General features: G+C 43.9%; 2 long non-coding RNA genes across 2 annotated transcripts; both read right to left on the minus strand.

Moving 5' to 3' along the window:
- Positions 1-14,236: 14,236 nt before the first annotated feature.
- On the minus strand, positions 14,237-26,869 carry LOC120324247. Its single transcript, XR_005565411.1, has 2 exons — positions 26,608-26,869; positions 14,237-15,892 (listed from the first exon to the last, which is right to left on the minus strand). It is a non-coding gene; the product is annotated as an uncharacterized LOC120324247 (long non-coding RNA).
- A 22,273-nt stretch (positions 26,870-49,142) lies between these two features.
- Positions 49,143-57,113, minus strand: LOC120324248. The gene is made up of 3 exons (XR_005565412.1): positions 56,917-57,113; positions 55,293-55,400; positions 49,143-50,096 (listed from the first exon to the last, which is right to left on the minus strand). It is a non-coding gene; the product is annotated as an uncharacterized LOC120324248 (long non-coding RNA).
- Positions 57,114-62,568: the final 5,455 nt, after the last annotated feature.

Below are 62,568 nucleotides of genomic sequence, written 5' to 3' on the forward strand. Positions count from 1 at the left end.
AGTGGGATACTGCATCAGTCTCAACAATTCTGGTGTGTTCAAGTAGAGAAAATCCCTTTTCATCTCATTCCAGATTTGATTTTCAAGTTGAAAGCGTGAAGGCGTACAAAGACACGTTCATACAGAGTTACTTTTAACTTTTCCCTCTTTGCCTTTCTCTGTGTGATCGAAGATTAAATATGCAGTATTTCTGTACTTGATTATAAAGTGATACCTCCCTCTCCCCTCCTCTCCCCAAACAAAATCTGAAGCATCAACACAATTTCCAGTCGAGGGAGTTAAAGGGGAGAAGTTTGCAAATCAATGAGACAAGGCTCTGGTAAACAGTGTCTGTGTGGCCAGGGTGTCCAGGAGGGCAGTTGGGACACACAGAGGAGCTGGAGGCAAGGGAACTGTGGAAATGGGCTGCAAGTTTAAGATAAGAACAAAGAAGAACGCTAAAAAAAAAAAAAAGAATTGGACTAATTGAAATGCAAATTTGTCGTTCTGCCATTAAAGCAGACAGTTATTGCAACATAACAGACTCATATCTGGTCTGTCCAATCCTCATCACGCACTTCCCTTATGTGTGGATATACATGTACTTTTATATATATATATGTATATATTACTTTTTTTTTAACTTAAGGTGGTACTACTTTTTTAATTGGGAATTGTTCTCCTTGAGCCAAAATGTACCTCCTTAAACCCGCTTTCTCCCCCCACCCCTCTCTTTTTGGAATCAGCTGCTTATTGTTATGTAGTAGCAATTTCCAGAGTGTCATAGGAAATTGCTGATGCGGCTTTAGTTCTCCTCCAACCTGCAACTGCCAATAGAGAGCCTCTGCTGAAATCTAATATGTACCACAGGGCTTTTTGCACATGTACAGCCAGACCTTCTGCTTAATAGACAGAGACAGTGGGAAACTGAGGATGAATTTTCTTTTTTTAACCCGTGGAGAAGTTAAATATATGTAGTTTAAACTACAGACCAGCCCTTGGAGTGAAGGAAAGTAAACCAGAGAACTGACTCTAAGTGTGGCTGCAGTAAAATCAGAACAATAAGTGCTTGAGAGCTCGGTAGATGTGATGGGTGGTGTTAATTTAGGCTTTTGAGAGGCAATCTCATTTTCAGAGTTGTAATTCAGTTTTAAGAGCCTGGGTGGGTGTTAAGGCTGTGGCCAGAACTGTGTGTTCACAGGAGGGAAGGCTGGCCTGATTGCTGGTGTTTAATCGAGAGGAGCACACAATTGGTGTTGAAACAGAAGCTAAATCTGTGTAGTGCATAAGTTATTTTCGTTTGCACGTCGATTTAAGTTGATCCTGTTGGTGCTCTGCCATGGAGCTCACCCTGATCCAGGGAGGAGCAGTGGAACTGCCTCTCTGCGCAAACTCGGCTATCGACGGCCGATCTTACAGGGTTACAGGAAGTGAAATTGTATATCACATTTTGATTAAGTGAGTCAAGTGAGAATCATTGGTACTTTTGACGTGCAGCAGAGATTAACCTGCGTTTTCTGTAAGGCTGTGTTTTCCTAAAGCGCTTTGGATCAGCTGAGATTGCCTAAAGATTTATTGGTGAATCAAAGCTGCTCTGAGAACGAGAGAGACAAGAGAAGCTTCCATTCTCAGAAATGTTCAGACTGGAGTGCCTCTGTGTATAAATGTGTTTGTGTGTGTGTGTGTGTGTGGTTGGGTGTGAGCATAAGGTCTTTCTCTTTGATATCATTCAGGCAGAAAGCCAATATGCGCATGTAAATGAGCCTGAAAATGTAATTAAAAATATATACATACTGGGGACTGTGATACAGAATTTGTTATGAGATGCAGGTTACAAAGTGACAAGTAACATTTCCTATATAATCACTGATACTAACTCTCATCTGTGATTTATGCAGCTTGTTTGTTATTAAGCCCCAAAGAGATAAATGCTGGAATTATTTCTTTAGATATCATTTCCTCACGGTGAGTAAAGCAAAGTAAAGCCTTGCCCATTCTTTTCCCTTCAGCCAAAACAAAAGCTGAAATACACCTACCATGCAAGTGTTCCTACGGAGGCTAAAAGTATTTTACATGAGGTCAGAGAAAGACCTATTTGATAACATATCTTCCCTGGCAGTAAAATGTGACAAAACAGACGTACCTGTGAATATAACTAAGATCAAGGAAATTCTGCAAATCGTTAACACACATCCAGGAACTTGTATACAGATGGAAAAAGAGAAAGATTGCCAGGAGAAAGACGTAGACAGTGTTGTCCTTTATTTCAGTGTAGATAACAAAGACTCACATATAAAAGCCTATATGAGAGGCACCTCAGAAACTCCAAACTTTAGGCAAGAAGCCAGTTTTCTGTGCCTGAAAGTATTTTCTAAAAGTTAGGTCAGAGTACTGGATGCAGGAGCCGACGTTTCTGCTCTCCAGCTTGGGGAGAAACTCCGTGGAAAAGCATTTATTTTGCATTTAAAAATACAAGTTGTAATCCAGATGTATTTATGTCAACAGCTCCGTAGCCCATAAATATACACAACCTAAGCCAGTGCCTTATTTACGTTATTTTATTAACATTCTTTGCTGAGTGGGCTTGAATGGAGCACAATCTCTCATATAGAGGATCTAATTATAAACACAAGGGACAGAACCAAATAAGCAGTCTTTAAAGGGAAAAGAGTCTGGCAGCTTTGTTTAAAGTGTCCTTTAATGAACTTCTTTAGCAGCTTGTATCTTAGCAACACATTTTATTACATACCAGTGCGGGAGAAGCAGTTTGCAGATGGAGTTGCACACAGTAATTTATTTCCCCCCCCTTTTTTTTCCTTCCTCTTTTTTTTTTTTTTTTTCCCCTCTCCTATTTCTCTGTGGTGACTCAACTGGAATGTGCAGAGTAGCTTTTCTAACACTGATAGCTCACTCGAAACCCCTGATTGGTTCATTTGTATCTGCTCTGTTTTGTTGGTTGATGAAAAAGGCATTTAGTATGGTAAATGCATAGTGATTTTGCTTGCTCTTAGAAATTCAGATATGACTGTTTTGAATAGGCATGGATTTAAATGGAAAACAACCCGAGTTTTGTTTTTTTTTTTTTCCCAGTGCACTTTTTTCCCTGGATGTCTGGCACTCGTTGCACACACTGAGTTCCCAGATTTGGAAGTTATTTACTCTCCATGTTACATGGGGTTGTTTTAATATGTCATCTTTCACCACTCCAAAACTAATTGGGATGCAGCAGTGACAGAAGCATTTGCCATCTTTTTTTCTGTCTTCTTAGACAAAACCTGGCGCTTAAACTGCAAATATGTAAAAAAATAACTGTTGTTTTAAAGCCAGTTGAAATACTGCACTACACTCCCTCCTTCAGATGACCTACAGGGCTTATCTTTGTTGAAAGAAATACTTTTTGTTCTCTCCACTATTAATTGCAGACCAAGTTCTGCTTGTGTGTTTTGAGTGAAAAAGTCTGTGAGTAGCTTTTCTCAGCAGGGTCTGTGGAGGAATGTGATGCTTTTGAAGATGCATATGAGCAATACAATCTAGACTTTGTTATTTTTTTTCTCATAAATTAAAGGGGGGAAATGCCTTTAATTAAATACTATTCAGTTCAATTTACATTTTCTGCTGGCTAGGCAGGTGTAAATCCAGAAATATATTTCCCTGGAGTTCACTGGAGTTACCCAGCGTTTGCACAGAACCTGACCAGGGGGAGAGAAGCAGGTGAGAAGGGGAGAGGGAGGATGAAGGCAGTCCAGAGTGCCAGGAAAACCCAGAGAGGATGGAGATTGTTGGCTTAGAGACACTGCTCTTGGGGATGGCTTCATTAAACTTCTGTTAAGAGCTGATATATTAGGGGTTGATATTAAAAAGACAAAACCCATTCGTTTAATAAAGTCCACTGATATTTGCAAGTAGACAGGAGGTGGTTTTTGAAAGAGATTGAATTGTTTCTTTGCTTAACATTAGTGAAATGTAATGCATTTCCATTAACTGGCAAACTATTACATTTCTCGAGTCCTTAGTTCAAAAAAAGAAATTTCCTTTCACTCCAAAATACAGCTGACTGGATGAATTTGACTCCAGTTTTCTGGTTTCAGTATGTCAGGTGACAGCCTGCCCGTTGTCCCCTTTGGATGTGCAGTATCTCAGCCTCAGTGGCAGCACAGAGGAGTCCTTTGAACTTTCAAATCAGTCAGTGTAGCACAGAGGGGTAAAGGATGCAGCCCCACCTGCCTTTACAACACGGGGATACTGGACCTGAAACAGCAGCATGTCCTCTGGAGCCAAAAGCCATCCAGGTGCTGTGTGATTAACTTACTGCCTTCTTTTGTCATTCAGTCCACTGTTTATTAACTTCAATTGGATTGAAAAAACTCCGAGCTGGGGGAGTGCAGCAGGATCTTGCCCAGTGCCCAGGATTGATGATGACAGCCCGGCCTGTGGAACAGGCTGCGTCCTGGAATCTGCAATATTGCTGCACAAAGGGCTATATGTTTGTCTGTATTGGCCATAACAAAAGGGACCAGCAGTTACTGGAACAATTCATGTCCTGTCTTGAGAAATAGTATTTACACCAGGCACAATGTTTGAAGACCAAGCCTCAGGGTAATTTTTTTTTTTGATGTGTTAGGGGTGGGAATATTTAAGTGAGGTGTAAAAGCAAGAGTCTTAACATGTTCAGAAATTCCCTTCACAAATGTTGAGGTAACAGAGAACAAAATGAAGAACTTCATTCTTTTCTGAAACAATTAGGAAGGAATTAGGAACTTGTGTATCAGATTGGCCAAAACATATCAGTGAGCTCCAGCTGTTCATTTTTCCTTCAATAAGGAAAGCAAATACTGGGGTTTTTTTTCCCAGAAGCACAAACATTTCCAGAAACTTCTTTAACCCTCTGGGTGCTAGCACTGCACCTCATTACAGAAGTACTTTTACTAGAGGAAACTTAAAGGAACTTCCATCCCCAGATGAAGCAAAGACTCATTTATAAACAATGAGAGCAGGAACAATAGAAAGCTGAGTGCATTCTGCATGAATAATATAACTGAGGATTGTGAAAAGCCTGTGATTTCTGTATGCCAAACCCAGTGTGGGAGTGCAGCATTCAGCTGATTTTTTTTGACAGTGGAGATTCATCCCTTCTCCCCCCCCATGTGTATGTGCAAACAGACACACACAGAGCCTGGCACGGGGGAGTAAAGAGGGGAGTCACCAGCAGCTCCTGGGCACTGATGGTGAGACTTGGGTGTAAATTCATAAAACTGGTGGAACTTGGGTTGAAATCTAGGCCAGCAATGAGCTCTAATTTATGCCTGAGGTAGGTGGAGGACAGGTCGGAGACCTGTTTTAAGAATAGAGTCTGAGCTCAGTCTGGATCCTGGACTGTGAGTCTGATTTTGTTTGCATTTGTGAGTTTTTAAGTCTGAGAGCTTATGAAGCCTTCAGCATGAACTCCTATTTCTGGCACCTTTAGATAGATCATTTTTATTTATGAGGCTAAATCTGGATTTAAGCTCTGCAATTCAGGCCTCTTGGTTAAAAAGTTTTGACCATAGTTAGTTATTTTATTTTTTTTTCTCTTGTATTTTCTTAATTAAAGTCAGTCTCCTAAAGGTGCTGAACTTTAAGGTCCTTCCATCTTTGTCCTGTGTGTATTTAGGGTTTGGCTTAATGAGATTCTGTTCCAGGACTCCCAGACCATGAGGGAATGCAAACAGTGAAGGCAGTAGTAGCTGATGTTTTGCCATTCACAGTGGCAGAAGAAACTTTCCCTGGAACTCGTCTTTGAGTGTCTTTGCCAGCTCTGTTACAAATACAGAGCAAGCAAGCTGGGATTTTCCTGGCTTGGGCTACCTGAGCCAGGTCCATTCATCCACTGGTATGAATTTACTCCCCTATGTTATAGAAAAATAACACATAGTTATGAGTGAGATGATCTTTAAGGTTCCTTCCAACCCAAGCCAGTCTATGATTTTCTTGAGTTTCTGGGGGTTTTTTGCAGCTCAGTCCCTGGTTGCTCTTTGAAATTGCCACCTATTAAACTGAGTGCTGTCAAATGATGGATTTGTGAGATGATCCAATGCCCAGAAAGCTGGACTGAAATCCCACTAATGTATTTCCCGGGGATCTTTCTCCTGTATGGCCCCTATTAGTTCTACCAGTGTTAGCTGGGCACAGGGGCGAGCAAAAGCTCTGGCCATAATTACAATTTCTGATAGTTTCGACTGGAGTTAGCATCAGCCACTGTTTTGCTGATGGTTTTTCTCTTAAGGCTGTGGCTAATCCTTCAGGTTTTGGTGTCTCTCACAGTTATTTCTTTAAAAAGGTAGCTTTAAACTATTAATCCAGAACAAAGTCTGAATAACAACTAGGTGAAAATTGCTACATATTTACATAACAATTCACTGTTTTTTGAAAAAGGTCCTGGGCTGTTCCAACCTACTGTGTAAACACCTGAAGTTTTCCAAGTGCTCAGTTCTCACCAGACTGGGCAGGTATGTGACCTGAGGTTCCTTGAAATGCAGTTTCTTGAGCCAGCTGAACTCAGTGCTCCTGTGGGCTGTTTTTGTCCACTGAAGGAATTTTGCCTTTCCAGGTTGAGGATCCATTAGGTAGGTGCAATTCCTCCCAAGTCATTACACTGGTTTTAGCTTAGGAAGGCTTAAACTTGGCATTAATGGATACTGGACTTCTGTGGGAATTTGGTTTGCTATGCTGGATGTGCAATGACAGCCTTAAATAAAAAGGCTGCTTTACAAGCCTATCCAATCTCGTTCTGAGAGAACTCTCTGCTGCCTAAGAGCATCCTGAATTTTTTTTTAGTGGAAGTGGCTTAGAAGAAGAAGTAGACACAGGGATTTGTGTTTTAAGGGCCAGATTCTGCCAAACTCAAGGGTGTTGGCATAAGCACCCTTCATATTTCAAGGAGGAGAATTCCCCTCCACCTGGTACAAGAGATTTACTGAGTGTACAGAGATCAAAACGCTCAAAGAGCACAAGAAAAGGAATTAGAGATGATATCTAGAACAAAGGGGTTAAGTTGAAACTTATGGGTTGCCTGTGAACACAGCAGGAAGGTCCCAGTACTGTGATGGGAAATCAAGAGGGAGAGGTGGAAGTTTGAAATGGGAAGATGATTTTCTTTCCAACAGAGTGGAGGCTGAGGAGCTTCTGAGGAGGAGCTGCTGGCAGGCAGGTTGTGACTGAGTGCACACCCATAGCTGGCACAGGTCTGAGCTTCTTCCTCCTCCCACATTTCCTTATTTCCCAGAAGAAATAGAAGCGCACACTTTAAGATTAATTAGCTAATGATGATAGGCAGGAAGAGTGATGCTAGAAGGGGAGTTAAGATGAGGGTTGATACTCCTGTGCACACCTTCCAGCTTTTCCTTATTTGCATGAAGTTGATCCAGTCTTTCATGGGACCAGCTTTTGCTGAGTGTGTACCCAGGAAACGTGCAGGGAGCTGTGTTTTAATGGGACTCAAATCAGTAATGTGACTCCACTGTCAAAATACTGTGCATCTTTATTTCTCAAGGATAATGGACTCCATCTTTTTTCTAATTACCAGCTATAACTGCAGGTGTGATTGATTTTGCTCTACTGGAATGTCATTACTAGCCTTTCTCTATCCAGTTGTCCATGTTATAATGTTTGAATAAGCCCCTATTTAGAGTTACACTGTCCTGGCTCAGAGTAGTGGAGGCCATCCCGAGCATTCAGGCAAACTCTACTCTCATCCCAGGGTTTGAATGTCTGCACTGCATGGAACATGTCATGTGTGCTCCAGAAATGTGTTCTGCATGATGGCAACCAAGGACCAGCCTCTATTATCTTTCCCCACACTATTTTGAGGGCTAGAAGTGTTTTACAGCCCCTAAGATCTGGGCCATTTCAGGTCTAATGGAATTCTGGAATCCTACTTCAAGCTTTTGTTTTGTTTTTTTTTGTTCCAGATGTAAGACCTGTGGCTGGGAACTGTGTCCCTCAAGGTGAAAGGCTCTTCCATGGCATAGCAGTAGTTTGGGTTGCAGTCTGTACTCAATTTATCTGTGTTAAGAGAAGTTCATGTCCATTGATTTTGTTACCTTGCTTAGATAGAACATTAGAGGGACACTTTGTAACTCCTTGTCTTTCTTAAGAAAATGCCACCAATTCACTTTTTCAGTAGGAATTATTGCCTCTCTTCTCAGATTCCTAATGTTTGTAGCATTATCCAGCACGGGAGACCCAGAAAAATCAATGTGATTCACAAACACAGCTGAAACTTACTTGACTTACTTTACTCTGAACGTTTTGCTCGCCGTAGACAAGCAAACAAACATAATTGGAAGAAAGCACAGTAGTGCCAGTCTTTAGTGTTAAATAATAATGGCTGTTGCAAAACAAGGGAACGAATGAGTAGTCCCCCAACATTCCTTTTAGAAAGCCAATAACATTCTTTCCTCCAGAGCTTTACCACTGCAGACCTTCAGTGCCACAAGGAGCTGTGTGAGCAGCCAAGTGGGGCATCCAAATGCCAGTGGTGCTTCCTCTGGCCAGGCTGGGTTGGGCTGTGACCTGATGGTACCAGGGCTGTGCTGTGGGCAGCAGGGCAGGGAGGTGATTCTGCCCTTCAGGTGAGACCCCCCTGCAGAGCTGCTCCAGCCCTGGGGAACAGCACAGGGAGGACATGGAGCTGCTGGAGAGAGTCCAGAGCAGGCACCAAGATGGTCAGAGGGATGGAGCAGCTCTGCTGGGAGGAAAGGCTGGGAGAGCTGGGATTGTTCAGCCTGGAGAAGTGAACCTGATTGCCAGGACCTGAAGGGAACAGCAAGAAAAATGGAGAGACAGTATTTCCAAGGGGCTGGAGTGACAGGACAAGGGGGAGTGGCTTCAAACTGATGGATAGAAGTCTTAGGTTTAATATTAGGAAGCAGTTCTTCCCTGTGAGGGTGGGGAGGCCCTGGCACAGGTTGCCCAGAGAAGCTGTGGCTGCCCCAGCCCTGGAAGTGTCCAAGTCTAGGTTGGATGTGGCTTGGAGCAACCTGGGCTAGTGGAAGGTGTCCCTGCCTGTGGCAGGGGGTGGAATGAGATGAGCTTTAAGGTCCCTTCTCACCCAAACCATTTTATGGTTCCTGTGGCTCCATAGCCCTGTGCATGCTGAGGGATCAGTTGTAGGGGGGTGCTTGGGGTGTAACAAACATTTCTTTTAATACTCCTGAGGTACAAGGTGTGTACATTGTACAGGGTCCTCTTACTGCAACTACAATAGGCATGAGGGCTGGGTCTTGTGTTGGCCTCAAAGTGACAAGAAGAATGAGGTTCTGGAACAACTTTCCAATCGAGGAAGTGGAAAGAAACAACCAGTCTTTTAATATCCAGGGGAAGCTGTGACACACAAAGGGGTTGAGGAGCCATGGGTGGCTGCAGGGGAAGAAAACACAGAGCAGCCACTTGTTTGTGAGCTATGGTGTTTGGAACTATTTCTGCAGGATGCAGAAAAAAATGTTAAGGGATGAAATGGTGGCTCAACATGTTAGCCAGTCTCTATTTATATCATGTGGGGAGGCAGTTCCAGCTGTCATAAACTTCCTGATAGATGATTCTTTCGTATTAAGAAACTGATTCCAAAATTATTTTCTGTTCCAGTTCTTACAGCATCAGTCATAGGAATGTTTTTTATAATACTTTGAACGCAGAGGTTTTTTTCAAAGCACAGATTGCTTGGTTTGTGGGACAGAGTTGGTATTTTCACAGTAAATCAGACTGTTTCTGGCACTTCATTTTTCATTGGGATTTTGGTACCTGGAAGAGCCGTGAAACATTTTTGCAGAGTGTAGGGCTGCACTCAGATACAGGCTGGTAAAGAGAGGGATCCCTACACGGAGATGGAGGTGACAGTTTAAGTTCTGCCACTGGTATTTCTTTTTTGCTGCCAGGAAGCACCAGAAGATGGCATGGTTTGTACAGATGCGTGCTGGAAAGTGAGTGAGTGAGCTTGTGGAACTGTATTAATAATCTTGGGTAGGGTGTTAAACACTGCCGGGAAGGAAAGCAGCAACATGCAGTATTTTAATTCTTCTTTCTTCTTTCTGCCAGTAAGGGACAGCAGTGAAGTCCAGCCTATCTATCTATCCTTTTCTGAATTTGGGTGGCACAGAAATTGGGAAGGAAAAGGGAAAAGAAAGCGAGTGTGATGTAACCTTGGTGCAACATACACAGAAAGGTCAGCCTGACATAAAAGGGTATTGATGGTGACGGGAAAAGATGACACCTTCCCTCAATAATTTTGATGAAAAACATTCTTTATCTCCTGTGTGTCTGTCAGTTCAAGACTGAGAGCCCAGACTTATCCCTCTCACTTTCCCCTTCTTCCCCCTCGCTTCCCAGAAAAAGTTCTGTGAGGAACACGGGGTGATAAGACAGTGTTTTACCATCTGGACTGAAGTGGCTTTGGAGATTCAGGGTGTAAAGGTGTTTCATCTTAACATTCCTCACGTTAGAAAAAGTTGGAGTGTATTTTAAAAGGAAATTTTTTTAAAATCAGATTTAGGAAGGAAAAGATTGTCTGTACTTTACTGGACCCAAAGTTATCTTTCACACAGGTAAAGGTGGTGAAGGTTTTTACCAGTTTAATCAAAGGGTGCTTCAGTGGAGTAGTTCCAGATTGTGGACTAATTGGTTCATATTTCTGTAGCCTTCTGAAACTGTAAAGAACAATGAAAATGCAAAGACTTACACAAATTCTTAGTTAAAAATTACTTAGTACAGGTATGAATTTAGACAGGAGAAGAACCAGTTGAAATGGTCTCCCCTACCATAATTGTTTCAGCATGTGACGTGCTGTGCCTGATAATCAGAGAATCACAGGGTCATTAAAGTTGGAAAAGACCTCCAAGATCATCAAGTCCAACTTTTGACCAGACACCACTTTGTCAGCTAGACCAGAGCACAGAGTGCCCCTTCCAGTCGTTCCTTCACCACTGCCTCGTAAAACCCAGAGAAAAACTGTGTGGTTTAGGCTGATAGTGCACAGGTGCTTTGACTTTTATTTTGGTTTTTTATCATTGGCTATCCAGGCACTGGTGTACTGCCTTTTTAAGGGTGTGTTGAGCTTAACTCTGTGACTTGTTCTTTTATGAATTTTTGAGGCAGAGAGCTGAATATAGAGCCTGGTTCCTATGTGTGCCAGGAATAACTCTGCAGAAGCTGGCAGAGGGCTCTAGTGTGGAAAGTGCTTTTAGATTGACCACAGCACTCACAGGGGTGCTTGAGATTTGCTCTTTGCCATCCTGTAGTCTTGCTTTTGCAAAGGGGACATCTGAATGCGCAGGGACATCTTGAGGATGGGTCATATTCTCTGCTGGTTTAAAATGTTCTGAAATCAATACATTTGTCTTTTGGAGAAGTTGGCTCAGTAGGGGTAAAGGTGAGACTTGAACAGAACTCAGTTCACTTCTTTCACAGCCTAAAAGAACTGAAGGAAGGTTTGCATCAGACTCTTTTTTTTTTCATTCTTTTTTTTTCCCCCTGGCTTTATTTGACTGGTTAGTAGCTAGAAGTAAACATTGTGTTGGATCATTCTGGAATTTTATATCTGTGCAGTATCATGTGAATCACTTTGCAGACAGGATGCTTCCAAGTATAAAGAGCCTATAGATGATGCAACAAAATGTAATTTTCGAGCTGAAACTACACTAACCACAGTGGGGGGTGGGAAATGCTGTGCATGTACAGAGCTAACATTACAGGATTACAGTCAGGAGTTGTAAGGAGAACAGGGAGTCGGGGTTTAAATGCAGTTCTACACCTGTAGTTGCCTTGGCTCTGTAGTTGCTGTATTCCTTATGGCATAAGGGGCAGCTCAGAGCAGCTCTGCTCTGGGGAGTGCCAGGGTGTGACTCTTCTGCCTCAGCACATCTGCATTTTGCTTTGGATTTGCAAAAACTCTCCACAGTGGCCCCTGGTCTCTCTTGCTGAAGTCAGTGGGAGTTGTCCTGTTGACTTCAGCCCAAGCAGACAAAATGCTTCTGCAGTTGGAACCTGTCTGTAACTGCAGTCCCCTGTGTGTGTAGTCCCAGAAGGGACTGATCCCAGCAGCACCTCTGCTCCCTGTGCCCAGTCCTTGCTCCGTGGAGTCCCTGTCTCCAGGGTCAGCCTCAGTCCTTTCTGACTGGGAAGGAACAACAGACAGTGGGATGGGTGCTCATTAAACTTCGCTGCATTCGTAGAAACTGCCCAAGGAACTTGTTCAGAAGTGACTTTTTTCCCAATTACCTTCAACATGTTCTTTCCTCTTCAGATTTAGTCTGTGTTGTCACTGGTGGAGGCAGGACCAGATCCAAAGCCATTTCAAAGTCACTGGAAAGGTCCCTGCTGTACAGCCTGGGTTTGGTTCCACTTTGACACCAGTTAGACCAGTTCTCACTGCCTTCAGTGGGCTGCAGATCAGTCTTGCTGTCCCTGACAGCTGAGACAATATGGGTTTAAATGTATTTACATCCATTCTGGGAGAGCCCCAAACATATGAAAGGGTTTGACTCAGATTAAGAAAACCCCCAATGCGAAAGCCAAAGGTCAAGCAGTGACCTGGAAACGTTCAGATGAGGGTGGAACACTGGTGCTGCAAAGCAAAGGGAAGCAAAGAGAGATTTCGTCTGGTTGGGAACCTGGAGTCAGAATTAATTCTGCAAACAGATGTTTCCAAGGCCAAGTTATGCATGTGTGGAAATTGAATTATAATAGGTGTTGTTTTGCTTTTTAACAGCCAATGCAGGAAGCTTTTCTGCATTGTTGACCTTCAAAACACTTTAGGAACAAGGCTCAGTTAAGTCAGGCTACCAAAATGGTGTGAGTCTGAACTTGCTGCAAATGCAGAGCTGGTGTTATTTAGGCCTAGGGGTCCTATGGCATTTTTACTTTCTTAATTACATTGTTCTGTGAGCACAAACACTGTAGACACTGGGGGTTTGATGGGTTTGTGCTTTATCTTGTTGCTTAAGGAACAGGCACACTCTGATTCAAGGTTTTGCAGAGACAGGGGCATACAAAGGTGCTCTCAAATATTAACTGTGTAGAGCCTGTGGAGGGGTGGTCTGTGGTGCCAGACCCTCAGTTGGGCCAAACAGTGAACCTCCCACTTTTGTGAAGCTTGCTGATAACTTAATATCCTCAGGGTATCAACCCTTCTGTCCAGTTCTGCTGGAACTGCACGGAGGGTTCAAAGTAACACACAAAGGCATTGTAACTTTGCAAATATCACTTCCTTAGAAAACAGGATTTTAAATGGTTTTATTAAAACCTTTTTTTTTTTTTTTTAAATAGAATTTGGTTTTTTTTAAGCCCAGTCTTATCTAGGAGCTTCATCTGCCATCCAAAGGGAGTGGTGGACTCCAGAGCTGAAAAGGTGTCCTTGCTCTAAGTATCCTGGTGTTCTTTCCTACTTAACACAAAGCCTTTTCAGCACTGGTGAACAACATTTCTCCTTTCCCCTTTATTTCAGCAGGCAGAGGTGGCATTTAGCTGTCCCCAGGCCTTGTCCAGGACACCTGCTCCAGGAGTCGCTGGCCACGTCCTCTGCTCCCTCTAACAGGAGGAGAGCTTGGCTGTTGTTCTGTCTCTGCTGTTGCCACCAGATTGTGCAGCTAAAACTGTATTTTGCATTTGGAACTGGAATTAGCACAGGGTGGTAAAGTTTTGAAATGGAACAGGTTTTTGCTTCCCCCCCGGGGTCTGGGTAAGAGGTGTTGGAAGCCCCTTGTATTGCCTGGGCCAAGCACCCCCCTTTCCTCCCCTGCAGAGCTCCAGGCCACTCTTAGGACCTCATGAACAAAGCAAATGTTTTCTGGAACCTGCAGGACTTTGGTTTGGTGTTATTATTTAGGTGCAAAGTGATTCACCAGCCAAAGCTGAGGCGGAGATGTAACAAGCTGCAGATACAGGTCTAACCACTCTGTTCTTGAGTTTACTATCTGTGTCCTCCATCTAGCAATGGACTAACTCTGAGGAAGGGCAGCAGAGCAATTGACCACTTGGTAGCTACGTAAAAGCTTAATTTAATTGTGACACTGACAAAGAAAGGGAGGAACAAGGAGGTGCAGAAAGGGCCCGGTATTGACGTGACTTGGAAGGAATATTGTAGTGGCTGCTTGTTGGCTCAGGCCTGTGGAGATGTAAGATCTGCTCCTCGTTTTGGTGGTTTCTTCCTCTGTGTAATTCAGCTGGTCCCCTGAGGCACCCGAGCCTCCTTTCCCATCTTTAGAATGGAAGCAGCAGATTGCCATACTTTCAAATAATACCATGGTGTAATTTCAGAATAAATACCCAGAATTCCGAGTAGTCCAATTTCAGTGTATATACATTTATACATATAAAGGATATAACTGTAATTTTGCCATGGTCACATAAATATCTGAATTCAAAGATAACTAAACACTTAAATTCAAAGATGTACAACCAGAAATCCCAGATAAACTGAGGACCTTCTCTCTTTAAAGCAAACACAAAACAAAGCTGCTCTTCCCTCCAGAAGGTACAACCACGCTGCTGTTCAGTGGGCTTGGAAGAAGATTTGAGGAGGGATCTGCAAACCTGGTGGACTAATTTAGGTCAGGTGTGGAGGGCTCTTTGTACCCTCCTGCCCTGGGCCAGGGCTGAGTGAAGCCAGGAGAAATGTTCTCACTGTGTCGCAGGCTCATTTGTTCTAGAAGTCCCAAAGGAGCCCTGTTTTCATGAGAACGATGATTTTTACTGTCACTGACATCAGTGGTAAGACTTCACTTTAATTCAGCAGTGGCCCAGCTATAGAAGGGCTGGTGGGCTTGGGTGCTGTTTCAGGTGAGGCTGTGGCCACCCTTCACCTTGCCCTGGTGTGATGCTCCTGCAGGGATGGGTCACCCAAAGCTCACCTCACTAAAAAAAAGTGGTTTGTTTCCCCTAGGCTATGGATTGGCTGTCCCTGTGCAGGATAAGGGTTGTCATTCACCCCAAACTATTCCTTGGGAAAGCAGACCTGGGCTGTATTATTTTGCAGCACGTGGCCCACAGCTCAGCAATGTCCCACGTAGGGCAGTGGCAGCTTTGTCACAACCAGCACGCACCTGACGTGCTGCTGTTTCTCTGATAGGTTTGCAGTGTGCCACAGAATGGATTAAACCCACAGACCTGTCACAGAAAATCTTTCCATTTGGTTGCTTTCTTTCACACAATGTTCTGTGGCAGTTAACTATTTATAACTGTTAGTAACTAATATTAAATGATGCTTCAATTTTTACATGAATAATCACAAAGAAAATTCAAATGAGGAGTATTATCCGTATTCTGTCTCCCAGAAATAGAGATTTTTATGTATACATTGGTGCAATCAGCATGGTAATTTACAGTTGCATAGACCTTCAGCAAGTCATGCAAAATCCATGGGGTGTCTATTGATGCTGGAGTTTGAGCTGGGAATCTGATAGAGCTGACAGATGTGTGCTGTGCAAGCTCTTGTTCCTTCCCACGCAGTTTCTTTGTACTCACTCATCTGTGAACTCTCATCCACAGTGCTGGTTCCTCCTCAGAGCCAGAATAGCTCCAGTTCCTTCTCACATCTTGGGCTAATCTCATTCCTGATGGAGTGTGTGCTTCTCCACCAGAGAAAGTTTGATTGGTTTTTTTTTTTTTAGGTTTTTTTTTGCCATGATTTACGTTATTGAAAGGGTTCCTTGCTAAACTTCTTGAATCCTGCACAGCTGTGCATAGTTAGGTGGTGTTAAGATACAATCTGCATAAAAACCATGCATTGTCTGGAAGTTGTGTGATTTGCTGAAGTGTGGTACTGATGTTGTGACTTGTTTCATAGGCTTTATTTGATTTTGGTGGGCTGGAAGCAAGGGCTTTGTGTCCACATGGAGGTCCAGGTGAAGTTTTATCTTTCCTTGTGTAGTTCTGGGGTGAAGCTCTGAAACAGGCAAAAAAAAATAAAATTAGGTGTGCCAGCACCTCTCTGAGCTTCAGGTCCTTTCTGAGCATGTCCTGACAGCACAAGAAATTGATTTTTCTGCTTCCTAGCTGGAACCAGCAGGTAAATACAGCTGGTGGGTTGGGCTGTACACTCAGCTATATGTGAGCATTCAGAAAGCCTTTGAGGTGCAGACACCCTGCACCCCTTCCAATGGATGCAGAGTCTGGCACTCCAAAGTGCAGGGGAGACATGGGCACATCTGTCTGCTGCCCTCAGAGCTTTCACATCCCAAAACAACTTTTTAAAGGAGTTTGGGGGAGACTGAGACACAGCTCCAGGCTGTGATTTTTAGGCATACTGAAATATTCTTAAGCAGGTCAGATTTTTTTTTAATTATTATATTTAGCTAATTTCTATCATCTTGTCAGAATTTTAAATCTCCCTGATTACTGTTTGCTTCAGTAGCCTCCAGGTGCTTCTCTTCCTGTATGTGGAAAACCTGGCAGTTAGGAATGTTTACTGCTAATGAGTTGCCTTTTGTGAAAGCGCATTGATTTCTAGATCAACATCACAATTTTAAATGGCCTTTTGTAAACTCTGTTACAAGTAGCTGTTTGCAAAGTTCAAAGACTAAAAATTAATTAAAATCTGAGGCACTCTTCACTATGAAATATTTAGCTGTTTTCTTTCTTCTTTGTTAGGAATGTCAAATGTTTGTGCTAAGCTGGCAGCTAACGGTAGCTGCAAATTAATTTGGTTATTGCTTTTTAAAGCACTGCTAAATATTCAAATCCAGTCCCACTGTTACAATGACTGTGGTCTTTTCTGCTTTAGCATTGGTAGAAACGTGGCTGAGGGTTTGGAGCAGGAGTGAGGTGGCTGCACATTTACTGATGGCAGGGTTTGAGGACGTCTTTCTGTTGTGACACAAAACGCCACTGTTGCTTTTCCCGGGAAAGCTTTTGGCTGCATTCATGGAAGGGGTTGGATTTAGGGTGGGAGAAAGTCCTCAAAGACATGGAAGGGTCTGAGAGCCTGATCTTTCAGGGACCTTAAAGTTTTCCAAGAGCTACATTGGTTTTTTGGGGAATAAGCTGCAACCCTAAATCAGTGTTAAATGTGTGTCTGTGGCAAATTTTCCTCGGAACTGTGGGGGAATTCTGGGTGGAATAGTCGAGTTAAGTTCAGTTCAACAGCATCAAGTACTCTGGAACTGCCTTTTTACCTGCCAGAAGCTCCTTTCCAGTATGTGCAAATCTCTGGCACACCTTAAAATCCCCAGTAGGATGGTCGCTTATTAAAAATGTATGGAACTGTGCAATTTTGAAAGGAAGAAGTTCCAGTATTTTTTGCTTCTGTGTGAAGGAAAATCATATATTTGCAAATGTAATTTCGTTTCTGGAAACCACATTTTAATTATTTTTTATTAAAAGAGCCTCCAGAAGCCTGTTAGGGGTCTCACTGTGGTAACCCGGGCACAGAAATGCAGTGGAGAGCATTTTGTGTCTGAAGAGCTTTCAGTTTAAACAAAGACATGTTATAATCCCACTTCTGCAGAGTGGCAGCTGAGGCTCAGAGGTGTTTAGCAAGGTTGTGCTGGGAAGTTTGCAGAGGAGCTGGGAACTGAATCCATGGCTTCCGTGTCTAGTTTCCCAGTGCACCCACAACACTGCCTTGTCTTTCAATTAATGCTTGAAATCAGGTGTTTCTGGATGTGTGGACATCCTGTGAAGGTGCTGCTCACCTGCTCCGGCTCCTGAACAAAAACATTCAGTGCCAAATACTCTTCCTGATGGCATTTTCTACTCCTTTTGTCGCAGTGTGAAACAAATGCAAAAAAGCCACTGGCCTCTCCAGACAGCCATAACAACAAAAAAATGAGAACAAAGCTTCATTTTTTATCCTTGCTGAAATGTTTATTTGAAAGCAGCACAGCAAGGTGGAATAGTTTGATTTGATTAGCAAGTCTAAATGTATTAGCAGCAAGACAGAAACTATATTACAATTAGTGATAATTAGTTGCACTGATTACTTCAGACTGCAAATACAGTTTGACAGATGTTTTTCTGTGGTGTGGTGTTGAAATAGGAGGGTGCCTTACCCTTCTAGTGGTTCCTGGCTTTCCTTCTCGTGGTGTCTTCACCTTGTCATTGTTTCCTGATGAAATCTCCACTGTGGCTGCTGCAGTTTTTGGCCTCTCTTTCCCCACGGGAATGGTCCCAGCCCAGCCCATATCTCTGCTCCTGCCTGTCAGCCCTGTCCTTAAAGTCCGATCCAAACCCCACTGAACAGCACAAGAGCTGCTCCTTGGGCTGCAGAAGACTTTGGATGAGGTGCCCTCCCTGAGGGAGGAATGTGCCTTCCTGCCTGGTGAGCCCCTGGTGGTGTCAGGATTCGTAGCAAAAGAGGCTCCTTGGGGTCAGATTAGGGAGAGTAGAACCCTCTGTGGGACAATATCCCAAGGGAGGAAATCCCTCTTCACCCGATTCCCTCCTGCCTACCTGTGGCAGGGAAACCTGGAAAGCCACTTGCTGTTGTTGGACTGAGGAGGGAGCAAGGAGGAGATTGGGTGTTCTGGAGCTGTTCCTGTGCCTACAAACCACCTCAGCTGCACTGCCCTGTTAGCCACGAGGTCCCGAAACATTCCTTGGAGTTACAGGCACCACTCCAAGGAGAATCCTTTCTCAGACTGGGTGCCCTTTTTATAGCCAGTTGCTCTGTCAGACACTGACTGTGAGTCCTGTGACAAACATATTCTCTAATTTCCAGGAACTACGTGGAGCTAACCTGGCTGGCTCAGCCTCGTGGTCATAAACACATTAGGCTCTGACAATCATCCCGTTCCTCAGGAGTAAACTGATACAATTTTGGATGTCTTGCTTTTGGTGCATGAGCAATAATCCCATTATCAGTCATCCAGAATAAAGTGCATTATGGTGTGTATCAATACAGACCTATGCACTGTCTGTGAGCTGTTTGGGGACAGATAAGCCAGAAATATGAATTTGTACAAGCCAAATGTTTCCAGGTCTCTCCTCAGCATACACCTCATGTTACTGAGCACGTGTTTTGCTTGTTGTTTCAAAAGAGTGGTTTACAGACTCTACAAAGTGCTTCTATCAGCTGGCAGACATGATAGGTCACAGAAAAAGGGATCATTTAAATGTGTGACACAGTTACTTGTTAGCACAGCAGCAAAAGCCAGAGGTTAAACATCTGGGATTGCCCACGGAAAACATCTGAAGATTGCTGGACAGCCAGCTCTGTCAGAAGGGTATTGGTTGCTAATACTGCATGACTTCATGGCTATCAGCTCTTTTAGAAATGCACATGTATTTACAGCTGGTTGAAGTTACGAGGCAAATTTCAAATAGAAAAAAATAAAAAGTGTGCTCTGTCTTGCAGTTCTAGAGATGAGATGTTTGTGTCCTTTGCCAGTAAGGCTGTATTTCTGGGTGTTTCCTTTGGCAGATCACCTGTCCCTAGTCACTGCTGTGATAACAGTGAACATTGGGAGGGTTTTCCTGTGTTGTGATGTCCTGGGGATCACTCTGTGTGACCTGTACCTTGGACAGTTCTCCTGTTGTTACCGTGGGCTGTAAAATCAGGGTAACTGTATGGCAAGTAGGGAAGGACCAGCTACCCTATGCCATGAAGAAATGTTAGGAGAGATTTCTTTGGTTTGTTTTGGTTTTTCTCTGTGGGATCCTGCCCTTGTGCAAAGCTCTGAGTGCCCTGGGTTGGTGCTTGGCTGTGGGGGATTTCCCAGGGGAGCTCAGCACCCTGCAGGACGAGGCCAGAGCTCGCAGGGAACTGCAGCAAGAGCAGCTCTGTTCCGGGGGAAAACAATCCCAGAGGTGGGGGCAGGTACACAAAATGTGAGATAAATACATTTGAGGAGTGCATAAGGGACAGGGAGGGGGACTGTGCAGAAGGTGCTTCCCACAAGTCACCCTTCCCAGCCTGGAGCCCTCCCTCGGGGTTACAAAATTGTCCCACTTTTTTCTTTCCCACTTCCTTTATTAAAAAGACTTTGCTTTTACATTTCCCTCTCTTCCTTGGCTCTCCAAGCAATTAATAAGCACAAATGGATGCCAAACTCCCCAAGCCCTTGCTGTAGATAAGTCTTGTCCCCCTCTCCTGTGCTCACAGGTAGGTGAGATAAAGGGTGAGACTGAAGTGATGTGACAAAGGTCACGCTGAGAGTTTGTAGCAGAGGTGAGATCTCCTTACTTGTATGCAGACCTACAGAGGCATTTTGCTGTTAATAGCCCCTTGCAATCAAAAGCTTATGGATATGTTTATGGATCTGGACCTTTTTCCAAACAGCTGCACTGTCTTTGTGGGATCTACCTAGTCAGCAGAAGAGGCTGCACTGAAATAATTATGCCCATGTGGCTGTGCAGCTGTAGCAAGCAGGAACTGCACAGTATCTCTTTAAATAGTATATGAGCTCTCCTGCATGTTCCCAGTGCAAACAGAATACTCTTCTTACAGGCTTGTAGGGAGCTGCTTGGCATAATGAGTGGGAAGCCAACTGGGAATGCATGGTTTCCTTGAACATTTGTATGTAAACTACAGCGTCAGGACAGCAGTCCACAGGAAACTTCCTTTACTGCAGTTGTAGCAGGTGGCATATTTATTGGTCAGCTGAAACTGGAAGCTTAAGTGAAGGAAAAAAAGGGTAGGTGATGTATAAATCATGTTACGAGATGCTTCGAATATGGAAAAATTGGATTGGCAGAATTAAAGGTAACTTAAAATGAGGCATTAGAAGAGACATAAGGTAACCTTCTGGCTGTCGTGCTCTATCTGTCTTGATTTTGGCAGGGCACCTGCATAGGCCATTAAACTGATTGTCTCAGGATATATGCTTGGGATGGAGTAAACTACCTGATATTAATTTAAGAAAAGGTGATAATGGTACCACGCTGACAGTGTACATTTATAGTGATCAACGCTGGCAACTGTTTCTTTGAAAGCTATGAGGCCCAAGAGCATGAATTTTCATTAATGAAAAAGAAAAATTAGAGACGTGCCTAAAAATGGAATTAGGACAGCTTTTTTTACCAAGCTATTAAAAACTGTGTTTTTAAAAACCATTCCTTGGCTGCTTGCACTGATCAGAACGTTGCATGAAGGGCCTGTTGTGACCTGCTGTACTCGTTGCAGACAGCTGGCAGAAAGCCTGGAGGAGCCAAGTCAGCCCAGAGCCCAGCTTCACAACTACATCTTTTCTTAGTTACTTGGCCAAATGACAGTCCCTCTAGCACTCAGGATGGCATCTTAACAGTCAGAGTCTGAAGTTGGATTGGACTTTGTAGCTTGATAATGTGTATTAACGTCTGTGTATACATATATGTATATATATGCATGTAATCCCAGCATGAGCACAGAGCTTTAGCATCCCTACAGATTTTTAAGTCTTTGAGTCTGACTTACAGAACATCCTTAAAATAGAGGCCTCAACTGAGTTATTTTAAAATATGTAATTTTAAATTATAAGTGCTTTATTCTGCATCCCCAGTGATGCTTCTAAGAGTCTTTTGCCAAGAGGAAGTAAATGGATATGAGCATAACAACCCCAGATAGCTGGTGGCTGAGACAGCTAATCAAAAGCAAAACTCTGAACCCATCTAGACACAAGCTGCTGTCGAATGTACAGCGAAGCTCACTTTAAAAAAATTAAAAACATTTCCCTTTGCTGCTGTAGTTCAGTTGTAACTGTCAGTCACCATTTGTAGCCATAATAGGTAAAGTAATTTCACTGTTTTTTGAAGCTGGTAATGTTTCTTTAACTACAGCATTACAGGTCACACTGTCTTTTATATAGCTGGTCACCCTCAATAAATCTGCTTGGAAAAATCATGTGGCAGTTGTGGAATATATGACAAGTGTCTTATTAGATCTAATCTTTATATAAAACACACTTAGTGGTGTTCACTATATAATACTTGCCCTGTTGAATTGCAATTACTGTCACAGTTAGGAAATGCTGATTTAAAGTGCCCTTCTAGGTGGAGTGGAGCAGTGCCTGTATTTAAAAGAGCCATTTTTCTTTCCCTTGTACTTTGTGGTGTTGTTTGACAGCCAGTGGCCTGTGTTAGGTCGCTCTGGGTGATATCCCAGACTGGATGGCCATGGATGTGAGGTGTTACAGTCAGGTGTGTTACATGTGCAGCTGTGTGAGGACATGGAGCTTGAAGTCAATGCAGGTTTGTCTGTCTGCTTGCAAATGGAAAAACCCCTGGAAGTGCCTGACCTGGCCTCTTGGAGCAGATACCTGCTGCTGTTCGTGGATAGGGAATATTGCAGAATTTTTAGATCTAGTTGCTGCTGTGCTCAAGATTATGTGCCAAAATGAATTGGAAATAGTGCAGTTGTGTTTCAACACTGTGAGAATCCAGCTGTATACCTCAAACATTTACCTATGTGAAACCACTAGCAAAATATATCTGTGTTTTTATGTGTTGCACTGCAGCAGTTCCTTTCTGGAAGTCGTGCGCTGGAAACTTCTGCAAATTCCCTGTCCTTTTATAGGACAGCAGATCTGCTGGCTTGCTTTCCTAGCACAATGTAGCCACATAAAGCATCACTGGCTCCAATTTCCTCCTGAACCTCTTTAGCTTTAATCTTGCAGCCTCCTGCCCTCTCTCGCACTGTTTCCCAGTTATCAGGCGAGAGCAGGGGGTCACCAGGCTTTTCAGAACTTGATTAGTGCCATTGTTATAAATAATTCAGTTTGTTTGGTACCAGCACAAGTGATCCAAGTAGCAATTTGCAAAATCTGATTTTGGGTTTAACATCACTGAAAAAAAAAATTAATTAGTGCCGCTGTTGAGGGCTCTTAACTTTGTCCGTTCGTATTGATGAATTTAGTGCCAGTGAAAGGCAAGAGAGAAACAACCCATGACAACAAGTGCTTCTGTGGCAGAGCCCATACCCTGTTACAGACACCCTGGGATCACACGCTCCTTCCTCCTTGTTGGAGTCCAACTCACTCACTGGGTGCCCTTTTCCTTCTGGAGAGCGACTTCCAGAGAACGGGAGCTGCAGTGACGTGCTGCTGTGGGTAACAAGAGGTGTTCCACAGGTGATCATGTGCCCAGGATAGAGATTTTTGTGATCCTACCATGCACTGATTTACAAAACATTCAGCTTCCCTCGTTCTTTAAGAAATTGAAACTGCAGCAATCCACCTCATTTGTGAGCAGAGCTGAGTTAATGACAGTGGTCAAGTTTGGTGCGAGTCAGTGCGTTTAACTTTGACACAAGCTGTTGCAACACTTCAGCATTTGAACAGTGGCACAAGACCTCTGCCTGTTTGGGACAGTTTTGCACAGCTTTTGGGAGAAAGAGGGGTCACTGCAGCCATCCTCCAAGGGTCCTTGCACAGGAATGGGACAAGAATGAGGTCCTTCCCACCTGATAGAGCCCTAGGCATGCTGGAGTTTCAACTCGGATTCTCTTGAGTGAAGCAGCCATGAGATCATTCCTGGCTTTGTGGTGGGGCTCCCTCTTTGCTGTGCCCCTCTTGAATCTGTTGTCTGCCACGCTGGCAGCTGCTGGGGAGCCCTCTGTCCTGGCTGCTGTTGGTCAGACACTCTGCACAGAGCACACCAAGCAGTGCCAGGCTCCATCCCTGTCAGTACTATGCAAATCCTCGGCAGGGATGTTAATGCCACTTTGGTTTTTATAGCCTGGTGACAGCAACAGCCCTCAATATTAAACACAAATATACATACACAGCTCGGCAATGATTACTCTAGATGTTCAGCTAGTCATAATATTTGCACTTGGCATGATAAGGAGCTTTGAATGATAATAGCACTATAGTGGCAGCTTGTTAAAGTGACAGTAACCCCGGTGTCCTTATGGAGTGGTGCAGCGGTGCCTGTGTCCCTCCAGCTTCCCCAGGCTGCCCCTCTCCACTGGCCTCTGTGATGTGTAGAAAGTACTCCAGCTCAGCTTGAAGATCCTACTTGAGGCCCTCTAAACTTCTTTCAGAGTTTCATCTGCTCTGAGGCAGCACTGACACTTGAGGGTGAGTGTAGCCATGGGGGATCCTGTCTTGTTTCGTGACAACAGTCCAGTCCTGATGCAGGGTAATCGAGTCCCAACAGATGCTGCTTTTATTTACTGGCAGCAGAGAGGCTCACAGCCCCCATCCAGCTTCTCTGAAGGGTACCAGTGCCAAGGGGAGCGAGGAAGAGCCATGTCATGAAAGCGTGTTGGGTTTTGTCTTTTGGTTTTGGCTAAAGCGATAACGTGTCAGAGGAGTAACCATCCCAAACCCTGTTCTCTTTCCAACGTGCAACCATGCAGACTGGCTTTTATTTGGAGAATGCCTGGTATTCCACACCACAGCTGTGTCAGTAAGACCCAGGATACTTCTCCTGCTGCTAAGTGGGTAGAGACCAGCTGCCAGAATTTGCTGGCAGGGTCAGTGCTTGGGTGCCAGTGCACCCATGGGTGTCAGTCAGTGAAACCCAAACCAGCAATGCCCCGCTTCCCAAAGTCCCACTCACCCTAGGCATGGGCTGGGCAGAGTTCTCCTGGTGCTCCAGGATAACTGTCAGCTTCCAGAACTTTGAACATAAACCTGCTCGTGTGCCTAATCTCATTAGAGCGGATACTTGACGGTTTATAAAACTCTTTTATACACCCAAAGTAAAGATGCAGTGGGTAAACCCCTATTGTTGTGTATAGATTTTCCCTCATCTCTCTCCTTGCTTGGCAGTCCATGCAAGCCTGGCAGCTTTCTGTTGTGTGTAAGAAGTGCCCACAGAAAGAGCCAGGTGAGGTCTAACCAGAGGTCTGTCTTACCAAAGCTTCAGCTTCCACTCCTGACCAGTAATGATTGTGTAGAGAGGGCTCTAAATTCTAAAAAGAACTTCAATGTATGCCTGGAAACATGTAAATAACAACGAAAATACTAAAAATAGATATTTATGTAAGTGTGTGGAAGACTGGTAGCTGAATAGTCTCAGGTTATTTAAAAGAATAATAATAAAAAACAAGGTATCTTTTTACGTCCAAGAGACTTCTCTGGTAAATAGCAGGCACTTTTGAATTAGTCTTTAGTCCGGCCCATCTTCAGGAAAGCTCTTCCCAGGCATTACTGGAGCCCCCTGGAGCAGCCAGGCCATTTGCCAGGGATTGTCCCAGCCGTGTCCCCTGTGCCACAGCCGCCTCCCTGGTGCTGCTAAGGACAGGAGGGATGCAGGAATCACTGACTGAGGCCAGAACAAACACTAATGAAACAAATCTAGTGATTTCAAATGGGTTTCTCGTTAAAGCTGATGTTCTACAAGTAAGAATCACATTTGGAGCAGGCTGTATTGGCAGATAATGTGCCTTTAATGCCACTTTATGCCTTTGCCTTCTTTTCATTGTGAATAACTGAGATTAGAGCCCATTATTTGCCCAGGAAGCCCACAAAAGTCCCTAACTAAATGTAGTTACCTGAGTGTCCTCATCCAGGAAACAGGAGTTACTTCTTTGAAGCCGTTTTGTTGAACACTTAATGTGTATTTTAATTCCAGTTCTTCTATGTTTAATATGCAGTGCTGCAGTTTCCATATATACATTATATGTGTGCTTCTTTTAAAAGATTGGCTCTTTTTTAAATTGAGTTTCAATTTTGTTTTACTTTTGCAAAATTAATGGGCACTAGACAATTCATTTATGTTAAAAAAGAATGTGTGAGAGGTTTGGACAATGTGACAAAAGACAGAATATTCTGATTTGAGACTATCATTTGCATAGTTTGTTGTGAAATTTGAAAAACGTGGAGCAGTTGAACTCTGAGCCAGGAGATATTTCTTTTTCTAGAGAAAATTGAAATGAGACACTGACAAGATATTTCATGGTCCTTTTCTATCCTGAGTGCATGTGTACAGCTACTTAACTAATGCTAAAGGTTGTGGGTGTCTTTGAAATGCCACACAGTTCAGTGTGTTCATGCAGATTAATTATGTTTGTGTTTTGCAGTTCAGGTTCATATTTGCTGTAACCTTGTGCATATTTCGAAATCACTAAAACATTTCAGGGTGGCTGTAATGATCCCAGAAATAGCTATTACGCATGCACAGAAGTAGAGTTAAAAGATTAAAGTTTGCAAGTGCCATCAAGCATGTTTTAATAGGAATTGCAATATTTAGCCACGTGGATGTTCTTAGCTCTGTGTTCAAGCAATGTCTGGCCTTACCCAAACAATTGTGATTACCACAGTGTCCTGTTTGTAGCAGCAGTTTTGATTGCCCTGGTTTGTTTTAAAACACAGGAGGGCTTTTGTCCTCTCTTGTTTTTATATTTGTGCTGTCAGTTCAGGACAGAGCAAGGGTGACCTGTTTTTCTGTCCTGCTAAAATGTACAAGAGAGGTGCTACAGCATCGGTTGTGGCATTTTAACACAAATATTTGGAGCATAAAATCAGTACTTTCTTGTTGTTACTTCATGAGTGTTGTGGCAATTCCTATGGATGTCAGTCGCAGTTCAAGATTCTTTCCCCTGCTTTTTACAGAAACACAGAACAGAAAGGACACACCCAGTCCCGAGATCTCACAGTCCGAGTTACCTGAGTTTATAATCAAAATTAGCACACGGGGTTATTATGATCTGAAGTAACACAGTGAAGTACTTCTGTAATGAAGTACTTCATGTATTTTTACGTGAATAATAAAATTAATTTTAAATTAAGAAAAACAAACCTTGTTGTTGGCAGTTCTGGAGTCTGTTGTCAAGGAGCAGTAGCTTGTCATGAAAGCCCTGGCTGGTGGTTGTGCTGTGTGACTTTTTGCCAGGCTGTCTCTCCTCTGGGCAGTTGGCAGTCAGTGTGTGCTGCACCAAGCTCTGCCTGGGTAAGCTTAGCTGAAAACACCATGTTTTAAGCAAAGTTGTCCTGACTGCAATGTTCTTTAATACTTTTCCTGAATAATTAGTAGCAGTTTAAAAGAGGTACTGCGCTGGATGGGCAGCATTCAAAGCCTGGGGAATCCTATTGGTTGAGAGGTCAAGAAAAACTGGGATCAGCTAGGAAACTGTGTAGAAGCATCCCTGTTTTCCAGAGACCACAAATCCCAGGATTCCTTGAAGATCTGTATGTCTCTGTTTACCAGCTTTTGGTAACTCCTGCCATCAGTGCGTGGTCAGCCCGGTGAGAGCAGCCTGGAATGATTACAGCCCCTTTCCCAGCCCAGTGAGAGCAGCCTGGAATGATTACAGCCCCTTTCCCAGCCCAGTGAGAGCAGCCTGGAATGACTGCAGCCCCTTTCCCAGCCCAGTGAGAGCAGCCTGGAATGACTGCAGCCCCTTTCCCAGCCCGGTGAGAGCAGCCTGGAATGACTGCAGCCCCTTTCCCAGCCCAGTGAGAGCAGCCTGGAATGACTGCAGCCCCTTTCCCAGCACGCAGGAGCCACGGGAGGTTTTCAGTGCTGTGTTGTTGTGTGTGTGCAAAAGGAGGGACCTCTTGTTCCTGAAGCAGTTGCTGCTTTGGGGGGGAAGCAAGGGAGAGAGATGTGGAAATTGTACCGGCAGGTTGGGCTTAATGAGCCTTTGGATGGGGATGGTTGTGGACAGGTGATGAGGAATCGGTGTAGTGGGCTGAAATTCCTGTGTAAGGAAGAAAAAAAAGGCAGGATATTGTGATTTCTGTCCCTCTGGAGTTATGGTCCCACTTCTGTGGGCTCAGGCACAGCTCCCCAGCCCCTCTGTGTCCCAGCAGCACCAGGGTGGGACAGTGGTGGCACAGGATTGAATGACCTCATTTGGACAGTGCCCTTCATAACATGCTTTAACTCTTGGTCAGCCCTGGAGTGCTCAGGTAGCTCGACCAGAGGATTGTTGTAGGTCACTTCCAACTGGAAATACAATGTTCTATTCTATTCTGTAGGTGTTGTTGAATGACCCCTTATTCTGTTAGAGTGACAGAATATGCTGGTTTCCACATACCATTACTAGAGGGGCCAGGCTCAAATTTTGTGAGCAAAGCTCGTGTTTATCTTTGGCTTAAGCTCTAGAAAATGTGGAGACAAATGTGCGTTGTATGTACATGAAAGGCAGGGCTCTCAAGTGGCCCTTGTGGTTGAAAGAATACCACAAACAAAACACTGTGGAGTCCAACATCGTGTCCAGCTTCCAATATTGTGTTCAACTTCCAGTTCCTCATCACTAACTGTGGGCAGATCATTCCCTGTCTCTGGGCTTGATGCTGAGGAGAGTCAAGCTCTGCTTTAATGTCATAGTTACTGTGCAAATGCTTTGAGACTCTTGCACAGAAAAGGCTTCCACCTTTTCCCTTTAGATATGGGAGGTGCCCAGTGTGCCACTTTTTTGTGGGTGCACTTTTTGTGTAGGTAACAGAAGCAAGGCAGTGAGTGCCATCTCTTAGACCCAAAAAGATAAATTAATGATGAACAACATGTTATGACCAAGAACTCTAACTGCACCCACTGAAATCTATTGATTGAAAGGGGAGCAAGATCAGAGCACTTATGCTTTTATTAATGACACTGACAGTTTAGTATGAGTGGAGAATGGCTTGTAATTAGGTTTGGAACCATTATTGATTATTGTCATTTTCACTATTGATTATCTTACCACTTGGAAAAAAAATAGTGAGGAGCCTCCTTGGGAATGGAGAGCAGGGCCTTTCTGCTCCTGCAGGGAGGAGTGAGCTGCTGCTGGGATCCAGTGGAGCCCTGTCAGCCGTGTGGGCTGGGCTTGGAGCTCAGTGATGCTGGCGGTGCTCCCCTCCTCCTGCACAGCATCTGAGCTCATTGGCTGCCGTTCCACAAAGGGTACACCCATTCCTTGTCTGAACTGCCTCCCAGGATAAATTTCTGAAGGAGATGGGGAGCCGAATCCCTGTGTTTTCAGATGGAGAGCCGAGATTAATGGTAGTTATTTGTCAGCTGGTAACCTCTGAAAAGAAAACATATTTGTCACCCACCCCTGCAATCAATGTTGTATAAAAGCCACGCGTATAATGGCTCAGAGCAAATGAGAATATCCATGATATGAGCTAAGAGAACCGAGATGCAAACCACACAAAACTCCTTGGCAAAGTCTCTGTGATCCTGCTGATGCCTCCAACAATCGCCCCCAGTCTGTCAGGACAGGCACTACACCGACTTTAACCATCTGCAGGGCCGCTCCATTCCCCAGGGCAGTGCTGATCCCCCGGCACGTGCATTCCTAAGGGGGAGGCTGTACAAAGCCAGGCTGCAGGAAGCAAAGGTGTGCTTTGGGAATAGCAGCAGTGCCCGAGTGGCTGTCCCACTGTGGGACACGGCTGGGGGAGGAATGGTGTGGATGGCTCTGGTGGAGGAATGGTGTGGATGGCTCTGGTGGAGGAATGGTGTGGATGGCTCTGGTGAAGGAATGGTGTGGATGGCTCTGGTGGAGGAATGGTGTGGATGGCTCTGCTGAAGGAATGGTGTGGATAGCTCTGGTGAAGGAATGGTGTGGATGGCTCTGGTGGAGGAATGGTCTGGATGGCTCTGGTGAAGGAATGGTGTGGATGGCTCTGGTGAAGGAATGGTGTGGATGGCTCTGGTGAAGGAATGGTGTGGATGGCTCTGGTGAAGGAATGGTGTGGATGGCTCTGGTGGAGGAATGGTGTGGATGGCTCTGGTGGAGGAATGGTGTGGATGGCTCTGGTGGAGGAATGGTGTGGATAGCTCTGGTGGAGGAATGGTGTGGATGGCTCTGGTGAAGGAATGGTGTGGATGGCTCTGGTGAAGGAATGGTGTGGATGGCTCGTTCAGGAGAAGCAGCAAACCCCCATCAGCTGCCGGGAGAGCAGAGCCTTTGGATTGCAGAGAGGTTTAGAGGGCATTCCAGTGCCTGGGCAGGATTGTTCCTTTGGTCTCCTGCATTCAAAACAAAACAATAAGATTTCTGGAGAAGAAAAAGATTCCTTAAATGCCTTGGATTTTTTTGAGCCTTTTACAGCCAGGGCATTTTGCTGCCCGAGTATTGAATTTTTGCCTAATGGAAGTTTCTTTGAACCCCAGAAGATAAAGTGTTTCCAGTGAATAACTAGAGACAAAAGTATGCTATATTTTCCCCTTGGTCAACTTCTGCTAGAGCTTAAGGTTTTGTTTTTTCCACCATTTCTGTTTTGATTAGTATGGAATGTCTCATTCCACAGCGGATTTTTTTTTTTTTTTTTTGAAGAACAAAGACCCCCTTTGACCTGGATTTGGATGCATCTGTGACAGCCTACTTCACTGGCTGCCAGCTGAGCATGGTGCATTTAATTGATGAAATAATAATGATGAACCGTGCCTGAACTTGCTTTGACGACCACTTGAAGCAGAAGCCGTAGTAAATCAGGCCAGTGCAGCAGCACCCCGGTGGTCACAGTCCATCCTCGGGCTCGGTGCACGGGAGACACCAACTTCCCAAGCACACCCCCACAGCCCTGCTTCATTCCCAGCTAAGACTCGCCTCTCCCCCCGCTAATTCATAGCCAAGTGAAAAGAATCTGTAACTCTTTAAAAAAAAAAAAAAGCAGCATTTTTATGCGTCCACTTAACTGCCCACTGCATTAAGCTGATTAAATCTGAGTTTTCCCTTTCTAAGCTGTCTCAGTGTAGAGACAGGCTGGGGTGGAACTGCTAAATAGATACAACAGCAGAACAATATATCTGCCTTAGCAGCAGTTCTTCAGTCTGATCACTGCTGTGTGTTCCCTGGAAGAGCCTGAGCCTGCATATCATTAGCTCCCAAACTGGAATTGCCATTGATAATTCAGGCTCCAGCCCTGAAATTTTTACACAGGGAAGAAATAAAAGTCTCAGCAAACTTTGTATCAAGACTCAGCCTTTTTGTGTACGTTTGTAAAGATTAGTGAAAGGTACCAATGGTTTGTTGTTGTAGTGCTTTAATGAGGGGAATAGATTTGGAGGGGGTTTTGTACGGCTTAATTAACATTAGCCATTGCTTTAATGTTGTGAAAGGGGACTTTGAGAAGATAAATACTTTGCCTATAAAGTCCCCCTAGGTGTCCTTTGCCTTGAAAATTGGGCTTTTGTTTTCAGGACCAGCGTGGAAAGAATAAGTACAGGATGTGGAAGGAGAAGTGGTTTTCTTAGACCTTTGTTAGAACTTCAGGCTGTTTGTCTTTTGTTTTTTGTTCCCCTGCTCCCCCCCGGGGTGCTCAGACATGCCAAAATGCATCAATTAACCACAGCAAAGAGATCAAAGCAGTTCTTTTTGCAAAAAAGAATATTTATGCTCAAATATTGCCTTTTAGAGCATGGGAGCCTGAAAGTTTCTTTTTAAATTACTACAGTGTCTTTTTTTTTTTTCTTTTGAGAGGATACCTAAACTCACATACTGATGGTAATTAAATGAGCAAATGAAGTTCAAGAAAAGGTGGCTTTTTCACTGTGAACATTCCCGTTATCTTCAGCAAGAAGTCACATATGGCCTTGGCTGCATCGTTGACAACAGTAATTCCACCCATGCAAACCAAGTGCTAGGGGAGAGAAGTCAGGTCTTAGAATTCCTCCTTGAGCTGTAGAAATCCTCAGAAATGGGCATGAGTGTCTCACTGTGGGTAGATATTACTCAAATTCTTTCGAAGAGTTTAGAGTCAAGGCTTTTCTCGCCCTTTTTCTTGTCTCTGGATCTTACTAATCTGGAACTGAAATGTCCCTGACAAGGCACTGACATGTCTTCACGTGGCTTTAGTGCCATGCTCCACTGTCCAGCAGCATTATGACAACATGTGTCTAACTGGACACTGATCTGGCAGGGCTTGAACTGAGCAGAACAGCAAATGGTAGGAACAGTGAATATTATTGACTAAAAATCGATTTCTTATTGGCCTTGTTATCCTAGACAGTGTATTAGGATGGATGAGGCATTCCCCATACCCACACAGCCTTCAGCTAACAGCCTTTCTTTGGGAAATGTAATCTTATGGTACAAAGGAATACTCGTGTTACTCCATTACTTTTAGTTTGCTACAGATCCTGTAAAAATGCCAACAGCACCCTGATGGGAACTGAGTCCCAGCTTGCCCTTCACACAAACCCTCCAGCCTGAGCCACCTGCCAGGACACCCCTTAGCAGAACACCTTCCTGGTTTATTATTCCCCACTCAGCACTGGGGTTCTCTTTGGAGATCCTGCCTCCAGTCTGGCTGATTTTCTGTCAAGCTAAGGAACTGGGAGAGGAATGTAGGTCACTTTGACACTCCGCCTCTCCCTGGCTTTCAGGCTCTGGTGCAAGTTCAAGCAGCCTGCAGGCCACTGTCCCAGCTGGAAATGGAAAAGGGCACAGCACAAAGATGATAAAAACAGCCAGCCTCTGCCTTGCTGAGTGTATGTATGAGCTGCACCGGTGAGGAAGTGCGTTTTTCAAAGCACAAAATAAATGAATATTAGATGTAAATATTACAGGATTGGTAACGCTCCCCGTGTCTCCAGCTCTGAGCAGTCTGGTTTTAAATCAGCTGAAAGAGAAGAGTCAGATTTGGAAAAAGAGAGAGAGTTTGGAAGGGAAGGGCTGGGAGAGCATTGCCAATGGCTTTGGCACGGAGTTAACCTTCAGCTCCTGTAAAAAAAGGCGGGATAGATGGGAAGGTGATAGGGGAGCAGAGGTAACAGGACGGTGTTTATACCTGCAAGGTATAAACAGGCTCACTGCAGAGGATCCCTGGTGCTAAAGGAGGTTCATGTCTCACCTTCTGATGGCATGAAATTGTCTGCCTGGAACTGAGAACCCTAAAAAGCTAGTTTTTGAAGTTTCTGTTTAGTGTTCACGCTCTATTGCTGAGTAGTGGAGAATTATGGAAAGCAACAAAATGTCTTTAAACCCCTTCCATGGTACCTGAAGGGATTACTCCCTGCTCCCCTTCACATTAAGCAGGGAGTGCCTCTCCAGTGAGCAAACAGGCTCCTAAAAATGTACCTCCTGTCTTAAAAATGCCAGAGGGATGACAAAAGTACAGCGAAGCAGATAGAAAAAGTTTAGTCAGATTGAGATAACAAAGGAGAGGGAAGGGGGCGGGGGGGGGGGAAGAAAAGAAAAGCTCCTACTAAAATTGTACCTTAAATGTGAAGAAATGGTGCTTATATGAAGTGACAAGGAGCTAGTTAATGGGATCCATATCCACAAGTTACAATAATGCAGTTTTTAAATTGAGTTTTTGTGGCAGACCGGCTGAATAAAATTGCTAAGCTGTGCTTCAGTTGTGTAGTAAGTGGTGCATGTGGTGTGAAAGACAAGCTGCAGTGTGATAACAGACTATCTGCTCCATGCACAAAGAGTTCTGTATTCTGATCAACTCAACAGCAGGCACTGGTAAATATTGGCCCAAGCTACTTGGTCATTAGAATTTATTGTGCTGGTTAATCACGCTGAGTTTAGTCACTCTCCCTGTTTCTGAATTTGCTGGTTTACTTTTGGAGACACTGCTGTGGAATTATGGCCCTGTGTCCTATTGGCATGAGTTGCAGGATTACCAGGGAGCCTGATGAGGTATAAGGGCATGAGGGAGAGACTGGGGTGGGTGAGAGTGGAATCAGCTTTTGCTTCTCTCCGGGCTTTGCGGGTCAGTTCCAGAAGTGAGCGTCTCTAATCTGAGTTTTTGGCAGGACTAGAAACAGAACAAATTCTGCCATGGTCCATTGATCACCCCAAATTCATTTGGAGGCACTTTGGCTTGTCTTTGCCAGCAGTGAGGTGGCTCCCCTGTGCCTTCCCTCATTCTGTGGCAGAGCTGCCCAGCCACAGAGGGAGCTGGAGATCAGCTGCTGTGGTGCCTGGGCAGGGATGCTGCTGGGATTCTCACCGGGCACACCCAAAGCATTGGCCTCATTTTCAGACATTTTTTCCTCCTGTAGGTTACAGACACTGACAAGACCTTCTTGGGGTTTTTTGCTTCACTTTTTAATTTTGCTCCAGTGTAAGGTCTGTCGGTTGTTGAGTGAATTAGTGGAAAAGTCACATTTACTTAGGACATGGCTGTGTGCCTTCTGTTCTGGGCTGCTGTGAGCACAGACATCCTGCTATTGCAATTCCAGGGGTCTCTTGGAGAGATACTCCTACCTGTCCCACTGTGTTTTGGGTGATATGGTTTAGAGGTTTAGGGGTTACAGTGGCAGTGCTGGCTGGATGGTTGGACTGGATGATCTTAAAGGTTCTTTTCCAACCCTGATGATTCTGTGATTCTGTGTTGACAGACAGGGGTTAGAAAGAGATGAAACACAAACTTTATTGCTTGTGATTTAACCCAGGTGTCAAACCCAGACCAAATTCCTGATTTAAAATGCTGGGACTCTGAGTTTTATGTTGCTGGCAGCCCTCATGGTTTTGTCACAGTGATGAATACTTCTCAGGTTAAGGCTCAGCTTTTGCCAGCAAATGTTAAACTTTCATTCTAAACAATGAGAAGTTTTTAGCTCACCCGATGGTGGAGAGAAACTCAAAAACTCAATCCATTTACAAGAGCCCTCCTGCAACTATTTTGCTCACATCTTACAGTTTTCAAGCTCATTTCTGTTCTTGTGTGTGTGGGAAGGGGCCTTGGTCTTGAGTTTCTGAATGTTTGGAGCTGCCAGTGTTGCTTTTTATATACCACTGCAAGATTGTAGTCTGAGGTTTTTAGGCATTTGATAGCTTTTAACTCTCAGTGAAATCAAAGAGAGGACAAGCACCTGTAATTACCTGTTAAAATTTGATCTCCATCTTCATACCAACTTGCACCTTCCCGGACCATGTAATGATTTCTTTCAGAGTAGTGTAGGTGGTAAGATGCTTTTGGGGGGAAAGAAAAGTTTCTAAAATCCCTGAAAGAACTTAGAATTGTTGTCTGTTCTGCAGACTTCCTTGAAGTGGAAGTAAGTTAGTGAGAAGACATAAGCTGAAGCTTTTTATTTTCAAATTGCAGTCACAGCCACAGCAATTTACTGGATCCAGCTTGCTATTTTTGCCTGTGATATTTGGAGAAATAAACTTTTAAGATGTAATTTCCAGAGTAGTCTTTGTAGTATCTGCAATCATTCTGGCTCTGGAAATGCTAGGAAATACTGGAAAGTCAAGCTTAGGCGTTCTTTCTGGTGCCAGTCAGGTAGGAACTGAGTGTCAGAGTTCATCATGCCCCTGCCAAGTTGGTGGTTTTTATTCTGGCAATGGTAACTTGAAACAGTACTGGGGGTGACATTTTTCCATCCTCTCTTTTAACTGATGCTGGCTTCATAAAACCAAACATATTCATATGAAACTTGAGAGAGACTACCCCATCTCCACCCATGTTAGTGGAGTGACCCCTAACAGGTACAAGGGAAGGGCATTGGAACGGGGCAGGCAAAGTGGGGAACTCAACTCAACCTCCCAGAGTTTGTGGCTCAGGGATTTCCTGAGCCAGAGGTGGTCTTTTTGTAACGTCTCTGTAATGGCCCTCAGCAATCCCTTTATTTAAAATTCAAGTAATCATTTGCCTACTTGGACTTGAAATGATTTTGAAGGCATATTTCTGTTGAAGGCCAGGGAGAACTCAGGATGTATTTCTGAGTGCGAATCACCACAGGCAGCGTGTCTGGCTGTGCTCAGAAACACAGCCTGGATCAGCTGCCTTCATTAGACTATTACACTTGAGGGGAGAAAGTGAGAGGAAGAAATTAAACCCCACAGCCAATTAATGGAACAAAAGGACTGGACTGTGGGTTTACAGCCAGATTTTCCTAAGCTCTCGCTGGAAGATGATGGTTGGATTTTTTAAGCATCTCAGTGCCTAGGATGTGAAGGCTTTCTGAAAATCTGCCTTAGACCCTTAGTGAGGGGTTTCTGAAGGGCTGGCTGATGGTCAGGAGTCATTTTTATTGCTCTTGGGCTCTTCAAAGGAGCCCCAGGCTGGGGTGGTGGGTGGTGGAGGGCAGGGTGGGGGCAAAGCAAGTGGAGGGAGCTGAGGGCAAAGTAAATCCTGTGTGTGATTGACCCACACAAGGCACGGGCCTCTCACCGAGTGAGCAGGTTATTGCTGCTGCTTTGCCAGCCCTCATGCTTTTCCCAACCAAAGGCACGCCATTCCTGCCTGGAGACCTGTGCTCTCCTCACAGTGGGGCTTTTCTTGTCATCTGTGGCTAGGAGCTCGGGAGAGCTGGCTGATAGATTACAGTTCACTATCCTCAAAGCACTATTTTTCCACCTCCTACACTTCTGTGCAGCATTTGTGGACTTGCTGAGGCATTTGTGTGGCAGCAGGACCATTTGGAAAGCATCTTGGAGCAGTCTGAGGTGACAAAAGTGGGCCGGAGACGCAGTGAATGTGACCCCCCAAACAACCCGTGGGCCAGCACAAGGTCGGGCTGCAAATGCACACACATTAAATGCAGGGGAAACCCTTGCTAAATCATCACTTGACCTACAAATCCCTGGAGCAGCGCTTCCATCCAGCCACCCAGGTGTGGGGCACCTCCTCCTGCGTCTCCCCGTGGCCACGATCAGCTGGACGGAGGCGTGGGGAGAGGGTTTGCTGGGTCACCCGAGCGGGGGCTGTGCGTCGTAATTTACTGCTGCCGTACATCAGGAGCAAATTACCATCCCTTGGAGCCGAGGGCAGGCAGAGATTTGATGCTGCTGCTGAGGAGGCAGAGTTATCCACGGTGCTTGGGGCAAAGATCCAATCTGGCTCTCCATTGTTAGCGCTGGGTTTCCGCATGGGATCATTAACACGCAAAAAATGTAAACAACGAGCCCGGGGTTTGTAGGGACTCACATTCAAAGTGCAGAGAAATAAAAATTGGTCTCTGAGCAGAAAGAAGGCTCTTCAGCTATGGGCACAATCATATTTTCAAATAGCTACAAATATGAAATTACTCAACTCATTAATTGACTGTGCAGCTTTATGAGGATGAGCATATGGCTACAAAAGTCTTTTTCTCCCTTCTTCTGCTGCACCACCCCCCCAGTGATAATCAGTCTGTGTTTAGACCTGGAAATTCAATGCACCATAAAAACTATTAGAATTCCCTGGCGTTGTGAAGCATAAAAATCTTTGTAGTATCAAGCTCATTATTCCGTTATGTTGATTTAATAAAGATTAGAAATACTCTTGGTCTGGTTCAAAAATTTAAAGTGGGAAATTTCTAAAAGAGAGCTAGAAAAGTTTGTTGTTTGGCACAAATGTCTGTGACAGGACCAACCGATTGGAGTGTTTGTGATAGAAAAGAGGGACAAAATTTCAGAGATATTTTTGTGAAATGTGCCTGTTTTTCAACCAGATCTTTACACATTAACAGAAAGCAAAGTATGATAACTGTATGCTCTATAATGACATACACAACACATGGATTTCCAAACAAGTATGTGCAAACACATGATTAGCAAAGCAGATTGTTACCCAAATTAATCCAAAAGCAGATTTTTCGCTAAACCACTTACAGGAAACAAGAGCACATTTCAGGAAACTTTTCTGTATCGACTGTGCGATTGCACAGGTTGTGCTGTTGTCTTAGCGCTGAGCTGGCTCTGGCTTTGCAGGCGGGGAGAGGGGACACTATTTTGTGTGCTTGCATCTGCGTTTGGAAGCCTTGTCTGCCAGGGGGTGGTGGGAGCACGGGATTGCTCCCTCCGGGTCAGTGGGAGCACAGGGGGAGGGTGTGCAGAGCCCTGTGCCCACACTCTGCCAGAAGGGCACTCTGGGCAGGGCAGCGGGGAACAGCTCGGCTGCATTTTTCTGCGGGCAGAAATTCCCAGGGGATTGGGGAGTGGTGGAGCCCATCCCGAGGCATCCCCCTGCAAAGCTGCCTTGGTCCCAAAGCACAGATGAGCTCCTGTAGCTCCTCGGGGAAGGGGGGAGAAGGGCTGAGGTCTTTGTGCTCACCCGCTGATGCTCCACTCCAGCTTTCAGCTGGTGCTCACTTGCCTCCCCCCCCCTTGCAAATACTTCCTCACTCACCCCCGGCAGTCACTTCAATGCCGGTCTTTATACAAGCAAATACTCCTTTGAGTCGTGTGGGGATTAAGGCAGACTTGGCCCCCAGTCCCCTCTCATGCTGAGAGGGGATGAGGGAAAGTTCAATGCTCAGCCTGGTGGTGCCTTTTCTTTCTAATTTCTGACCTTTCAGCAAGAGCTGAACTGTCCATGTACAGTAACTGCTGATATGTGGAGAAGCCCCATTTTTCAGGGGGAGGGGGTTCCAATGTCAAGTCTGTCTCGTCAGGGAGCTGAAATGCGTATTTTTGTTCGCCCAAAAAAGTGCTAACAAAAAGCAGGAGGTTGTAGCATGGTCCTTAAAAGGGAGTGATAGCAGTGCTGGCTGTTTTCTCCCCTAGAAACGGGGCGAAAATGATCTGTCTTCAGCTGATGAACTCCTGAGTGGTCAAAAGGTCAGAAGTGAATGTCACCAAAATGTTTCTGGTTGGACTCCCCCTACTCGTGTAATGGCTTTTATGTAAGTAAGCCAGCGAGGTCAAGGGAGTGGGAATTAACCCTGATTGCCCTGGGCTGTCACTTCTGTACTGGGTTCTCCTGAACCCAAATGTTCTGCTCCACTAGCGAGTCAGTGGGTGCTCGTAGAAGAACAGAAGTGTAGGTGCTGTCACAGTGACCTTACTGGGTCTCTGGACACTCACACAGGCCCCTCACACCTCTTCACTGACAGGGAGCACCCAGAAAAGCAGGGGAAAGGGGCAGGCCCCTGGTGTTCAAAATCCACACTCTGAGATGACACATGACTTAAAGCTGCATGGACATTCTGCCTAATGAAGGAACCCCATATCTTCTGAAGACTCATAAAAAGTGATAAATACCAATGTTTCTGTCATGAAATGATATCGTAACTGGAGCTGAATCGCCACCTGCAATGAGTAAATTAAATATTGACTATTTCATTGACTGTTAGATTTAATTTGAAGCAATCATGCAGGAGGTATAATGGCACAGAAGATGAGTGACTATTTAATCTTGGCTGTCATCCCTGTTAAGAGTTGAATAATGAGAAAAATATGCACTTGACAGGGTGAGGGAGCTGACTTCATCTTGGGTTTCTCTGTCAGGACTTCCACTTCATAAATTTGTAACAAAGCTGTTGGGAACAGCTGTGGTTGCAGGTTTGCCTCCCTTGTAGCACTGCAGGATTTGGGGAGCTCAGTAGTTGTCCTACAGGGGATGCAGCCTGACTGTTTCCAGCAGGAATGTTTGCACAGGGAGCGCAGGGAATCTGAAAGCCTGGGCTCTGCCCCATGCCCTGAGGGAGCTCCCTTTAACCACATTGCCTTCTGCAAGCTTAGTTGGGAAGTTCCAGGGCCTGTTGGTTTGCCCTGGGATAGCTGGGGCTCAGACACACATACACAGTGTCTTCTCTTGTTCCTTTTCACTTCCCACTTTGCCAACTCCACTGAAACCCTCACCTCCTTAGCATGAAAGCTTTGTTGTCTCTTGGGAAACGCTCTCTCATTTAAAAAGGGAAGAGCCTGGTTCCCATGGAGTTCTGAGCGCTTTCATCTCCCACGAAATCAGTGGCATTTCAGGTGCTCAGCACTATTTAGCATCCAAACAAGTCCTGTTCACCACCTTTTCCCAGCTTTTGCTCTCCCAGAACTGCTGGGTTTCTAAGGGACAGCAAAGGGTGTTCTTTACAAAGAATAGGCAGTTGATCTTATCCCATGCTTAAAGCCCAGAGATCAGATAGAATTTAAATATTGTTTTTTCCAATCGAACTTATTTCTTAGAATCTTCTCATCCTTCTCATTTGAGTGGATATTTCTGGAGTGTGGAACACTCGAAGGTTCTTGTTTGCACAGTGCTGACATTTTTTTCCCTTGCATTCTCATTTCTTGGGGAAATAGAGGGTCTCTCAGCAGTGCATTCAAAGCAGCAGCTCTCTGCAGGGGAATGCCACCATTACTATGTATGATAGAGTCTGCTCTAAGATGGTTAAATTGAAAAAGCAGCTGTCATGTACAGGCAAGCATAGAAAGAACTGTCTAAAGTTTGTCTAAAGGCAAACAGAACTTTCTGGCTCTTAAACTTTGCTGCAGTATTGCTTATTTCATTGTTTTCTCTTGCAAGTAAGATCTTCAGCTCTAGGTGGTCAACTGCTGCCCTCTCTTTGCTTGCATCTGTAGCATTCCAGTCTTCAGCTACACGGAAAAGATTGGGATGAATTTAATACAGTAAATGAGGTCCCTGTGCTAAACAACCCATGATCTGGCTCTGAGTGTAATTACAGGCAGTCTGTGTTGCTATATGCCATCCAGAGGCTTTTAAGGCTAAGCCATTAGGGCTGTGGGTTTTTTGCTGTGTGCTCACAGTCCATGAGAACTGACAGTGAAAATAAAGGGCAGCTGGCTCTTGAGAGGACAGTGACACTGATACTCCTTGGAATCAGCACTGGATCCACCCTGGCAGTGACTTCAGCAGAATCGTGCCTGGCTTAGACAAGGTGAAGGAGCTCAGACTCAGGCCTGGTATCTTCTGGGACAGCCCTCTGTATCCTCTTTGGACCGAAGGTTTTGCTTTAGGTGGTGGAGGAAGTGGCAGGGCAGCGATTGTTCCCCTGCGTTGGGCACTGGTGTTGTGCTTCCTGTGAGCTGCTCCTGGCAAAAGTTTAATAAGAAGGGGGTAAAAATGATAAAAAAGCCACTAGGTAATTTGCTAATTATGTTTGCAAAGGTAGGCATTAGAAATGACAGCTCAGATTTAAATGGAACTTAGTGATAACCGCAGGAATAAAACAGACAGAAAGCTCACGAGTGTAACAGGCAAATAATTAATTTATGTGTCCAAGAAAAGATGGATCAGACTCTCCGCCCACCCCCCAAAGTTGGCAGTTCTAGGTGAATCTTCTGCAAGCTGAACTTTTTTTTTGGAGTTTGACCACAGTGGCACAGCCTACAGTTCTTTTGAGATGATGATCAAGCTTGTGTAGAGAAAATGGCAACTTGCAAACTCAGTGGCTACAAAACTAATGGGCTAATCATAGCCAGGATAACCTAGAATATGCCTTTTCTAGAGCAGGTAATACCTGTGAAACAATGGAAGGCAATTTGAAAAGCAGCTGTTCTGAGACTTAGTGATGCCTGGGAATGGAAAGATCTCCCATTACAGCAATTCAGCTGCTGGCTGACTAGAAGCAAAGTGTGCCCCTGCCAGCTCACTGTTTGCAGTGTGAGTAAAGACTGTGCAGGCCCTGGTTTGGAGCAGCAGATTGAACAGGTCCTTGCATGTTGTTACTGCAGGTTGATTTTTGTGGGTTCTTGCTGCACTTTGTGTGTGTGCTGGGGAGCACAGGTCAGCTGAAGAGTTGTGCTCTGACAATTTACTGCCTGGTTCATTTGCTGCCTGGTGACTCCCCATAGGGAAGCAACAGACAGTACAAAATACCTGGTTCATTACTATGGTACCTCTGTATTTTTATCTTTCCCTTTTTTCCCTTATGTACTTCACAATTGAATCTTGGTGTTTATTATTATACAGCCAAGGCATAATCTCAGCTTTGTAAGTAGATGAGATATTACAGTGTTGTGCTCTACTGATGAGCCTCTCAACAGTCAGTGGCTTTGTCTGGATAAACATACACACTTTTTTTAAAGTTTCATTTGCTCATATTGCCTCAGTTAAGGCGACTTACTGGTATTAGTTTCATATGTCTTTAATACAGTCCTCAAATCCAGCACTCAGTTTCAATGTAAGGTGCTGGAGGGCTGGAAGTTGACTTACAGTAAATCAGGATGGGCACTGGCCTCCTGAATTTCACTGTTTCCTTATTGAGCTGAAACGCCTTTGAACTCCTTAAGAATTTGTTTGAGTGTAAATTGAGAAGGAAACAGCAGTACTGAGGACTGTGGGGAACGAGTGGAAGATTTACTCATTGACTCAGTAAAGATCTCAGAATTTTGTCTTGCCCAGAAAAGAGCTTCTGCATGGGAAAAGTATCAACAAACACAATTACTCATCAGTGAGACTGGTCTTCTCTGGATTACATTGCTCTAAATTGTTCAGCAATTCCCAGAGGGAAGAACTACTCCATTTGAGAAACATTCCCTCCAGAAAACATTCGGGGGTTTTAATTGCATTAAATGAAATGCACTGTGGCTGGATTATATTTCAAGACAGCTGATTAATTAATAAATTAGATTGGCTAAAAGGAAATGGAAGTGAATATGAAAAAAAGCATTAAAAATGTGAACTTATCATACAATTAGAACACAAAGAAATGCATTTATTGTCTTAATTTGCATGAAGTGAGAATGGTGAGTTTTGCCACTAACCTGAAATACATGGATTGTGGTGAAATACATGGCCAGTGACAGCAAACTGTTCAATCCTTGGGTGCAGCTACTTTCAGATGGCCACAGCTGAGAAGCAGGAGAACGTCTGGCAGGATGTGAGAACCTCTGGACACCAATAGCCAGCTCAGGCAAAACTCCAGATCCCTCTCAGCGAGCAAGGACTTCTTTCTCTTTCCCCTCTGACTGCAGAATAAGGCGTTTACACCTCTGAACATTGGCTCAGAGAGTATCTTTCTAAAAACTGTGCTGCTTCTCAGTGCTCCCCACACCTTATTGTGCCACCTCCCATGAGGAGCCCTGAATGTTTTGGGGCTTCAGCAGATAAAAACTCCTCGTTGTTTTCAAGTGGAAAACACGTTTCAGGAGTATGTAACCTCAGCTCGGCCTCTTGGCATATAAAGCCCAAAAGTTTTGCTTCAACTAATGATGAAAATTGGGGGTGATCTAAGCCTGACCTTTTCATTGGAAGAGTCAGGGGGAGGTGTTGTATGTACCTTGTAATTCAAGAATTCTGTTGAGGGGAGGATAATCCTGGGTGAGGACCAGTGAGGGCAATAAAGTGTTTGACTGCTAAAGTTGGGAGTTGCTGGTTTATGCCTGGACTGAAAGAACTCCTGACATGAAGATTTAAATGAAGCTGACGAAAGATAAGGGAAAAAGGGTTGCATCATCCTCATGCAGAGAATGTTTCAAAGGATTGGTAGCATTTAATCCAGATTTCCAGTTAGAGCTCTGCCCACCAGACCTATAATTAAGACAGTTTTGGCCTGAACTTGAATTGTTATTCTCTGATTGCACGAGCCAGGCAGCCATGAAGTTGCTGTTCTATCTCTGTAGTAGTGAGAATGAAATGACAGTCGGAGATCTCGAAAGTGATGATTTTTGAAGCATGGAAGGTATTTCCATCTGCGTGAGCTGGGACTGAGCAGACAACACAGCCGAGTCTTGAGGCTCAGATCAAAATCTCACTCATGGTTTGAGAGGTAGTTACTGGAATGGTGAAATGTCAGGAGCATAAAACTCTATAAAATCCTGTGTACTGAGTAGTTCTCATGATCAATGATGCCTCGGGATAGAAATGCAAATAAAGAGGTGCTTGAAGTACAGTTGCTGGTGGATTAGATATCCAGGACCTGCTTCTCAGCTCTGCTGTGCTGGAGTAAGGTGACATGGCACCCAATTAAAATCAGTAGCACTGTGCAGGATGGAGCTGGTGTGTGCAGGGGTGGAGAGCTGGTGCCCTGTGTGCCATAAAACACTGGGGATTTTAAATCCTGTACCCATAAAGTGCCTCTCTTGTTCCCATTGACTTCAGTAGGGAATGAGAGTGCTCGGGATACTATGGCAAGAGGCCTGATCTGTGCCTGTGCACAGGCCTGGCTTAGGCTTTAGGGCCTGATCCTTCTGCCCCCGTCTGCATTCCCAGAGCCATCAGTGCAACAGCTATTGTGTGAAAGGGCTGCAGGATCAGCCCCATCTCCTTCATTCTCCAGCTGCTAATTTTTAAAATATGCTGGAGGAAAAATAATGTGTCTAATTAATTATGCTTTTTTCCCTCGCAGCTCTTTAAATGTAAGGTCAGATTTCTAATGATGAGCATTTCCATTGAGAATTACTCATGAAAAACCCCAACCAAACGGGCTTCCTCCACTACAAGACGTTCCTCTTAGATGAAACATTAGAAACAATTAAAACATTTAAAAAGTTAATAAAGAGCACTCTGAAGTGGGAGAAGGAAAGCCATGCTCATCTGCTGAAGTGCTCAGAAAGAATTGCTCTTACAGTATCTTCCAGTAAGTGTTTTAATATTAATGTAATTAAGAGCGGAATTTTGCACCAGTTCATTCTTGGAAGGTTCTTCACTGAGATTTTGTGTCTTTTACTTCACTTTGTGCATTTTATCCTTCTTCTACCTAGAGGATGGCTTATCAAGCTGGACAGCTCCAGAAGGAATGGAGCAAAGGGGAAGGGAAAAAAGCCAGAGTGCAGGCTGTGCTGGTGCTGCAGCAGAGCTCAGTGGCAGGTGATTTGCTGCCTGGCCATTTCTCCACCAGAAATATGCAACTCTCCACTGTCCAGGGGATGCCTTCTTGCCCCCCTCATCTTCCTTGTGGCTGCACATGCCTATGTGTAAGCGTGTAGGGGTTTTTTCCCCTCTTTCCACTCTCTCCTTAAGGATAACTGGAGGATGAGTCAGAGAAACGAACAGCTGGCAGGTTCTACGAATGGTTTTAGGGAGGGGTCACCGAGGGGGATGTGGATGTATGTCCTTGCTCACAAAATGGCAGCCTGCAAAGAGATTTACCAAACACATCCTGGCAGATGGACTTGTGCTCCCAATTACCAAGGACAGATGCAACTCTCCACAGCACATCCACGAGCGCTCGTCGTGCCTGCGCTGCACTCAGATCAAACAGAAAAGCCCCTTAAATGCCTGCAGCCTCCTCCTCTCGTGCAGATAGAGCTCTGAATTTCATCTATGTTGCATGGAACTTCTTACAAGACAAGCGTGTTTAATGGGGCAAAATGCCAGCCCTCCAGCATCAGGGAGTTTTAACTGGATCCTTTAAAAATTCATTTGGAACACGGCTTTCCATCTGATTCAGAAGAGCTTATTTTGGAATACCAGAATACTACACACTGAAACTCTTACTGGACTTTAATTGTGAGACATGTTAGAGGCAGTCAAGGACTGTCTGTAGAGTAATTCCACGGCCCTGGGTCTAAATGTGGTGCCAGGGGGGTGATTTATGGCTCGAGCAGGTGAGGCTTTGGGCTCTAGGCAAGCTGAGTGTGTGTTGCCTGTGCAGTCACACCAAACTTATTTATGTATCCATCAGCTTCCTTTTGTATTTGAACACTCAGCAAGAGCAGCCCTACCTGTTTGCAGCTAATCACATCTTACACTTACACTTAAACTGTAGCAGGCAGCACCTTATGATGTGAAAATACTGGTTTGTTCCCTTATTGCTAATGCTGGCACCTGTGTTTCAGGCAGCTGTGCACTTAGGAGGCATTTGTTATTGTTTTCTTTTTTTTTTTCCATTCAAAGTTGACATTTTTCTGCTCATTCAGTAGCTGTCAGGAAACTTGCAGTTACAGCCAAGGGAGCCCATGGCTGTGCCAGCCTACCTGGGAAGCTCAAAGCTGAGTTGGTTTTGAGGAATTTCTCATTTGCAGCCTCAAGGAAGGTGTTTGTTTTGCAAGGGGCAATATCTCCCTTTAATCCTCTGTTTGGAAAGCCTTGGAGTAAGACTGAACTTTGGAGAAAGGGAATTTTTGAGTTGAAGCAAATTACATGTTCCGTGTACTGAATGCTGTGCAAAGAAACGGAAGCTTAGTGTAATTCTCAAATAAGTCAAAGTCTTCATGGCAATCCTGTAGATGTTTCTGTGACTTTGGTGTTTCAGGTGTGGATTGCAGGCTGGTCTGCCAGGGAGCAAGATTGAAGCAGCATAAATCAACTACATCATCTTTTTCTGCATTTTTTGGTAGCAATCTTTTTAATCCCTTCAGCTGCCCTTCCTGGGACAAGGTGTTCATAAAGAAATGAGCATTTCTCTGAGTTCTCTTAAAAGTTCTTCCTTTGCCTTTCACATCCCTTCGCCTCTACCTTGTTCTTGGTGCTATCATGCCTGTGTTGCACCTCAGGCTGTGAGAAAACAATAGTTGTAAAACCAGCAGCAGTGTTTGGTTGTTAAATACATGTCACTGAAATGCTGTGCCTGCCTGGAGACAGTCTGGGCCACCACACGAGAATGTGATGACAGAATGAAACGTGATCTCCTCGGCGTGGCAGGACAGAGTGTGTGTGTCAGGTGCTGCTGAATTCCACAGGCCAATTTTGTGGTCATACATCAAAATCCAGGTGGTCACCAGTTTCTGTCTACTAGGACAAAGAGGGGAAAGCCAGAAGAGTAAATAATCATGGTACTTACCACTGATATTAAAGCTCTTTTCATCTTCAAAGGGCTTTGTAAACGCGAAGTAATTAATCGGGTCCTTGAAAGGCAGCGAGACAGCCGAGGATGGTAAGAATTTGAGACACGGCAGCCACAAAGTCTGCAGCTCCTGGGACCGGAGCTGGGAGGTGGAGGATGGAGGGGGACAGCCCTGGGACCCGTCTTGCTCTGGAAGGAGCCTTGTGAAAGATGCGGTGTGTGTGAAGGGAAGGGGAGAGGACAGGGCATGTCACGACTGACGGGAATAGCTGTTCGTCTCCAAGACCCTCCCAGAGCTCGGCAAAAAATCCTTGCGTTTTCTAAATGTGGTGATCAAAGAAGTACCTGCCAGAGATGTGAGAACCCTGAGCAAGGAACAAGACCTGCTTCCATCTAGGAGCCCCAAAGACATTTTGTGTGCCACTGTACAGAGGAGCCTTGCCTGCCTGGCTCCCCAGGACACAGAGCCACGCTCTAATCTCTCCGTGAAAAGACCCATCTGTCCAGGCTATTCAAGTGACATTTGCACTTCAATGCCCTGTGAGCATCCCTGTTCAGTGGCTTCCTGGATATTATGGAGAAAGAGGGACAGAATCAGTTCTTCTGCACTCACTCCCAACTCTCTGGTGTGAAATCATTTTGAGGCGTGGGGACTGTGAGCAGCATCTCACAGGAATGTGCTGTTCCTCGTAGATGACATCGTGATTATATCCCATGACATCACGATTATATCCCATGACATCACGATTATATCCCATGACATCACGATTGTATCCCAGGGACCAAGAGAGAATACAAGGGAGTTCTAACCCGGCTGTTTTCCGATATCCTCCCCATCAAAAGGCGTTTGACCTCTCTTCAAGCTCAGGTCGCTGTTACTGAGGGGACTGCCCTCCTGTCAGGAAACTTGAGTTCTGCCCTTTGCCTTGCAATTAGCGCTGGAAGTGTGTGAATATTCAGTTTATGCACATCTTCAACCACTACTCAGATGCCTTTGTCGGGTTGTAGATGATGAGGATGGAAGGGGAATCACCTCAGTCTTTCATCACCACAGCATTAAACAATCTCTAGGTTTTATATTTAAAATAAAGGACTGGTTTCTTACCATGCCTGTTGAAATAAATAAGCATTAAATTCTTTAGGTTATCCAAAATGTAAAATTCAGGGAAAACATAAACGTTACAAATGGAAAGTAAAGTTGTGGTTTTTTTTTTTCTTCTGTTGTAATATAAGTAAAAATTAGCAATAATCACAATCGCCCCAAGATGTTTAAATATATTTACATTTTAACCTTTTCACACTGTGGCTGCAATGTAACAACGTGTGACATTTCATCACTAATGGCATATCAGCTGCCCTGAGGAAAACCATCATGAAAACAAAACACTGTTTATTAGCTTTATTCTGGCCCAGTGTGCTGTTCATTAACAAATGAAAACTTTATTCAAACTAATTCCTTCTTTAGTTCCTGGGAGCAGTAATGGTGACAATTAATGTGGCATTTTGCAGTTTGCACTTGTCTCTGTAGCCTGGCCTACACAGAAATAGTAGTGGTTGAAATAAATTGGTTTCTAAATCAATTTAATAAAATCACTGTAACCCCCCTGTGTGGACATTCTTAAAACTGAATTAAACTAACATGATATTAGCCATTCTGAAACCAATTTATGTGCCCTCGCTTGGAAGCTGCTCCAATTTAGGTAAATTGATTTAGAAACCGATTTAGTTAAACCAGTGTAATTTCTGTGTGTGTAGACCAGACTTATATTGACCATAAATTACTGCAATATCAGCTAATCTAATCACAGAGCATTATCAAATGTTCATGCTCGTGAGAATAAACCAGAATCAGAGGCAAGAATTATAGGTGAGAAGTTTCTCTGAGATGCTTGGTCAAAAGACAGTAAACAGGGCACATAAATTGGTGGATCAGTGGAGTTACACTGATTTATTTAAGTTGAGGACCAAGCAAAGTGCCCTGAAAAGTGTCTAAGTAACCTTAAATGCTGATAATGTGATTTTGCTCTCTGCTAGTGTTGTCTGACTTTACACAGATCAAATCTTACACCCTTGGTTTGTCCTGGCTGCAGATGTGTCTGCCCCATCTGAGGACACAAAGAACAAGAGATCTGTGTTTCTTGTGCTTGATTTTGGAGGTGCTCATGCCAAAATATCCTGAAGGGGTCAGGATAGTGAGTCCTTGGGTGTTCAGAAATCCAGCGTTCAAATAAAATCTCATTATCCCACCAGTCTGGCAGCAGTGTTTTACATCATCAGCCAGGGAGGAGCAGGGTCAGACATCTATTGCTGGGTAGCCATCACTCAAAAGTAGAAATTATACAGTGGGATATGAAAGCCACCTTTCCAAATCCTAATGTGATAGGAAGATGAATACCTTGCCAGACACTGCATGGCATTCCCTCTGTTGTTTCTAGATTAAGGCAGGTATCGACCCATATTTCCTTTGATAGGATAAAATCTGAGCCTACATGCCAGTAATCTGAAATAAGGAGCCAGTAATACCTTCCTCATGAAAATGATGCAGGTAGTGCAATGGAAGTAGGCACTTAGGAAAACAATCTACAAATACCTGTGATTTTTCCTGACTTCAGCAGGGAGGCTGTGTTTGGTTTTAGCACAGATGGCCCTGGCTGCAATAGTATGATCAACATTTCTGAGTCCAGTGCAAATAGGTCTTGCCTAGAGTGTCAAGAGCACGACTCCCAGTTTCTTATGGCACAACTAACAGTTAAATACTGCTCCTCTTTACATCGGAAACAACCCCCAAAAGAGGCACTGAGACTTTCCTGCAACACTCTGCTCTTTGGCAGGAGAACTTACAGATAGGAGATCCCCTTGTGAGTTTGCCCTCAAAGGAAGCTCATTATCACTTTAAAAAATATAATATTTCTTTCCTGAAAAGGGTGGACAATTAATACATTTCTTATCTTTCAGATCTTGCAGTGGTTTACTTTTCTGTCTTAAATGGAACAGAGTTCTTTTCTCTTTTTTTTTTCTCTATCGGAAAGAAAGTATTTTTAAGGAAGAACTAATTTAGCATAAAATGTATTTATTGTCAGGGCTTAATAGAATGAGTAAATCATCATCTAATACAATAATATCTCAGGCTAGTTAGAAAAATTGTCAGAACATGAAGTAAGCATTGATATAGCAAAATCCCAGCAGAGCACATCTAACATGAAAAGCTGACTAATAAAATTCCTAGTTTGGCTAATAATTTTTCAAAGCATTAATACTGCAGCTAGTGTGTGGAGTCTTCCACCTTTAGCACTATGAATTATTGGAACCCTGAAAACACATTGTAAATAAGTTATAAATGTGAATGTGTTCACAAGGATCTTTATGTTTCCTTTCATTACAATGAAAAATTCCACATAATTAAGAACCTGACTTCTACTGCCAGGGAGGAATAATGGTTAAAGGTGGAAATGAAAAACGATGCTGAGTGTGTAAACATGGAAACATGCTTTGAGATAAATCTTACTTCCAAATCTCCCCCTGTCAGCCACCATCTGAATTCATATTGCATGGGGAGGGCATATAGAATACTGCAGCTACACTTTTTGGGCAGCAAGGAGCAAGTAGGAAAACCAGCTTTAAAATTATATAAGACGTTTTACTTTTTTAAAACGGCTGTGCAGGTGTTGTTTCAGCTGTAATTTTGAACATCTACGGTAAAAGACCCTCCAGGGTGTTGCTTTGCCATTAAAGGCTAAAAGTAGATTCGCATGATGTTATTTTGGTTGAAGAAAACCCTCCTTTTCCAGGCTCGTTTGTCTTCCCGGTGGTGTTAATGGGAGCTGCGTTGTTATGCATGTGAATGAGAACGGGACTGTTGTGATTCACACACCTCTGAAACTGGAGTCCAAAGTCAGCTCTGATTTGGCATAACAGTAGAAAAATCAGCTTTCGCTCATTAGTCTTCATGTTTTAAGGCAGGGAGAGCACAGATGTTTGAAGATCCTTCCTGGACGTCTGAAAAGTGGCTGGAAAAGAGATTGGAGTGAATTTCAGTTTATTTCTTCCGATTCTTTGCCTCAGTTAAGATGCATTGGCAGTATCTACCCCCCCTGAGATTTACTGGAATCATATAGTCACAGAATACCCTGAGCTGGAAGGGACCCACAAGGGCCATCCAGTCCTGCCCAGGACACCCCAACAATCCCACCCTGTCCCTGAGAGCGTTGTCCAAACCCTCCTGGAGCTCTGGCAGCCTTGGTGCTGTGCCCACTGCCCTGGGCAGCCTGGGCAGTGCCAACCACCCTCTGGGGGAAGAACCTTTCCCTGAGATCCAACCTGAGCCTGCCCTGACACAGCTCCAGCCATTCCCTGGGTCCTGTCACTTAACTTGAAGAGTTTTGTAATTCCCAGATCAGAGTGCCTGGGTGAAACAGTCTTGCAAAGTGTCCTGAGTTCAGTGATGTTTTTCACTGGATGTTGGCTTTCCAGATCCATTTTCTATAGTCTTTTTCTTATAAACTCACTTCTTAGCAGAGTCTTGGCTCAGTTCCTGCCCCTGAAACCAGCTTTTTCTGTGAGGTGAGAAAAGACATATCTGGCTACACAGTGCCAAGTGCCCTTAGTTCTGATTGACCCCAGGAGCTATTCAGGACATGTTTTGGACTGTCTGGGAAATACACCTCAGCCTATGGATTGCCTCTGTTGATAATCCTAAACCCGTGTCCTCTACAGAAGTAATAATCATAGTCATATCAGGGTATTTTGTAAAGGATGGGGTGTGATGTAATTGCTCAGTGTTTGAGAAATTCTGTGGGTTTCCAGGAAGGAATGGGCTCCATTAGGACTCTATTACTGGTGCTTTATTGTGACTCCTGTGGAAAAGGATATAACTGCATCAATGGTTTTCAGCATGACCTGAGGGGTCTGGGAGAGGTAACAGAAAGCTCAGAAGGTCTGAGAAAGCCAGTCATGTTATTGCTACGCTTGGATTTGTTGTCCTGATATTCACACATGCATGGGAAAATTTGGGGAGCACACAAACAGGAGCAGCTCCGTTGCTTTGAATTAAGGTTTTTAAGAGCATTTAGTGGCATTACCAGCATTTTTAGTTAAAACTGGCCACTTTGAAAAGATGTTTCCTTTATACAAAGGGGTCCTTTACTCCCCTCTGTCCCTGCTCAAAGAGGGAGTGTTTTAAAGAGTGTGTTTTGAAGAGAGTTTTATAGGAGTGCGCTTCAAGCCTCTTCTCATTAACAAAGCAAAGTCCCTCGAATTTCTCCCGAAACTGCCACTCTCGTGTGAGTTTCCAGAGCTCCCTGAGAGCCAAGTGGTTCAACCTTCAGGGAGATTTCTTTAGGATGAGAGGGAGGAATTCTCTGAGCCAATCTAAGGGGCACCTGGGTAAGCAATAGAGTTTGCAACAGACTTCACTGCACAGAGCCCTGCTGCTTTACTGCCGTCCTTATTGCCTCCAGTCATGTCCCACTGGGTTTCTCCTCTGCACAGGCAGAACAAAGAGTGATGTGAAGTGGGAAAGGAGGGAAGGAAGAGGAATATATCAGGGGGAGACAATACAGTGTAAGGGTTGAACGGTGGTGTCCGTGTGACTCCGAAATAACGATTGTTCGGAAAAAAACCCCAAAATCCACCTAGCATAATAGGCAATCAAAGTGCTGGTGAAAATCAAGCTCATTTGGGAGATGATTTGTTACTGTTATTTGCGAAGAATGACTCGAAACTGCCGGGTACTTTTTTTCTTTGTGCTGCTTTTGTTTGCATGAGCTGGAATATGTTATATTGTACATCTGTGATAATGTTAGATCTCACAGGCAGAGGAAAGAAATGAGATATGGGACAGGAGGGACACCAGTAGATTTTATTATTATTATTGGTTAGAAAATAAGAAAGATGGAAGTTGAACATATTCCCTATTTTTATCAAGAATTTTGGAGTGTAAATTTTCTCCCTTTGTTATTCCCTTACAGATGGGAATAGTAAAGTGGTTTAAACCTTGAAAGCATGTGTAAGTAATCTTAAAGTAAAAATCACTACAGGATATTGCTTTTAAAAAACAAGACTAGTAAAACTGAGAAATCCAAGGTCAACTCAAAGAATGCCTAAAGCTTTATTTAGCTACAGAGATGCACAATTAAAGCATCTAAAACAACCTCACCTTATCCCTCCTGTGGTCTCACTCAGTAATTGTGTATTACAGGGTGCATAAGGATAAATGAAATAACACGGGCTCTGATGTTTAACCCCAGTTTTTCCTTCTTCTCTGACATCACCAGAGATCAGTTTTATAGTCTTTGTGGACTGAGCTTTCTGTGTTGCAAGAGGAGTGGCTCCTAAAGTTGGTTAGTCCAGGATGAAGCCCCATGACGTGTAAAGCTGCTTCAGTGATGGACTGTGCAGCTCCAATAGTGGTGATTCCTTCAGCCACTGCCATGGGGTCAGGAAAGGGGAGTAGGTATGTTTTGGTCCAGTGTTCCCTGTCCCCAGAGGTGACTGGTTCACCCTAAGTGCTGCAGGTGGAGGGTGGAAGTGGTCACATTGTTCTCTCCCTGTTCAAGGAGGCTTGTTATCAAAGGATCAGGCATTTCTCTCTCGTTATCATGAGGATTTGGCCAGTTCCTTTCCACAAGTTCTCTTCTTTTCCCCTTTGAAGGAGGATCTCATTGTTCTGTGCCCTCTCAAAGCTGGCTTTGATCAGTGCTGTGTACAGTGAGGTTCATGAGCAGCTCTTGTTCCTGCTACTCACTGCAGTGTCCTGCCCTTAATAATTTTGGCACTCCAAATCCACAGCCCAGCATCGACAAATTAAAACTTTTTTGCTCTTGGCAGGCTGTACTTTACGCATGTGAACTATAATTTTCTGCTGCTCCTCTTCCCCACTGTAGAGGTTTTTAGCTTTGTAGATTTAAAAACTGGTCATGGTGTGCCTTATTTCAGAGGGATGTGGAGATGTAATGAAAGGAGCTTGCCAAGGCAGAAAGAAGCAAAGTTACCTGGCCTGTTTGTTTTAGAAAGAACATTAACAATTCACTAAGACAAATTCAGCCATGGATTAAGTGTGTAACAACATTAATATCGTCCCTGCAGTTAGACTCTATTGATTTGTACCACAATTATATTGCCTTTCCCTTACTGTGTTTTCATACCGTAAGGCTTTATTGTCACAAATTCCAAAAGTACTTTGTGCTTTCTGTTCTGTGTCTCTTCACTGTCTGGCAGGTTTGGGAGTATCAAAAGGGTGGAGTGTGTGTCTCCTGGGTGCTCCACAGACCACTCCAAAGGCTGGCAAAGAGCAGGGAGTGTGTTGTGTTTATTTTAGTGGCATTCTAGTGCCTGTGTTAATCCAGATTTGTCAGTGATCTCCACCTTTGTTTCCTTCCCTGTTTGCTCCAGCTCTGGTTCTCTGTGGTGGGATCAGGAAATCTCAGTATTTTCAAATGTCTGCCTATGTTAAGCCTGCATTAGTTTTCAGGTGTCCCCCATTACTAGAAAGCCCTCCATTTTAAATTAAAATGTACTATCATCCTACTGTTATCCTCCTGTTTCATTATTCTAGTTTATTAACATCTGAAGGCCTGAGAAGAATGCAGTGAGACAATAGAGGGCCTTGTAATGTGATGACTCGGATGCAGACACAGCAGGCAGGGCTTCAGGAGATTAGAAATGGTAATACTTGTAATTAGAAACTCTGCAGCCCAGAAATGTTAGTTAGGAACTCACAAGCAGAATTTAAGTACTCAGATTAATCTATATGGTGTGAAAATAATTATGCCAAGCCAAGTGTTTCCCCACCAGGCTGTCTGGGATCAGTCCCTTGGATGGATCTTCATTTTGGGTTCCAGTGTTGGGGACACAGAGCAGGAGTGGGGTGTGAGGTGTGCCACTGAATCCAGTGTGTAACTGCTCTCTCCCACAACTGTGAGGGACACAGAACTTCCCAGTTCTGGGTTTATGGAGGTGCATTTCCACAGTCAGCCCATCCCTGTGACCTGTGCTCAAAATGCTGCAGCATTGAAAAGCACTGGGCTAAGCAAAGTTGTACAAATGAATACCCTTTTTTTTCCCAGTGGATTGGGAAGTGCCATTACCATTGGATAAGTATGTCTTAATTTCCTTTGGTGCTGAGTGCATGTATTTCCTATCCGTGTCTCTGGGAGAGTTGTGGGCATTGAACACCTTGTTCATGATTTTCCTCTTAGGGAATTTGTCATTGTGTAAAGCAGAAAACATCGATTTTCTAAGGATCACAGAAACATTCACCTTTTAACTAGCACTAGAAATACGCAGGTTTTGGCAAAACAATGAACACATTCAATTTTTCTCCCCTGGTTCACCTCTCTCTCTGCTCTTGAGTGTTGCTCAGCAAGTCAGAGATCCCCATGCCTGGCTATGGCTTCTTCTCTGCTGGTTTTTTCCTTCACCTGGATCTGCAGTTTCTCTGGCTTTGGCAGCATGACCTTGCTCCTCCATATGCTCATGCTACATATGCTTCTCAGGCCAGCTTTCTGTGCTCCACCTTTTACCCTGGCTCTCTTTCCTTCCGGGGACGCTGTGGGATGGGGAGATCAGTTCAGAAGCTGAGGTGAAAACCGTGGTGGGTTTATTTTAATGAGCATTGAAAAGCGTTGATTTTTAAATGTGAGTGTAGAATCAGTCTTCCAGTGGCTGGGTTAAACAAACACCTGTTGGGAATGTCTGGCTATCCTGGGACACATCTGAGCCTGTCTCAGAGCAGGGACGTGGAGACGAGACGGCTGCCCAAGGTCCCAGGGACCCAACATTGTCATGTTTCTGGTTTTTTATTTGCATAAAGAATGTACCTTGAGCTGAAAGCTGTACTGGAACACATCCAAAACACTGGGTTGTATCCTTGTTTCGCTTCTCTTGTGGATCATTATATTTTTAATACTGTAATTGATGTAATTAGAAATATCGATTCCGTTACAAATGAAGCAATTTAACTGTAAATGTGCCAAGAGGCCAAAAAGTAATCAATCTGCTGCTGCCTTGCATGCATGAATGAATCTTGATCCAGAGTCAGCAGCGTGGGCTTTTTTTCAATTCTTTGGTTTGGATCAGTTGCCACTCATTTGGTGTTGTCTCCACCTCCTGTGCTTTTTTGATTGCTTGTGGTCAAAGGGATGCTAAAAGGTATGAAATGAATGTGTTAAAATAATCTCTGATAGTATAATTAGAGGAACACTTACAATGTGAAACAATTCCCAGTTTTAGTGCAGGATTCTCCAGTGGGAGATCAGATTGTGGGATTTAAGTGTGAGTGTGATCTGGGTCCTGGAGCACAGAGCAGTGACATTCTGCAGGAGAAGGGAAAATTAGGAGTTACATTACCTTTTGTCTAAAAGAGGCAGAAAAGTGAAGTCTTCATATTGCATCATTTGCAAAACACACTGTCTGACTGGATGCCCGTTTCTGAACCAGCAGACGTGAAAAATGCACAAAGGAAATCTTGTTGGTCTCCAGAGTGGAAGGAACAGATTCGAGCCGACAGTTCAAAAAAAAAAAAATCCACAAGGAATCTTTTAATCAACATATCACTTACTGAATTCTCTGTGTGTATCCCTAGCACAGCAGTGTGATTTTTTTTTTTTTTTTTTTTTCTCACAAAGCTTTGGGAAAGTTCCTGGATGACATGTCTATGTAGTGCTTGAAAAGAATGGAAGAAACAGCCAGTGCTGCTCCGGGTCTCCCTGGAGAAAATGCCCAATCAATTCTTTCTGGCAGAGGGAAAACCGTGGTGGTTCTCACAGGAGAACTGACACTGTGATCTTTAAAAAGTAAAAGTGATCTTTAACTATATTTAGCATGGTAAGGTTTGGGGTTTTTTCTTGGTTAACTGAAAGTCTGAAGCTGATTTTCAGCTTACTACACATTTTCAGGGAAATGTGCTGTTCTTTCTAAAACCTTTTCCTCCATGAGTCTTCTCTAAAACCTTTTCCTCCAGGAGTCTCAGTGCTTTACTCCACAGTTGCAAACTTTGTACTTCTAGAAGAACAAACTAGGGGAAAAAAATTGTATTTGAAGACCAAGTTTTTGGTTTCTTTCAGTTCCCTTTCATATGAATGCTGTTTAAGGTGCTTGAGTAAGAAACTGATATCAGAAAATCAACCAAAGACAAAGTGGGGAGACACTTACTGAGGAGCTGGTGCACTTATTACCTGATTTCTGAAATGATACTTAACATGTCAGGCTCCATTGTACAATTTGCTTCTAATAGAATAGAATAAAAAGTACTTAAAATAACAAAAAAGCAATCCCTGTCATGGTACACATCAGTTAAGTGGTTCATTTTAGCATATACATGCATGTATGTACATAAGTATATCTGAATTTGCGTGTTCTCATATCTGTGTGTGTGAATGTGTCTCCTTGATTTCATTAGTGATGTCTTAGAGCATCTCAACTTGCTTCCACTTGCGTAGGTTAGGGTGTAAATTTAAATTGCCACAGCTGACTGGAGTGGTCACAAGTGTAGACAAGCCTTCTGCTTCCAGGAGAGATGTTCTGAGAAAGGTAACACAGACCTTTTCACCCTTTTCCCTGGATTTCTGTTCCCACCCTTTCTGAGAGTCCCTCTGCCTCACAGGGGTGTCCTGATGTGTGTTTTAGAAGCAGAGTAAGGCCAGTGTGGCTCCATAAGATGAGCACAGCAGACGCTGCCAACTTGTCACTCCTTGGCATGGCTGTTGCTGATTCCATTCCCTAAAAACATGGGACACTGAGAGGATTTCACTGCCAGCCAACCCCAGAGGGATTAGAGCCATTTCCTGTTTCACCTGTTTTAGTAGGAGTCCAAATCCAATAAAAACTTACCTGTTAATGTTCAGTGGAGTAAAGGCTGCCCCTGAAGCGCCAGGATTTTCACCACCCCGGTGCAGAATAGCAGAGCCCTGTCTGATGGCCTGGGAATGATCCTCTGTGGGAGGAGGAGAAAAGCAAGTAGCTGGTGAAGGCTCCCACCTGATTGCAATTACTGAGGGAATTCTGACTGCAGCAGAGGCAGAGCAGGATCCTGCAGCAGGGTAGAAGACACAGCCAGTGCTTTAGTTGATTACAACCTCCCAGTCCAGCAAAAGTCGAACGTTTCAGTCTTCCCTGAGTTTGATTTAATTTGTTTAAATGTCGTGCACAGAAGTGGAGGGGCCTGTTGGCTTCTTGACAATCTTGTTGGCATTTGATCGAAGCGGAACGTCGCTTGCATTCACCAATAAAAAGAGGAAAACTGGAGTATTCAAGGGTAGATCTGGAGCAGGAAATGTTCCTGTTTACTGTGCAGCTACAGAATTCCCTCCCCACCTCCACTGTGTCACTGAACCCCAGTTTGGATGAGGAACATATCTGACCTCCTCCAGCTGCACAGTCCTGAAAGGACATGCAGTTTGTTTCTGCTCAGGGACTCTGGGGACAACCCACTGTGGGGTTGACTTCACTTTCTACCAGTCTAGGAGAGAAAACAGTGACCTCAAAAGATGCAGAATGGCTTCAGAACTTTTGCCAGCTTATGGCTACTTTCACACTCTCAGTTCAGAAAGCACATGCTGAGAGAACAGTTCACTCTCCTGCCAGACTCCTTTGCTGCTTTTTTATTTTTTTCACTTCTGCTCGCTGGGATTAGACTGAAAGCAGCACAGTAACCAATGAGATAAAATACAGATAACTCAGCATTTGGGAAAAAGATTTTTCAAAAGGAATTAAATTAATTAGAAAACAAAGATCTTCCTTAAAAGGAAATGATTCATTGATTTTTTTTCCTGATTGACCATAATCAGAAATAAGCCTTTTCTGAAAATTGCAGCTGTTGTTCCATTGATTCCTAAAATATTTTTGATATTTCTTTTTCATCAGCAGCAAGGACTGAACTCTTCCTTCTCCTCATATGTCTTTCAAATACCCACATTTTAGTACTTAGAAAATGATTTAGAGTAATTGAACTTCCCTACTTACTTAGCTCTCACTGATCCAAAATCAGGTTTGCATTTGAAGCAAATGGTGCTCTTAAACATTACGACTTCAAAACTATCCTGCTTTCTGCAAATGGAGTTCTTCTCAATTACAGATCATCCACAAAGTCAAGTTACAAACCAAAGGCCTGATTGCTATTAGAAGAACATAGGAATGGTTGTCCTGAGTCAGGCTGGATGTCCAGTTTTCCCCTGACCCCGTGTGAGCTCTCAGCTCCCACAGTGTCCTTCTGAAAGACTCTCCCAGTCTGAAATTTGGTTCCACAGCTGTCATTTGGTGGACATTGCACCTGCTGTCTCTGAGCCACCTAAGATTTAGAGAACCTCCCTCCTACTCTGTGTCAGCTCCATGCAAGTCTGAAGTACTGTAGTTGTGGTAATTCCTTATGTAAAAGGCTTTCCAAACCTTTGGTCACCATATGAAGCCATTTCAGCACCTTATGGACCTCTGGAGCTTTCCCAGTTCCACCAGTAACCTTTGCACTGGTGGGATCAGAGGAGTGCTCAGGGTGCAGAACGTCAGGACTCACTTCTCTAACCTCTAATCCCCCTCATTTGTGTCTGGCTGTCAGAGAGAACAATAACATTGATTACAACAGAACCTTCCCTTTGGTTGCTTCTGATACTGAGGAAGAAAAAAGCCACACCAGGTAGGAAATATGGAGAACTCTAGAGTTAAAATTGCAGGACTCAGAAGAAGGAAGATGGATTCAAGGCTCCCTAGGAAGAAGAGGGAGGAGAAATGCATGGTAGGAGAACTGAAAAAGGGAGAAGCAGAGACTGCAGATGCCATACTGTTACATTACTATAAATATATTGTTTATCTTCTCTTTCTTCCTTGCAACACTTACATTTGGAATAGAAATGGTCTGCAAGTTTTTCTTGAGTTTCTTTTAAATTTGTCTTTCACCTTAACCTTTTTTCTTTTTTTTTTAACACTGAAGAATCTTTTTAATCTAGATATTCACAAACTGGGATCTGTAGTTTTTCTCCTAGTATGCAACTTTAAAAAAACAGATAAAGTGCCTGTTAGGTAATATGAAATTTAGAAAGTTAAAACCTGAATGGTTTGGTAAATGAAGAAAAATAGCTGAAAAAAACCTCACCATGCTCAAAATGTTTAATACAAACCAAGATGGCCTCAGTGAAAGATGGAGGCAAGCAAATGAAAAAGCTCTTCAGCTGTGCACAGGGATGAAACCCAGGCAGATTCTCTGGAGAATCTGTTCCAGCAGTTCCCTGGAGCAGAGCTGTGGCTCTGTGCTGGGCAAGATAACCAAATAGCCCCATCTCCTGTTAAATGATAAGCCCTCGAAGATAAAGACACACCTTTAGATTGGCCTTGCTGAGCTTATTATTTTTCAGCTCTGCTCTCTGTCCTCATTTGACATATTTAGTAATGTGAGATGCTCCTCCTGATGTCTGGCCTTCCCTGCCAAGTTTTCAGAATTAGGACCACGGTTGGAAGTCAGACAAATAATCTCAGCAGATCCACAGAGCAGAAACTGGACTATCTAAAACATCCACTCTGCTTTAATTTGTTTTATGTACACTAGCCCAGCTTTTTCTGAAAAGTGTTGAGAACCTGTCACCCAAAACAAAAGAGCTGTGTGCTGTTTATTGACTGATTCAGCACTTCGGATAAATCCTGGGTCTCGTGCACTGAGAGTGGCTGTTCAGCATTGTAGCTGCTCCCTTGGGAACAGTGCTTGGAGGGTTCCCAACAGAGGTGAAGGTACTTTCCCTGATTTTATAGCTCAGGAACTTGTGTTATTTTTGATGCATGCAAAGCTGAGAAGGAAAATCTAGAACCCAAAGTATTATTAAACCTGATATAGAGAGGCATTCACTCCTCCACCCTGATTCCAGGACCAGATACCTTTTCAGATAAGATGTGGTGAGAGGTGTAATCTGATTCACTGTCTCCTAAATCCCCGAATCTTGTTTGATGTTCAGACATAACAGTGATCTTAGAGGTCTTTTCCAGCCTTACTGATTCTGTGACAGGAGCACTTCAGTCCCAGTAGTTGTCCCAGTGGCTGGAAGATACCTTGGGAAAGACTCCTGCAGTTCTACTCCTCTGAAAGGACAAGTTTCAGAGTGCTAAAAGTCACCAGTTTGCTCATGCAATTTAAGCATATTGATAAATTTGGTCTAGAGCCTTTGAAAGGAGAAAAGGGAGAGCTGGGAAATCATTGCCAGTGCACTGTAAGCAGTCACAATTAACTGCTCTTTAAAAAAAACCCACAAACCAAACCAAACCAAAATCAAACCAAACCATAGGAGACTGTACAGTGACTTGCAGCTGCCTGAAAGACAGCACTCACATTTCTTTTGTGATTTGCATTTATGTGTGAAGTGTTCTGTGAGACAGCCCAGTGCCTTCAAATATTTCATTAGAGACCAGTCATTAAGACAGAAAGACCTACATGGGTGCAGCCAAGGGCATTTATGAAATGTGTGTTTGTGTGTGCTGGTGCCAGCAATAAAAATAAAATAACAGGAACAAACCCAACACTTTCTTACCTGGTGGCTCCAGGTTCCCTGTTGTGGATGTTACCTGGGGGTTTATTGCTGTTTTTATGGAGAGGAGTTTTAAAAGCTGCTCTGTATTCTTTCTGAGCTTTGCTGCAGTTAGCAAAATCCTGTAAAGCATCAAATCTGGCAATATTATATCTCTGTAAACAAAAGGTCGTTACTGCCTCTGTTTTCTTTCCTTGTTGCAGTTTTGTTCAAACAAACAACCAACCCCCCCTCAAGTGAACCTCTTACCCCTGTGTTACCCCTGGGCAGTGCTGGGGGGGGTCTCACAGCAAAGAGCTGATTCAAACAGAGGGGCTTTTTAAATCAAATAATATGAGTATTTTATAATAGCACTAATTCTGTGTGTTAAGCACTAAGAGAAAACTTGGGCCCAGGCTCACAAAAGCACTCAGGACTTTGGAACTGAAGATCCCATTGATGTGAACCCAGAACACGGTGTCCTTGTCCTAAGCTGACAAACATTGCCAGGCATAAAATCATGAGTAGTGTTAAGAGTATTGATCCTTAGGGGGTGCAAAATTGGCTTCATTGTGCTTAATTCACCTGAATATTCACATTTATGCCCAGTCCTTAAGCCTCGTGCACAGTCCTTCGAACGTGTGTGTGGTGCTGATGATTCAGAGGAACATTTGTACCCCGTCACTGCTTACAGGAATTGAAGCCCTGGTCAGGTTTGATACACAAATGTTAGAGGGGTGAAATCCGAAAGCTTGAAAAGCTTGTGACTCACCAAGAATGAGTGAGGACTGAAATACAAGCTCTGAACAGCAGCATAAGATAAAATGCTGCTGGAAAACTTATTTTCATTGTCCAGTTTGAGTTTACAGCACATAGACGGAGCACTGCCAACTACAGTAGGGATACTGTGTGTCACACAACTCTTGACTTGATTTTTAAAGCCCCAGCTGCTGGAATCATGTGACTGCATAAATTCTCCACTTTAATTTGTATAAATAATTGAATTTCTAGTGATTATTTCTGAAAGTTTGACACCACCACTCCTATAGAATAAATTAGTAAGGGGGGGGGGGAAACACTTAAAATTTATTGCTTTTTAAAAGGCTCATATTTTTAAATTGTTTCTGTGATTAGTTGGAGATACAGCATTTGAATGCACTACTTTTGTCAATATTCTGAATGAAAATGAAATTATACAAAGTTTGGGGGGGAGCCTGATTTGTTTTGTTTTGTTTTTAAATGTTGTCCATTTACATTCCCTAGCAGTGGCCTGGTTCAGAAATATTTGAACAATGACTTTACTGTTGCTGTCCAGCTAAAAATGGTGTGTAGCCTTCACCCCGTGGTGTCTAAAGGTATCTTAAGGTTAGAGACAACCAATATAAAGGTATTTCAAGATTAGAGACATAGTTTCTGCTAAAGTGGAGGGCAGGCAGTGAATTTCTCTCTCATCTCTCTCAGCTGTGGGTCCCACACTGTAGTTTCCAGTAGAATTCCAGAGTTACAGCAGTGGGAGGGAAGGCCTGTCACAGCAACAACAGGTCTTCAATCTGTTCCAGGAGTCACTGAAACAAATCCTTTTATTCACTGAAGTATTCTCATCAGATAATCTAATTATGCAACTTAGTCTCCTCTGCCTTTAGGTTCTCAAAAGCAATCCTCTGTTTATCCAGGTTAGGGCAGAATTTTGATTATTTGTTGAATAACTTCCCTGGCTCGTGTTTTCACACTTGCAAAACGTGGGGGCAGGAGTGTGCAGTAAGGCCCAGCTCTTCTGCAGAGGGACAGTTTGGGAATAATCCAGGATGCTGATCTCTCAGATGGAAAAAACTAGTGGTTCAGAGTGAGGGTTGGACACTGGGTGTGTTTTTAAAATCTTGCTATTTTTTGAAAGAGAGTTTGATTTGGGCATCATAACTGACTAAAACGTGTAAAATGAGAGAGAGAAAAGGGTGGGGGAAAATTCTCCAGACCTTGAAAGGACAAAAAAGTTTTCGGTTCC

The sequence above is a fragment of the Pipra filicauda genome, unplaced genomic scaffold (genome assembly GCF_003945595.2).
Source record: "Pipra filicauda isolate LSUMZ 115617 unplaced genomic scaffold, ASM394559v2 scaffold471_size599564_pilon, whole genome shotgun sequence".
Classification (NCBI taxonomy): domain Eukaryota; kingdom Metazoa; phylum Chordata; class Aves; order Passeriformes; family Pipridae; genus Pipra; species Pipra filicauda.